The sequence below is a fragment of the Scatophagus argus genome, chromosome 13 (assembly GCF_020382885.2).
Source record: "Scatophagus argus isolate fScaArg1 chromosome 13, fScaArg1.pri, whole genome shotgun sequence".
Classification (NCBI taxonomy): Eukaryota; Metazoa; Chordata; class Actinopteri; family Scatophagidae; genus Scatophagus; species Scatophagus argus.
The window spans coordinates 2,458,879-2,530,078 of NC_058505.1; the positions used below are offsets into that span (position 1 = coordinate 2,458,879).

The following is a 71,200-nucleotide window of genomic DNA, read 5'->3' on the forward strand; positions in this document are numbered from 1 at the left end:
CACTGTGCTGCCTTTGCCAAGACTCTTCTCTGCAGAAAAGAACCTGAACGGGGGACGAAGCCTGATGTCCTCTGCGTGGCCTTTCCTATCTAATCTGAACTGTTCCAGCTTTCTCTCAAATCTTCAAACCTTTTTGTCAAAAAACATTATTATGAAACATAACTATTTGCTGGCGACACGCGTGAGTTGCCATACTCTGCTTGGAAAGATACAGTCGTTGAGATAAAGCTTGCAGCATGATTTCTCAAGGTCACGAACTTCATGAAAGGTCGTGAATTCTGTCTAATGCGTGATTTAAGGCTAAAACAGGCAGGTCATATTTGTTCATACTGGGTAAGAATATGCTAACTGGAATATAGGAAAAACATTAAAAATCTACAGAGATGCTGCAACACCCCATAGAAATGTTTTAGAGTATCTGAGATTTTTGTATCTGTATTCAGTTCTTTGTGGCTGTCATTACATAATTCATCCGATAATCTAATCTCTTTGTGTTGCATTATGTCAACTCTTCGTGCTGTTACAACATTCACTTTTTGTAGTCTATGTATTTCTGCAAAACTTGAATTGAATTGTAACTGGAAGTGTATTATTTCCTGTATGAAAATATTATCTCGGATGCTATTGGTTGGAAAATATTTCCACAGTACGTGATCTGGACGTTCATTGGTGGATTTTGCTGTCAGTCGGGAAAACACAAGGCTCATTTGATAGACCAGCCAGACTCGTGAGGGCTGAAGAAAGATAGAAAATGTCAGACCTCTCACTTTGCAGATAAATTGGGAACTGAAAGAAAAAAACGACAAAACACAACCTAACATTAGATATTCACTGTTGTTTAAACATAATAGGTTAAAACTGGCGGTAAATCAGCTGCTTATACCCAGAACAACACACACAGACAAAAAGAAAGAAAAGAAATATTATTCGTAAATTTGTTGCGTCCACTGTTGTTTTTTTGTCTTTACAAAAATGATTGTTTTCTCTATAAGTTCCTTTGAATAATCTTCTCGAATATTGTGATGAAACCTACTTGAATACAGTATTTTTCTTTAACATGAATATGTTGAATTTATCCTGAAAATAAGTGCTGTGTCTAAGACTATGGTGTAATCATGTGTTTATTCAATTTCACAACACCAGTAAAGTTGAAGTTAGCTAACTGATTCAGTTGGAAGCTGGAAACTCTTTGGTGTATGTAGCGATTCCTATTGGGCTGAGTCGCTGCCATTTTGGTTCCTGCATCCACATCTCACAGTGCAGCTATGGCTACGCCTTGTTAGCCTACCTAGCTTCAGTTTGTGAACATTAGCAAGCATTACGTAGCAGAGAAGCACGTCTTCTGCACTGAACTTTTCATTTGTAATAACAAAAAGACTGTGTTACGTCTCCTTTAAAAACTTAAAACAGTGTAGCATACAGCATAAACTCTTTGTGGTTCGAGTTGAGTTACTGTGCCTGTTTTGAACGTTTGAACTTTGTGTTCTATAATCTTGAAACACATTTTATTTTTTATTTATTTTATTTACTATTTATTTTATTAACGTACACTTTCTTTGTAATTTCTGGATTCACCGTACGCTTTACGCTTATAGGGGCTCACGTCCTCGCAAGGCATGGAGTGAGTCATCTTAACCAATGTACGATCTTTGCCGAGGGGGGCGTGTACGTGAATCTTGAGGGCGGTAACCACTGCAGTCTTACTACAGTATCCCTGCCGTCTCAGAGGCTGACAGTATTTTACTCTCCGCCGGAGACCGGCTGAGTTTTACGCTTTATTTTAATTAGTTGTGTGGTGAGAGGCACCCGGGACGGACATGGCTGGCGCGGTAGCACCAAAGCGGCAAGACACTCGGAAATTTTTCGAGAATCTGTCCGGCACTGGGAAATCCATCGCGGTGCTGACGAGCGGAGGAGATGCCCAAGGTAACGTAGCGTCCTTTGAGTTCCATTATCGGACGGCGCGGACATCCGCAGGCTCCGCCGATCCAACAGTTTTAATCAACGTGACCCCAAAGTGCCGCCAGTAAACAGCAGGAAAACTGACTCAGCTGTGCACACGCGCAGCTTGCTGTTGTTTTAGAAAACGTCAGTTGGCTGTTTGTGTTTGTCTTCTCACGGCGGCACCTACGATAAATCAGGAGCGTTAAGCCGGGTCAGCTAATTGAAGTGTTAGAAACACACATCCTCCCAGTGTAAGATTTCCTCCGTGTTTGCCAACAGTAATAATCCACATTTAACCGGGGAAATGAAATAAGCGCTTTAGCAGAAGGCTTGTCCGATAATGGATGCCTGGCTCCTGTATTGACTCGTTACGGTACAGTTACACGCTCCTCTCGAGCCGACCAGTCAAAGTGCGGTGAAAAAGGCCCGCGTCTCTGAAGGAAAACGAGGAAAAGTCGGATTTACTGTTCCTTCTTCTTTTCTGTTCTCACGGTGCTGACGCTCAGCTCATCATTGAGAAGGTGTCAGATGAATCTGAATGGCGGTTACGCAACAGCTTGACACTCAGGTTCGCACTTGTGTCACACATTTTTGCGCGGATGCTTCATTGGCTGCCGTTTGCTGGCACGTGAAGCCACACCGACAGACTGACAGCCCTGCGACAAACGAGTTCCGGGCGGGAACAGGGACTTCGGGATGGTTGGAAAAGCAGCACTGATATCAACAAGTGATCACCTCAGGAGGCAGCTCCCTCTCCATGGGGGGTCTCCGGCCTTACGCATCCGGCGCCATTGCCTTCATATGGACTGTGTGGGCGGTGGTTAGCACTGTCGCCTCATAGCAAGAGGGTTCCAGGTTCGAATCCCGGTCTGGGCCCTTCTATGTGGAGTTTGCATGTTCTCCCTGTGCCTGCGTGGGTTTTCTCCGGGTTCTCCGGCTTCCTCCCACAATACCAAAACATGCACAACAGGTGTGAGTGTGAGAGTGTGTGGTTGTCTGTCTTTGTGTGTTGGCCCTGCGATTGACTGGCGACCAGTCCAGGGTGAACCCCGCCTCTCGCCCGTAGTCAGCTGGGATAGGCTCCAGCTCCCCCGCGACCCTGACGGATAAGCGGTATAGAAAATGGTATAGAAAATGGATGGATGGATGGACTGTGTCACCCGCAGTCATCCGCGGTGCTGCCAGGCCGTGTGACTCCATCATCACATGAATCATAACTATAATGCTTCTTTAGTGTCCCTGTGAGAAGCGGTCGGTGCTCAGGCAGCTTGCTGTAAATCTGCGTAACTTAAATTTAAATCCATCGTATAGTCGTACTGATATTTGCCCTCATGATTCAGTGTTTGGGTTTGTTTTAAGAACATTGAAGAATTACGTTTGGCCTGAACTAAAAGTCGCCTTCACAGAGTTCACGTGTATCATCTTGATTGTTTGGACAGATAATAAAAAGGTTACGCTGAATGGCCGTGATTACATTAACTTCCAGGGAAAGGCGCGTGGATGCGTTCAAACACGTGTCTTGCATCACGGAGGATGAGTCGTGAGAGGACCAGTTTGTCAAGGTAGCCCCGCTAAGTGACTCCACTTCCCATGCAGCTTTTCAGAATAAAAGTAACATGTTCAAGTATCGGGTGCTTGGCTTTGATTTTGAAGGCGGCGTCTTCGGGCTTCCGGTGTGTTTGCGAGCTGCGTCACGTATCCGGTCACGAAGGGTTGTGCTCAGCGTACGTGAGGAGCGGCGGGTATGCAGTGATGCGTGATGCGGCGGCGAATAGCAAGCAGCGGAAATGAATGAGTTTAAGCCAAAACACTTTAGGTTTAAAACCGAGTCATCAGTGTATAACTGGCATCCACATGACCCCTCTAAAGACATTTATTACGTGTCGGGACACCATTTTGTGTCACTTTAATGTTCTTAAAACATGAACAGCTCCAGTATTTTAATCCGGGACACTTGTCCAGCAGTATATTGTCCTTGTATGGTTTATCTGCTGTGCCGCGTGCCCCCCCAGCGCCACAGGTAAAGCGCAGCTATTGTTGGCCCTTACGTAACAGCGCGTGCCGGCGGGCCGACGTGTTGAGATGTGCTGATTCTCAGTCTCAGCTGTTAGCTGGTTGTTATCAGCGTGTTTTCTTTTCCTGGACGCATCTGAGATTTGACTGAAGCTGAAAACGATGCACAAACACGCCTCTGCTGAATGTCTCTCATTCAAAACAAAAACAACAACAACAACAACAACAACTGGCTGCTGCTGCGTTTGGAGTCAGTCACGTTTTCTTCAGCAGGGAGTTTTAGGGCTGCAGCTAACAGTTATTACTTTTTCTTTTTTATTCTATATTATCAGTCCATTAATCTTCGTTTATAAAATGTCAAAAATGTGAAAAATGACGTGACAGAAGTGACGTTCAAAGCCCAAAGACTCTTCACTGACTGTAAATAAAAGCAGCAAACATTTAAGAAGCTTAAGAAGCCCCTTGAACCTGACATAGGACAACATACATAAAGCCCTATATAAACTAGTCCCATGTACATATCAGTGTGGGGATTCTTTAATGACACTCATTTGCGTTTGTTTAAAGTTTGTCATTCCTAAAAGCCACAGAGAAGATGAAACCGTCTGCTGAACTACACCTCCTGGTTTTAAAATGCAGGGCAGTTTAACAGAAACAACTTTGAGTCTCGTGGAACTGATTTCTGATTTACTGAGTACTTTTACAGGAACGTTAACGACCCTCTTTTGTTTTTATTTAAGTCGCTCCACTCATTTGTTGTCTTGTTTGTTTGTTAAACTCAGTAAGCATGTTGTCCAACTCAAAGCCTTTTCACGTGATCACACGGATGCCCTTCGACCAATCAGCACCGTCCTGGTCTCTTAGCAACACGAGCTCACCATCCTCCTGTGTTTCCCCTCCTCCCCACCTCACAGAGATGTAACCAGTGACAACACATTAGTAAAAAAATACGGTATATAAATGCAAAACAGATCCATAGGATTGAAAATGGTAAAATGCCATTCGTCCACGATGACTTCTTACTCTGTGTTGAGATTCCAGCTGTTCACGCCGAATGCTGAGGTCTGCTGAAGGTGAGAGCCTGGCGTAAACAAACACTTTATCCTCTGTCATGGTTCAGACACGTTGTAGAGTGTTTCATGTTGCAGAGTGACCCATGCTTTAATATGCTGCAGCGCCGACCCGACAGAGTTGAATAAGGAGTGTTTGTCAGAGCTGTGGTCCGGGCCGCTCTGGCTCCATCTGCGCTTTGTGCAGACCAGGACCTGTGATTGGGACGGCCGGTTTGAAGGCCTGATGGCTGTGAGGGCCAGCTGGTGCCTGCTGCTCGCAGACAGCATCAGTCAGCTTCATGTAGCACAGCAAAGCAGAATGTGACCGTTTGCTAAACCTGACAATACAAAGACAATGTGTTTAATGCTCATCCTCATCAGCACTGGCTTTTGTAAATATGTGCTCAGTCTGAATGTGACGGCAGCAGCTTGTTTCAGACCAGTTGAGACAGGGACAACAACAGACTGGGACAGGTGTGACGCCGTTTGGAGCCTTCCACAGGTGAACGGGATCACTGGTCACGATCGGGTCTGAATGGGGTTTCCTGAAAAGGCTCGAGGACGGGCCGAGACTCCCCACTTTGTCAAACGCGTGACTGGATAAAAGACATGGTGCTAAACCGGCTGAAACATCACGACTGACAGCTGAGCGCCGCTCCTGATTGGTCCAACATCTCTCGGCCAGCTGAACATCGAATACTTTTTTAGATGAACACGTCAGCACCGTGCGGGTGTCAGCCGTCTGCTTCTGAAAAACAATCGATTTTCAGGCCTAAGACTTACAGTCTGTTCTGTTTCTAATTTCACTAAGTGCTTCTGTGTTTTGGCACAAGATCCTCCGGGACACTTTTGTCCCCCTTCTCGCTGTCTGTCTCGCTCTCTTTGACCTCCATGCGTCTCCTGCCGTCCGCTGCTCTGTCCGGCTTCTGACGCTCCCTGCTTCTCTGTCTGTCAGCCTTTACTTTATTATCTGCTAATCTTTTCTCGGTAAAGAAAAATGTAATTTCTTAATGATCAGAAGCAGCTTCTTTCGTAATGTCTAGCAGATACTTGTCCTTTTAAGAACGTATTGAAAATCAGTTTGAGGTTCACTGAATAGCTGGATGTAAACAAACAGTTATTTGTGTGCTGGTGAGAATGGTCTTATGCTGAGGTCACTGATGCAACCATTAGTGGAGTCTGAGACGTGCTCTGAATCACGTCCACCTGTCTGTACGCCACTAAACCTCCTCTGGCTTCTTCCAGGTATGAATGCGGCAGTCCGGGCCGTCGTCAGGATGGGCATCTACGTGGGAGCAAAGGTCTACTTCATCCACGAGGTGAGGCATGACTCATGACGACTCAGAGTCCAAAGCTGATCTCATCTGGTGGCTCATGTGCACGCCTTTAAGTCCGGCAGCTCACACCTGTCTCCTCGTGCGTTTCCAGTGACATCTCACTTTCCTGCCTTCCTGCATGTAAAATATACAGCTTCATTAATCATATCAACAGCCTGTTTATAAGCCTCTCCGGCAGGGCTTGAACCCACAGCCTTTGAATCACAGCCTAAACAGACATGTCCTCTGTGCCACTGAGCCAGCACACCTGAGGCAGTCAGGCAGAGGTTTTTCTCCTGAGGTGAATTTAAAGAAGCTTATGCAACCTGTGAGTTTGTTCGCTGATTTCCTTTCTCTTCGGCCTTCCTGTCATGTTTTCTGCTGGCTTGATTTCTCCACCGTCCCCAGAGGAAAATACTTTCTGCTCAACTATTTAAACTCCCTATAGGATCCATTTCTATTTATAACCTCGGGGTAGAGAAGGAACGGGAATGTCTGAAGTCAAAGTCAACTCACACCTCCTTCTTATATGCAGTGAATGGAGGAAAACTGCCTTGTCTAAAGATCACAGTGCTTTAACATCAGAAAAGCAAAGCTGTGCTCAGTTTCCTGACGCTTGCTCGATATCGAGTGTCTGAGGGTGTATTTGAATGTGCTTGACGTGGCTAAAGGCAGTGACGGGACACAGAGAGGCAGCCTGGTCTCAGTGTGGATATAAGTGGATTACCGGGGGCAGGCTTCATCCTTCACTGTCTGCACTGTCATCTCCATCAGTCGGATAACCACTGGGCTGTGAGTAAAGACAGCAGAGTGCCGCCGTGCTTTTGTTTTGGTTGGTGGTTTTTAGCTAAAAAAAAAAAGCTCAAGTAGCCACACCAAAGTGTTTTCTTTACTTTCTCGTCCTGGTTTGATTACGAGCATTTGGAAATGAGACGGTCTCCATGTTGGTCAGCAGCACATGTCCACATTGACAAGTGATTGATTAATCATGTAAGCCCTCCTGCACAAAACCGACTCTGGTGGGACTCGAACCCACAACCTTTGAATCACATCTCAAGTGCTTGACTAGAAGTCCAACGCGCTGTCCATTGCGCCACAGAGCCAGCGGACACAAAGAGCTCATTTCATTTCAATTTTCATTTCAATTTCCCAGCTGACATTAAACATCAGGTTTGTGCCAGCAGCTGCAGGAGCTTCGTTCTGTTGAAGCTGGATGTGCGTGAGGTCACGCAGGCTGATATTGTAGAAAAAACTCTTTCCTGAATTGAATTTATGTCAATGAAGCTTCCACTGGACCTTTTTTAACGTTCGTTTGTCCTCGCAGGGCTACCAGGGGATGGTGGACGGTGGAGACAACATCAAAGAGGCGACGTGGGAAAGCGTCTCCAGCATGTTGCAAGTGGTGAGCAGAGCTTCCCAAAGTGGCTTCAGGTTGAAATAAAACTGTTTCCTCCTCTGCTGTGTAAAACCCTTCAGTTCAGCCGTCATTAAAGGACTCGACCGTGTGCTGTAGAACATCTGCTGTGATGATCATCAGGAGGACTCAGCGGCCTTTAGCTTTGGACCAAATGAGTCTGTAACCGAATCAGACCTTTTCAGTTTTCAGTGTCTGTCACAGTCAGACCTTCACTGTCTAAACTGAATTACATTCAGTGCAACAGTGAGAAGTAAGAAGCCATGTGGCCATAAAGAGACTGACCAGAATATTACAAAGAATAGATAATCTCAGAGTGTGATCATGATTTGAATTATTTTTTCACTTTAAGGCAACAGCAGAATAAAGGCTCTGCACAAAGTCTTGAAGGTTCGTTAGATGCTTAGTTTGAAAAGTTAAGTTTTCAGGGTTGTAAATATGCTTGAAATTGAATAAACTCCCTGAAAAATGTTTGATTTTCAACACATTTTCAGCTACACAATCACTCACGTTCACCAAAAATCTTTAAATGTTTGAAACGATCCTGATGTCCTGGTGAAAAGGTGAAATTAAGGCTTTGAGAGTCCGTTCATTTTTGGTTCAGTTACCTTGAAAGTGCTTGAATTTTACTCTTAAAAGGCTGCAGGACCCCTGACGTACAAACAGAGCCAGCAGAGGAGCAGCTCAAACGCAGAATACTGGGATTTCAGATGGTCATGTGTGTTTGCCTCAGGGTGGCACAGTCATCGGCAGCGCCCGCTGTAAGGAGTTCCGTACCCACGAGGGCCGCCTGAGGGCCGCACACAACCTGGTGCAGCGTGGCATCACCAACCTGTGCGTGATCGGTGGAGACGGCAGCCTGACGGGGGCCAACCTGTTCAGAGAGGAGTGGAGCGGCCTGCTGGACGAGCTCCTCCAGCAAGGTGAGCGCTCGCTGCCCCGAACCGCTCCGACCTTACAGGCGTGAAGGGGATCTCACCTGCCGCCCTCTCGTGCTTCCTCAGGACTGATCAGCGAGGACGCGGCTCGCAGTAACTCGGCGCTCCACATCGTCGGCATGGTCGGCTCCATCGACAACGACTTCTGCGGCACCGACATGACCATCGGCACCGACTCGGCGCTGCACAGGATCATCGAGGTGGTGGACGCCATCATGACCACCGCTCAGAGGTGAGCAAATCCCGAGGCCGCCGAATCCCCTCCAGCAGGTTAGCTAGTCAGTCAGTATTCAGTTCACAGGTGCACCTGCAGCCTCCGCTTGTCCTTCTTAAATCAAGTCCAGGATGCAGGGTTCAGTGAGTCCGTCAGTCCACTGGGATCCACTGATGAGAGCTTTTCCTTGTTTCTGACTTTCCTCATGCTTTTCTCTGTTTATTTCCAGCCACCAGAGGACATTTGTGCTGGAGGTCATGGGCCGGCACTGCGGGTAGGCACTTTGAATGCATCACGGCTTTGTGCAAGTGAGGCACGCATGAGTGTGTTGGCCAATAGTCTGTCCGGGCAGTGTAGATGAAATGTGTGTGTGTGTGTGTGTGTGTGTGTGTGTGTGTGTGCAGATACCTGGCCCTGGTCAGTGCCCTGGCATGCGGAGCAGACTGGGTGTTTATCCCAGAAATGCCTCCTGAAGATGGCTGGGAGGACAACATGTGTCAGAAACTGTCTGAGGTAACACACACACACACACACACACACACACACACACACTTTTTATATCTGCACATTAATGTAACGCAGACTGCAGATGTTTAGCCAGCACTGAATAGTCCACATTTAGAACATTGGAAAACATCATTATCTACAAAGACTGCAGCTGTTGTCACTGCAGCCGATCTTCCTGGGCTTCTTGAAACACATGCATCATATATATGAATGTTTATATTGATTTATGGAGATATCGAGTACACAAACGTCACGTGGCTACAAAGCCCCGGCTGCCGTGTCACACGCTGGCCTCCCAGTCAAGCGCCACGCATATCGTTGACAGGTAGCTTGTTCGCACGGCGTCTTGCGTCATGAGGGGACTAATGGACAGGACTAATGGACAAAAGACAAAGCCGAGGCAGTTTTTAAGACACTGCGCTTCTGGAGAAGCCCTTCTGTAAAAATTATCCTTGCAGAAACGTCACAAGTTGTGAGGGCAGTTGATTAATCAAGTCGTCACACTTCGGTAGGTGAACTTGCATTGCTGCTACATTTAGCCTGCTGATAATTTAATTATGTACGAGATTTAGTTGACTTTGGCCCACCGGTTTTCAATCCCTGTTTTAGGCAGGCTCTCCCGTGTTAGAGAAGCAACTTTAACCTGCGGAAATTGGCCATCAAAGTGCGTGTTTGCCAATGTATCCCTCTTTAAGAGTCGAACAGTCCAAGCATCTCCATGTCAGAATTAGCCTAGCAATAGCCTACGTGATGCTGATGTTTTCGGCTAATAAAATGACCGCTAATATCAACGCCAAATGTTTCAATCATCAGTCACTTTTATTAAACGTGATGGTAGGCTGACTGGCTTGTAGCCTAAACGTTACCCAAAAGGCCAATGAAGCTGTTTGCAGTTTGCCTCCCGCAACTTCCGGTCTGCGTCCCGGGTGGGATGCGTCACAAAAACATTTGTCGGGGGAACACTGGTACATTTATCTGCTAAGGATACATCTTGTGCATCATCATGTTGAGTGTGCTTGTTATCGTCCAGAGCCGATCTCGAGGTTCCAGGTTGAACATTATCATAGTTGCTGAAGGAGCCATCGACAGACAAGGACAACCAATTACGTCACAGTTTGTGAAGGATGTGAGTAGAGCGCAGTTTGAGACCCATGCAGAGGGGAAACCGGAAGCTGGATCAACGGCTCAGCTTGTCTGAAAAACAGACGTCGGTGAGAGTTTCTTCTTGTCGTGACTGAGCTGGTTCAGAAACTTTTGCCAGCGTTCAGCTGTCAGACAGGAAGTCATCTCTCAGACAGGAGACACTGATCTGAGACCAGTGATGATTAAAACTAAAAATGTGTAGCATCTAGTTGGGTTGGTAAATGTTCACTAACATTTGGAGGACTTCTTAGCTCAGCTGGACACACTTCACCAGCTGCTGGCTTTTGGTGAGAAACATCACTGGACGCCACTAAACTTGACAGTTAAAAAATGTTTAAAATGAAAACTAATACTTTGGTCTAAAATGCTATTAGAAATATGTGCTGGAGGTCCTTTGGATGTTCTGGTTAATTTAGCCTGCAGTCTGTCTGCGATGCTAGCATGCGCCGCACCGCACCGATGCTGCACCGACTGGTCCAGGTGGCTATGAACATGAAACTTCTTCCACAGAGTAACAAGTGCCTGCAGAAGGACAACCAGCTTGGTGTCAGAACGCCAGGTTCATCAGCTGATCGTCACTGGATCCAGCTTCTGTCAGTGCAAAACGTTTCCTGTCCTGTTTTCAAACGATTCTGCTTCTGTATCCCTCCAGAACCGTGCCGATAAGAAAAGGCTGAACATTATTATTGTAGCTGAGGGGGCCATAGATTGCCACAACAAGCAAATAACTCCTGATTATATCAAGGATGTAAGTATGGCGGAGAAGCCTGGTCAAGTCCCAGAGCCACAGACTCTTCCTTCAGGAGCATGGATCCTTTCTCGCTTTCGTTCAGTCCTTTCTGTGTCGTCATCATGTTGACTTTTCACACTTTTTGCATGCTTTCGTCAAGTTTCTTTCCCCGCACACCTCCTGCTGCACCCTTAGTTCTACATCTGCACGCACGTCATTTGGCAGGTGCTGACACGACAGGAGATGTTTTGCATGAGTTTTCCCTCTGTTTTTTGTGTTTTTGTGATGTTTGACACTTGCATGGTCTCTCATATTTCTGCATTTTCTTAAGATTGTTTCATTTCCGGATGCTATGATATGTTACAGGGAGCGAATGTTGTGTTATTGCTACATTGAATAGTTCAGTTGTGTTTTTGTGTAAGTGAGAGTGAGTATAGTAGATTTTACAGAACATTATTGTACTAATTTCCCATATTCATTCTCACCATCATTTCACTTCACTCTCCCTCCATATCCAGCTGGTGGTGCGCTGCCTGGGTTTTGACACCAGGGTCACCATCTTGGGTCACGTGCAGAGAGGCGGGACCCCCTCTGCCTTCGACAGGATCCTAGTGAGTCACATTATCTTTAATACGTCTTAAACTTATAAATATTTGAATGTGAAGTTCCTTCTAATTTTGGGCAAATCAAAATGATATTGTCCTCGTCCGACGCATCAAGCCTCCAACAAACCATAACGTGGTCATTTACTGATGCAGCAGGCGTCCTGCTGCCCAGCGCTGACCCTGACATGACGTGTGACCTTTTCGCAGGCCAGTCGTATGGGCGTGGAGGCGGTGCTGGCGCTGCTGGAGGCCTCTGCCAGCACGCCGGCCTGCGTTGTGTCTCTGGTCGGAAACCAGGCTGTTCGACTGCCGCTTATGGAGTGTGTCCAGATGGTAAGAGAGTGTGTGTGTTGGTGTGTGTGTGTGCACGTTGCAGAGAGCACGTGTGTACAGAAAAGCAGATTGCTCTTCCTTTGGTGGGTGGTGGCACCTGAAGTAAGCAGCAGTAGCACTAAAGCCCCAAATGTGAATGTGTTGTTGTGACTCTGACATGTGTCCAAAACAAGCTGAGACACCGACAGCAACAGGAGTCCAACACTGTCCAACACTGACTTTAATGAACCTCACAAGTCAGTCGGCGTAAAGCAGTTAAATAAAAGTCAATTCAAGCTCACACAATTAAGTCAATTCGACGATGGATCAAGTAGTCGATAAGTGCAGCAGAGCTTACAAACATATGAAGAATTCAGACATCTAGGAAACTAGTCGCCTTCATTTGGCTGAAGAGGAGTGAGGTGGAGGTGAGGTGCAGCTCTGCCTGAGATCATTTTGCCCCCACCCACCGTTTACCTGCAAGACAGACAGGACAGCATGAAACACACTCAAACACAAAGAGAAGCACAGCAAGAAAGACGAAAGTCACGTCAGCCTGCTATCGATGATGAGGAAGTTCTGTTGTTTTGTCGTCAGACCCAAGAGGTGCAGAAGGCCATGGACGAGAAGAAGTTTGAAGATGCAGTGAGACTGCGTGGCAGGTAATTGTTAACTTCTGCTACTCTGACTTGATCATAAACCTGACACGTGTTGATAAGAGAAAGCAGCACAGAATCATGTCAACACAAAAAGTGCAAGACGTGATTTTTCTTTTCCCGCCAGTTCGTTCTGAACGCCAGTTTCTTCACAGATTCCAGATGTGGCACTGGTTTCACTGTGTTTGCACTGAGTTCTGATTGACTCGAAAGTTTTTCATGCTGCATCTGTTGTGTGCAGGAGCTTTGAAAACAACCTGACCACCTACAGGCTCCTGTCCTATCGGAAAGCAGATTCTGAACTTCCAAATGTAAGTACCCTGACAGCTAAATGATAATAACAAACAAACCAACAGAGATTACATCAAATCAATAAGATTAACACAGTTTTAATCCTTCTAAGGTGTCTCTCCGCCAGTGGCTCTGCGGTTTGTACGGTAGCGTAAGGTACTTCCTGGTCGGGTCCCTTGTGGGTGCTGTGACATTAACGGTGTCTGTTTTTTCTGTGTCTGTCCTGAGGGGAGAGAGGAGGAGGAGGCAGGCGATGAAGAGCAGATCAATGTATGTGATGAGTAGTGAGGCTGCAGCTGGACAGGCTCTAGGTCAGCTTCTGAAGCTTCTGCAGGCTTAGTTCACAGAGCAGGCGAGCTTCTCAGTGATTGGTTCACACCTGTCTGTTGGTCCTTCTCATTCACTTTGCTGAAATAAAGATATAATACAGAGCATGATTTAGAGCATCTATGTATAAATAAAGTGCACATAAAAATGAGCGGATTTTTGGTTCTAAACTTCTGAGGCCGCTTCACTGTTTGTAACTCGGGCCAGAATGACAGCGTCAGCGCTCATCATCTGTCACCCTGTCTGTCTTTGCTTATTTCTTCATGGCTCTGCTTAGAAGTAGAAGTTTAGACTTGCAAAGGGTTGCTGTAGTACCTCATGACGGCGTCTCACCAGCTGTCAAGGACAATCGCAGCGTCGGCTGTGATCTGCTTCAAGTGAACCTGAAGCAGTCAACCTCACAGGTTGATTTAAAGGCCACGAGCGTCTTTGCTTACAACTCAAACTGGACAGGCTCCGTGCTATCTCTGTTAAGAGCGGTCAGTGTACGCTAAAATTTAAGCTGGGACTGCATTTGGAGAGCTTTAAATAACTCATAGTGGATTCAGCTGTAAAGCTGTTATGAAGGTGCAGCAGAAACTAATGATAATGTTGTGGAAAAACTGCACAACCCAGTGACGTTAATGTGTCCACATCAGTCAAAGAATTGGATGAGTTTTAGCTGATTTTGGAGACGCTTTCCTTTCATGACTCCTGACGCCTTCTATAGACTCTGGTCGTGTTTTGTAGCTGTGAAGAGAAGCGTCCATATTGTTGTCCAATGCAAGCAGCTGAGTTCTTCAGCTCTGATTCAGAAAAGTAAATTAGCTTATGGAACTCAAACATACTGACACAAACCTTCTCGCTGAACCTGGGGTTATAAATTAGATACTGCTGTGTAGCTGAGCGTTTGGCGCCTGTTCATTTTGAGCTCTTCCATATCGTTTTCATGTTGTCTAATCCTCAGTTATCCCGCTAAAGGCTTGTGGGAGGAAAACACTGAATGGCCTCCCAGTTCACCTTTGACTCCACTTTTACACAGCAGCCACCGATGAGGCCTTTGACGCTGAGTGTATGAGGCTCGTGTGCAGCTGTTGGTACACACAACTTCACAGGCTTCAGCTGAAACACTGGCTGCTTTTAAGAGTTGAAAGTGCAGCAGCTTTGGATTGTGCCCTAAAATATTTTACACTCAGCAACAGGTGGCACGGAGGGTCTTTAAAACTTTGCATAGCGAGTGAAAGTTTGCATTTGACCGTCGCTCGCTGATGAAACGGCAGCCGCTGCTTCACGGCGTCTTTTAGCAGCATGTGGCTTCCTGCATGCGAGGCGACCTTTTGCCTGCTGCTCTGCTCCTCAGCACTCACTGAGACGTGGATGGTATTATCAGGCAGTGCAGACGAGCTGTCCTGGCAGACACGGACAGCAGTTAGTCTCCATGTGTAATATTATTCAGTGGTGGTTGTAAGTAAAAAACAAAATAAAAGGCTGCTGATATACCATCTTCTGCACAACAAGCATCGTACATGCTGTGGTTGCACACTGACTGTGAGCTGTGAAGATGTTCTGAAAGATGTGACAAAGCTTGAGGGTGTTTCAGCATAAGGCCATACTGTTTACAAGGGCCAGTGCTTAATGTGTGTGCTCTGTGTGTGTGTGTGTGTGTGTGACGGCTGCTCTCTTTCTCCCGCAGAGCTCCTTTAACGTGGCGGTGTTGAATGTCGGCGCCCCGGCGGCAGGGATGAACGCCGCCGTGCGTTCTGCTATCAGAGTGGGAATCGCTGAAGGCCACAAAATGTTTGCTGTCAACGACGGCTTCGAGGGCTTGTACAGAGGCCAGGTAAGAGTGAACGGGATGCATCGTACGTACAGAGCGCGACATGTCGCCTCACATAAGAGCCGGGTCTCCTTCTGCTCCACTCTGTGTCGTGAATGTCTTTAATTACATCAGCTGATCCAGAAAGTCCAAATTCTGCTCACGGTGCACAGTGCACAGCATAAAGCTACTAGTGCCTGCAGTGAAGAGTGAACAATAAGGGTGAGCAACATTCCTTGGAGGTCATAGTGACTTGACTGACCAATAGCAGGGAGCAGGAAGTGGCGGTGCAGTCGCTCTCCTCCCTCCCTGCTGCACTCGCCACACTGATAACAATTAAGAGTGTTCAGATAAACAGCTGAAACTACTTACTGTAAGCCAATTACTCCACTCCCCCAGAAGCTGTACAACACACACACACACACACACACACACACACACGTTCACACACACCCTTTGTCCGCCGTGCAGAGAGGAGCGGTGACTTGCTGAAAGCGATGAAGTCCCGAGGCGAGTTGTCACATGGAAGGATCAGACTTGATTGAAAAGTGAAGCCGTGATCCCGGGCTAAAACCCCGAGCTAAGTAGGACACTGATTCACTGATTACGAAGGAGAGCTGCCGGTTAAACGTGGCCACGCCAGCACAGCAGCACGCAGTAACAAAGGATTTGAGTGGCAGTTTGTTTGTGGTGCTTAACGCATTGAAAAAACTTGATTAGAAAAGTCCAGCTGCATCGTTTTGTTCCACAGTCAGAGTCCCCGTTTGTCTGGATAATCCAGAGCACTTATCACGTTTTCAACGGACCGCCTCCTCTGCCAGGGAGCAGATCCAGAGAGATCTGTTGACGCTGAGCTCTGTGGATCTGACACCGTGTAGGGCTTCCACTGTACGATAACCAGCTGAGAGAACATCATGCGGTGTGACTTTAACAAGATCCTACCAGTTCCAGTGACCCTTAAAGGCTGAGGTCGCCGCCGGTGTCACTTTGTAAACGCTCCGTTATCAGAGTCTCATTCTCCTCCCAAGTGAAGTAATTTCAGTCAAAAATGATGAAAATGTCTTTTCTGTTTCAAATCAGATCAAGGAGATCAAATGGGGAGATGTGGGTGGCTGGACCGGCCAAGGAGGATCCCTGCTCGGAACAAAGCGGTAGGTTGACGTGAAAATGGAAAACGTCAGCACTGTGGACGTTTACGGCGACTGAATTCCTGTACGCACGTCTGGTTTCTTTGCATTAGCTTTAGTGGTTTAATATGACTGCTTTCCGCATGCTAGAACTCTTCCAGGTAAACACCTGGAGGAGATTGCCGAGCAGCTTAGGATCCATAACATCAACGCTCTGCTGGTCATCGGAGGATTTGAGGTATGTACCTGATGTTTTTTTCACAATATTTTACCCTGTAGAACATGTTTTCCTTATTTGACCCTTTTGTGACAGTTTAAGTGTAGACATGTATATCATTCTGACTGTTATATTTCAAGAAAAGCTACTAATAAGCATGTAAAAGCTGAATCTCTGAGTAATCTGATGAATTTGAATTATTTTCGCCGCTCAGCCTTGCTGTACCTGACAGGAAGTGCTCTCTCCTCCTAGTGTTTGTATTGTGTTGTTTAACCTGGTTGACTTCATTTCACTGTTGTCCTGAATGACTCTTCTATTTGAAAAACATGTCTTATAGTTAGACGTCAGTTGAGACACATTTAAATGTTGTGGGCTCTCTCCTCCTCTGTCCACATGTGGTGATCACCTCATGGCCAAGCTGCAAAGCCAAACCTCGACAAAAACGTGACGTCTCCATTAGAGTCGGAAAAGTGACCTTAACCAAAATACGGATTTAACACTCATCAGAAAAGTGCAGTAGACGTCTTGCGTGAGGCGTGTTTGACTTTGGCAGCTCGGCCTGAACGTGAATACTGTCTCCCTCTCTGTCTCTCTCTTCAACTTCCTGTGTGTGTCTCGCTGTCAGTCGTGATTGGTCTGGCTCTCTCCCCTTGGCGTCGTCAGTGCCCTCCTCCCAGCCCTTTGTCTGTCCCACCCACCATTGCTGTCTCCGATCCACCTGCTGCATTACCCATGAGCTCCACCTCCCACCCCCCAAGTTCATGTCCCCCTACATTTATGATTTGTCATTTATGGGCCAAAACTTAATTACTGCAGCTTTAGCCCTATTGATTTCTTGTATACTGACTGCAAAAATAGCTTGCTTTATAAATGATGTACATTATAGCAGATAACGTGTACTAATAGCATGCAGCGTGGAAGTTGGACTGAGAGCGACTTTCAGGCTCCTCCCACCATGATCTTGTCCTCGTGTCCACTCTGCCCTGTCATTGGGCGTCTTCACGTCTCTCCCACACCTCATTCCCCTTGTCTGTGCCTCGTTGACAACAACCAATGAGACGCTGGCTCTCACTGCTGCAGGCCTACGTGGGATTACTGGAACTTTCTTCTGCGCGGGACAAATACGACGAGTTCTGTGTGCCCATGGTTATGGTGCCCGCCACCGTGTCCAACAATATACCTGGCTCAGACCTCAGCATTGGCTCAGACACCGCTCTGAATGCCATTACTGATGTAAGTGCAGCTGGCTCAGGTAGAGTGTGTGTGTGTGTTTGTAGCCAAACCTAACAAACACACACCGCCCAGCCAGTCAGAGCCTGGGGCCTCTCTGACCGACAGCTCGCAGCCTCGCGTTAACAATCAGAAACACGACTTTATTTAAGTTGAGAAACTGAGGACCACATGATGCTGACAGAATAAGTATTTCAGGTCAAAGGGATGCAGGAGAGAAGAGAAGAAGTTTGAGGACGAGTGCTGCAAAGTGTCAGTGGGCTTCAGTATTTTCTGTGTAAACACCAGCAGCCTCGCGCTCAACAAGCAAACCTGCAGGCAGGAACATCCAACCACAATGTACACGATTCACCTTCTGCTTTCACATAAACAAAAGCACATCGTAATGTTGGAGACAAGTGGCACACAACACGAGACAGTCCGGCATACTGGCCTCAAGACATTTTTAAAAATATTCTTCAGTTACAGCTGAGTTTAGTTAGTTATTAAGTTTATTGAGGTGAAAGTTGCAGTCACAGTTTCATCAAACTGTAGAAAGCGATGAGCAGCATCCGACACAGCAGAAAACTCTTTCTGCCGGATGCCGTTGGAGGCGAGCTGGTCGGCGGGGGTCCCAGGTGAGTGTTCGGGCATGCAGTGACGTGTTGTGGCATGTTTTTGGCGCGTGGCCCTGCCGTGTTCTGTGTTTGTTTGGGAAACAGCAGATGGACTGGACGGCCATCTGGTTCAACACAACAGGGAGGCTTCGACTGTAAGTGTGCATGATGTGTGGGCGAGTCCACATTTTAGTCCCGTTTTGAACCAGGACAGGCCTCCTGCATGCCTGATTTAAAATGAAAAGGGGGGGGGACAAAGCCCTTTGCTTCTTGCACATAAAAGGAAACTTGGCTGAGGGCCTCAGGAGTCCCACCGCAATCTCTGTCTCGCGTCAACACCGTTACATGTCAGCCAGGGTTACCCCTCCTCCCGCCACGCCATCTCCTCTCAACCAATAGGAAGCCAAAGCCCCCGTCACCTGGAGAGAGCCAACCAGCAGCACACACACACACACACTCTCACACTCTCATGTTACAGAGCTGCGTCTTCATGGGCTCATGATTTTTCCTGCACTTGTATCCTTCAGTTGCTGACGGCTAAAGGCTGAACTCGCACTCAAACTTAACTTTTCAAATCTTGTTGAGTATAAAGAAGGTTCTGCAGATGTTTGTCAAACAGCTCCAAGATGATAATGTTAATATTAAAAAAATGTTCAGTCTTTGAACATTTTGCTTTCTGTGGGACAGCAAAGTCTGTTCCTGCGCGTTATGGAAAAATGCTTTGATTTCTTGCTCATTGACTGCACAAATAGTGAACTTTATAAGAAAATGAATACATATTACATCCTGTAAACTATTAGCACATGTCAGTTGCCACGGCAACAAAGGATGCAAGCCAGGAGAGCCACTGAGCGCCATGAAGCAGCCTGTAGAAACACTGACAGGGTGTCAGGTATGCACTGTGCCCCCTGGTGGTCTAACGTCATATTACGGCCACCACCATCAGGCCTTTGAGTCCCTGCTGCAGCTGTACGAGGCCCGGGCCGACTTCGAAGAGCTTTGCATCCCGATGTGCATGCTGCCTGCCACCATTAGTAACAATGTGCCCGGCACCGACCTCAGTATCGGCGCTGACACGTCCCTCAACGCCATCGTGGAGGTAAGGGCCCCGGCCAGAGCAAACACCGTAACAGCTGGAGGTATTCCACACTGTCACCTGCTCAATCATGACAACAAATGATGTGACAAAGTCAGCTACTGAGTCAGGTAACCACTGATGTGAATGCAGACGCACAGTCAGAAGGCCGAAGTCACCTGGTGTGACTGCTGTCGTCACAAAGTGCTCTTTGTGAGAAAAACGTCAGGGAAGTGAATGAGACACAGAGTGAGTGAATGAAAAGGAAGTCGCAGATAAGCGAGGAAAACAAACACAATTTGAGGAATTGTCAGCAGATTGTCCCTGAATATCCAAACCAAAGTGCGTCCTCATGTTGACCTGATGTGGCAGCGCTTGTATTTAAAATACTTTTAGTTTTCAGTCATACAGTTCTCTCCTTTAAGTTTGAATTCTGAGGGGTCACGAGACCTTTGGCAGCTACAAACAAACAGTAAGGCAGGTCGACGTATGAGCAGACAGAAGTCAAACGCCAGTCGGCCTGTGAGTACACAGAAGACCACGCTGTGACTGATGACTTCCTGTGAAAACCTCCTCCTCCTCCTCCTGCTGGTAAAGTCCGTGATGCTGTTTGAGTTGTGAGGAGTGCATCACAAAGTGTGTTCGTGGGTGTAGTCATGAAGCCTTATGAATGTGTCATAATGCACTCTGAATGTCCCCATAAGTCACTGTAGGAAGGGTGAAGTCTGGATGCTGTTGTGACGTGGCAGACCTCACCCACCTGCAGCTGAGCGCACAGGTTAACTCGAGTTCAAATCGCCTCCTTGTTGTTAAAGCTTCGAGCTACAAGGATGCTTTTGTTGTGAAAATATTGGCTGTTGGGAGAGTGCAGCCCGGCGTGCGGCCTGACAGGCTTTACAGAGGAAGTATTAACCCCTCAAGTTTTTCATGACCCGCAACGACTTAAGTGTGGGCTGGATGTTAGCAAGTTAAACTTTTGTCGTCGAAACCGGAAACACAAGCCCAGTATTAAACAAATAAAAGCCCGAATATACTGAGCTTCAAGTTAACGAGCGTCAGTGCAGGTTAAAGGGACGACTGCTTGCATTTAAACTTATTTTGCTGGAAAACAAAGTAAACGATGGATAGTTTACGTCGTCACAAACAGAACCGTTTGCGCGTCAGAGTTAACCTGTGCGTCACCAGAGTCTCACCTGACTCGTCCTGTGCTGACCGAAGCAGAGCTGCAGCCGATCACAGGGTTCAGTCCGCGGGCTTCATCCTCCGTTAACGGCAGCTTTCCCACCTCATGCAGCCGCGTACAGTTTGAGGCCAAAATGTTCAACAGAAAATCCCCACATTTGAGAGACTGAAGCCAGCAAATGTTCGCGTTTTCACTTGCAGATCATTTCCAGCTCTGCTTTAGCGCTCGTGCTTAGCTGTTGCACGTGGTGAGAAGAAGCGGTGATAACTTTGTGTGTGTGTGTGTGTGTGTGTGTGTGTGTGGGACTCAGACGTGCGATCGAATCAAGCAGTCGGCCAGTGGCACCAAGCGGCGGGTCTTCATCATTGAGACCATGGGGGGCTACTGCGGCTACCTGGCCACCGTGGGCGGTCTGGCTGCGGGCGCCGACACCGTCTACATCTACGAGGAGCCGTTTGACATCCGCGACCTGCAGGTGAGGACAAATCCCGTCACGCACCTTTTTGTTTCAGCATCTGCGGCCCTGCTGGAGCAGCTCAGCGCCGCCCCCTGCAGGTGACCCACATCATGACAGCTCATTAATAAGCCGTGAGCCGCGTCACTCATCCCGACAGGACACAGCAGGTCGGTCACCGTGGCAGATTAACGTGTGTGTAAGCTCACCTTCCAGCTGACTGTCAAGTGCACACGAGCTTCCTGATTTTACTTCAGCTTGTGATCATTTTGAGTCTGGTGAAAGTTTTTTAGAGGTTAATGTTATTTTGATGGCTTTTATTAGTTGTTTTTTTTATTATTATTATTCTTATTTTATTGGCCTCCGTGACCCACTTTGGACAAATAATAAACCATCAATACATCATTAAGTGGCAACACGAGATGAATTTTTAATTTCATTTGGTTGGTAGTAAAATAATGATTGTGTTTTGTTAAGAGTGCAGAGAGCAGCGTGGCATCATGGGAAATGTTGTCTTTACTGTTAAACGACCACCACTGCTGATGAAAATCTGATGTTGTAAAGTTTTGATCACTTTACGTTTAGTCACGTTCGTCCTCGTCCTTCCTCAGTCCGACTAAAAAGTTTAGATTTCTCTGGACATTTGGAATAATTTAAGTGCACACCATGAAGAAATATGTAACAAAGGTTGTGTCATTTTTTTAGCATTTCAGTGTGGAAAAGCTACATGTTACATCTTAAATACAGCCCGAGATTATTAGAAAAGAGGAAAGAGAAAATGTGTGGCTGCTCTGATGCTGTTAGGAGCAGTAAATCTGGCGCCCCCTGGTGGCGCGAATGCCCCCCCCCCCCAGTGCTTCTCCATGTGCGGGGAGCGATGAGACGGAGGCGTGTGGCTTGCGGCTGCCTGTGCAGGTTTCAGGTCGCTCAGCTTTGATGCGAGGCTTCGCTCTGTGCTTTCAGGCCAACGTGGAGCATCTGACGGAGAAGATGAAGACCAGCATCCAGAGAGGCTTGGTGCTCAGGTGAGCCTCGACACTCAACCTGTCAGTCTGTTCTCTTTGTGCTTTATAGGCTACGCTGCTGTTTCCACGGCATCGGCTCACGACACACTCTGCTCAGCCTGTGGGGGTTTGCGTAATGTGTGTGTGTGTGTGAGACTGGTGGAGAGAGCAGTGAAAGCAGATGAATCCTTTACATTTTGTTTGCTTTATTGTAATTATTAGTTTTCAGACTCCGCAAAAACCAGCCAGACTTAAAGCATCTGTGACAGCTGATCGACCTCACAGACTTTCACTTCACGTCATCTGTCGTGGCTATTTTAGTGCACTGCACCATCACAGGGTTTAGACTGCTCCCCGCAGGACAGGGGGTCCGCGGAAGTAGGACAGACGTAGTATTGTGGACAGCGTGGGGGTGACTTTGTGTGCTGAGGTTTACACCTGCATAATGTCATTATTGCAAGACAAGTGCCCTGGCTCCAGGGCACTGCGGCACGGGGACATGAGGACACTTAGCATCATGGCAGTTGTGGTTTTATTTGCCCTGGTTTTTAGATTTGTGTCAGATTTCTGCTTCCACTTTCAAAACGGCAGTAGTTTCATTATGAATATTCTTCTAGCTCAGTCGCACATGCAAAGAGTCTGCAGCTGGTCACGTGCGAGTGGCTTCTCGCTCTCATTTCAGCGAACTGACCCTTTAACTGACCTGTTGCCCTTCTGTAATGTGTGTGCTGTTCAGGAATGAGAACTGCAACGAGAACTTCACCACTGACTTCATCTACCAGCTGTACAACGAGGAGGGACAAGGAGTGTTTGACTGCAGGAAGAACATCCTCGGCCACATGCAGCAGGTTGGACACACACACACACACACACACACACTCACTCACTCACACACACACGGTCCATTAAACACTGAACGTTAGTGCTGGGTGACGTTTCAGTCGAGTCCTGAGTCTGTTATTAAGCTAAAGGATTCTGTTGTGCAAACTCGTGACTCTTCTGTCCCGAGGACTCTGAGACACACAGTCCTTTGCACTGGACATCATTTTAATGTTGCGATTACACTCACCAGCTGTGTTTTGTTTAAATCAGCCGTTTTCTTTTGTGTGCACAGGGAGGAGCTCCGTCACCGTTTGACAGAAACTTTGGCACCAAAGTCGCTGCCAAAGCCATGCAGTGGATCACACGGACGCTCAAGGACTCTTACAAAGGAGGTAGGACAGAACCGCATGCGACCGGGAAATTACCGCTTTTGCTTCTTTGCTTTCTCTGAATTTAATCCTGGCTGAGCGCAGTAAGTGTGCTGACGCTTTGTCCTCGTCGCAGGACGGGTGTTCGCCAACTCGGAGGACACGGCCTGTCTGCTGGGGATGCGCCGCAGAGCTCTGGTGTTTCAGCCCGTCGCTCAGCTCCGGGACGAGACCGACTTTGTGTAAGGAACGTTTTCACTTGTAACGTCTGTGGCAGCACAGCTTCTCGACTTATATTCACCGAACGGGTGAGACGAACCTGAAAAGGTCCGGTGAGGAGTGCGGACACGCGATTGTTTGGTATCGATCCTGATTTTAAGTTTTGTCTCCTCAGGCACAGGATCCCTAAGGAGCAGTGGTGGCTGAAGCTCCGCCCACTGATGAAAATCCTGGCCAAGTACAAGACGAGCTACGACGTGTCGGACTCGGGCCAGCTGGAACACGTGACCCGCGTGCAGCCCAAGGAGACCAACACGTCGGCGACCATCTGAGCTGCCGCCGGAGGAGCGCTTCACTCCCAGCAGATTCACACAACGGCGACAGCTGCTCGCGCCACGACTTACCCAACACTGATTGGCTGCACTTAAATTAAGGTAGACTTTTAAAAGGCAGGTTTAGGTTGTTTTTAAACGGTTAAAATGTGTGGCGACGTAAAAGGGGATCTTCTGTATTTGAGAAAACGACCAATTAAATTTGAGGGGACGTGGTTTGAACAAGCTAGCAGAGCTGACACATTTTCTGGATCCCCAGTTAAAAGTTACCATAGACTTCTGTAGAAATTAATATATAAGCATCACAGCACTCCTCACTATGTGCTGCATAAGTATCTAAGTTTTAGTCCTGAAAGCGTGTTTAAATTATTTTCAATCCTGCTATGCATCAGTGTTCCATAAACACAGCGAGGCTGAGGTGGGCCACGCGTTTAGAGCTTCTGTCATTTTTATTATTTCCTACAGCACTTTGAGCCCCATAATTAATGTAATCCCCTAAAGCTGCTCTTAAAGAGAGAAGACACGTCAGGGGGATCACACGCTGTCTACCGTCCTGACTGTAGCTACAGAGCGTGTGTGTGTGTGTGTGTGTGTGTGTCGTGGTGTTGCCTTGGCCGTCCTGAATCCACCCTGGGCTTTGTATGTGGCATCTCTTTGTGGTATTTGTGAGCAGTTTCCTGCTGTTTGCTGTAGTTTGGCACTGAAGCTGAGGACGTCTGCAACTTGTATGCAACATTAACTTTGTGTGATGTCGTGTCGCAGAGTAATAAAGTATTTATTGTGTGGAAAGCCGTGAAACTGTTTGTCAATGAGATTTATCACTGAGGGTCACAGCTCATCCGGACCTTAAGAGCAACTTAAGGTCCGGATGAGCTTTAACGTTTAACGACCACAAAATAATCACTAAATAAAGAGCTGACTCGGGTGTTGTATCTCAACATGATCGTGTAATTGTCACATTTTTATAAATATGTACATAACGGGATACACAGCAAGAAGAGGATTAATCTGAAGAATCAGACTGGGACCAGAAGAAACTGATCGGGCCACAGTCCTGCTCCCGGTGTTGTGTGCTTCAGCTTCAATGTTTCACTTAGATTTGAAATGTTAAATACCCACTGATTGGATTATTTTACAATCCATGAGGGATCTTTTTTGATGGTCTCGTTCTCTGGGCCCAGGATGGCGACGCCACACGTCCTCTGACCGACACCGAGGTATCTGCAGGAAAAGCAGACCAAGAGCTTTAGATTTCATTTACAAAAATATCTTTTCACCACCACACACAGAAAAGTTCGCTTCCTGCTTCCACGCTGTTCTAAAGTCAGGTGAACAGTTTACCTTTCGGCCGCTTCCACCAGGCTTCTGTGACTGACGGCGAAGAGTCGTTCTCTGTGGTTCTGTTTCATCTGGTCTGTGACTCCGCTGAGGAAGCGACTCATCCCTGCAACACCAACATGTGGAGCACAAAGCAGGTCGTTAACATGTGATGCTGCCCGTGAGGCGGGATTGGCTGCTGTCAGGATGCGTCGCTTCGTTCACGGTGGGAGCGTCTCACCTTTGTCGGCGGGGGCCACAGGCGAGTCGACAGACGAGAAGACGGACAGCTTGGCTTCATCGATGTCCTGCTGGGTGAACTGTCCCGACTTCGCCCAGTCCACACCTTTACGAAACGCCGACAAGGTCTGCACCGAGTTCGGGTCCCTGAGAGACAGATGAGGAAGAACGCCATGAAATTCTTACCGTCGCTGCTTTCATCAAATATATCAGGGCTGCATTTCCGTTATGCATTCATCTGTTATTTTTCTCATCTCATTTTCAGGCTTAACATTTTGGTTCTAACCGACCCAAGTTCACTTCACACGACCAATGAGGGACATTTTCTGAGGTTTTTAACCCACCAGACGCCTCAAACTGAGGTGGATTTAATAAATGTAATCAGTGAGGGTTTGCAGCTTTAACCTTTAACTTCTCCTGTAAGAAAAATCGAATTAAAGAAAGTACAAATATTCCATATTGTTTGCACACTGAAGCCGACACAAGCCCTTTTTCAACTTCAGATTTTACAAGTTCTCTGAAGGAAAAGGATCCTGAATCCTGATTAGAAAAGGCTCATGGATATGAAATATTAAATCAACAAAGGCCATGGCATCCGTTTGTCATTTCAGTTCCACTTCCATGCACGCAATGTTCCCCCAACACCGTGACCTGCATGGTCACCTGCTGCTCACCTGTAGGAGTAGAAGGAGAAAAGACCTCCTCCCATCCTGGCCCCGCCCCCGTAGGCTCCTCCCTTCTCCCGGATCTCTCCATGAAGAAATTTCGCCGACATCAACCTCGCCAGGACGCACAAACTGCCCAAGAGAGAAGATAAAAATGGACAAACTGGTACCAGACTGAGGACGTGGACGGAGTTTGTAAGAGAACCAGAAGCAAAGGAAGAGAACCAGACTGATGAGTGTTTGGTGGCAGGATGAGTGTGTGAAGAACTCGAGCAGACACTAAGCGATTGATCCGTTGATCAGCGAGCGTCACGTCAGCATCGTGTACCTGGCGTAGTCGTCGTGAGTGAACGGCACCGTGCGAATACTCTCGCCAATAAAGTTGACAGGAAACGGCATCTGGAAGAAAGTTTTCATCTGACACGGATGGAAATTCGGCTCCTGAAAGGTGAAAAACAAAATCATCGGACGTGGACAGGTCTTCTAACAAAAAACAACACAACGTTGACATGTAGAGGAGTTAAAGGTACAGTGTGCAGAATGTTTTAAAACAAAATATTTCTGATTAGCAGGCTGGTAGTCCTAATATTTTAAGGATGTTAATCAAAATAGCGTTGCTTTCTCTTGCACAGAAAATAAAAACAGAAAAATGGCCTCTTCACTCCAAAGTTCTCTCCAAAGTTTTTCTTCACTTTCATTTTCCTAAAACCCAAAAATGTTCGGCTCACAAACAAGATAAATAAAAGCAGAAATGTTGAAAAAGCTCAAACAAACAAACATTAAAAGAGCAGCAGCCAACACTTACAGAGATGAGCTTCCTAGTCGGTCCGGACTCATCCAGGGGGTCCAGTGGCCTCTTTAATGACAGAATAAAAACATATCAAAGAGAGCAAGAGAACACTCAGGCGGGTTAACTGGCCCAGTCTGCCTGATGAAGTGTTACCTCGACGACAGCGGCTCTGACGGCTCTGCGTTCTCTTCTGTTTTCAGTGATCTCTTTCATGAAACTCTCCAACTGTGCTGCTGTGTCAGACATTTTCTGTGGAGTTGTGTTCACTGCACACCTAAGACACACAAACACGTCACACGTACAGCATCCTGCCAAACTGCGGCAGCAGCCTGTCTGAACATTTCGCTCAGCTGCGGTTAATATGAACCCACCTCATGTTGTCAGGGTTCAGAAGGTGTTTCTTGATCCTGGGCAGAGTTCGGATGACTTGGCTCAGGTCCGACATCTCAGCTATCCTCTTCATGAACTTCACCTGATGTACAAACAACACAAAACAGATGTCTCACTCGTGTCTGGAAGCCTCTGGTCCCAGTCTGCCCATCTGTCCCTGAGTTCTGCTGCTGAACGATGGACAGGAAACATCATGATGTCACAGTGAAGGTGACCTTTGACGTTCTGGATAGAAAAGGTCATCACTTCGCCATTTTATTCTGTTTGTAATCTGTGTGAAACGCTGTCATAATTAGTGCATGAATTCTGGAGTTACAGCTAAAAACGTGTTTCACCAAAATCTAATCGGTTCACCTTGAGAACGTAAAGCCTCCAGCACTGACACATCAGAGCATCGACAAACGAGTAATCATGTCCAGTGTGTTACACCTACAGCTGGACACTACGGTTTCACTGCGTAGGATTTTATCTGAAATAATGTAAATGTACTCAGACTAAAAGAATCAAATGAAAGTCCAGCTGATGTAATGTTTTCACTCCTACACGCCAACAAACCAGCTGATTCTTGACCGTCACGCGGCGTTTTTGGATGAAGGAATGCTGCATTAACACATTCTTCAAAAGGCGGCTCTTCTGTTTGTGTTATCACACTGAGTGAAAACACAGTCAGAAGTTAAAAGTGCAGCGTGAACCACCACAGATACTGTGTACCGTCCAGCACCTGATCCATCCCACCAAACGTCTCCTGGAGGTCTCCTGCTGGAGTCAGGTGGCGGCCCGCTCGGGTTATCGCGTACGCATGACCAGAGTACGAGATCCCGTTGGCCAGCTCCTGTGCTGACATCATCACCAGCACCCTGAGGCGCTCCTCCGCATCAAAGTGGGGGCTGCAAGAAAACATTTGCTTATTTTAATGGCACAGTTTGTCGCTGGCAGCCGCATCGTCCGCAGCCACGAGCGGCAGGCCGACATCGGACGCAGTTTTTCTCTTTGCAGAAACTGAGTGAACGTGTAGAAGCAGGTGTGTGTGCGTGTGGGAGGACACACCTGTTGAATATGTCGCTCCACAGCTGAAACATGTGAGGGAGGTTCCTCTCCAGGCAGGAGGAGGACAGGAGGACCCCCTGAAACAGAGAGCACAGGCAGTTTGCTGCTACACTGAGCTGCTCCTTTTCACTTCATGAAACCTCAGCGTGTTGTTTCAGGCAGACCGAGCTGGCGCTGACCTGCTCGTACATGTCCAGATGGGTGGAGTCGGGGATGACCTGGGGGGAGACAGACATGCCCCCCGTCCTCAGCTCCATCTGCTGGGCCTGCTGCCTGTAGTCCAGAGCTCCACAGCCCATCCTGGTCAAACAAAAAGAAACACATCCAGTCTTTATTCATTCATTCTCAGAAGATGGTGGAGCTCGGTGAACGGCGAGGAGCGAGAGGAGGTCGTGCGCTAGTTTACCGATCTTTCTCTGAGTTTGGAAACAGAAATAAGAACACCATGAACACCCACTCAGGCCTACTTCAGACAGATTTATTAAAGGAAGTAAAGACCTGCCTCTGACTGACTGATTAATTAATTAGATCCACTGTGACAGATTCACTCACTTGGTAATGACACTGCAGAAGAGCGGGACGTAAAGCCTGAGGTCCTCTGGCAGGGTGTTGAGGCTGCACATGGCTCTGAAGTAAACCAAACCGTTGGTGGGCTGCTCGCAGAACTGAACTGGAACACCTCCTGTGGGGATGACAGCAAAGCTCTTCAGATGCCACACTGCGGTTACCGTGCAAATGTGAAATAAACTGCGACATAGTGAAGAGTGCGCCGCACCTGCAGTGCCGACGTGAACAGGAGTGAAGGCTATCGTGGGCTCGATGTCGGACACTTTGAGTGCAGGCAAACAGGAGGCATCCTGGGTTTTAGTCTGAGCGGCCAGCAGCTCCAGACCTTCCCAAAGAGGAAAACACAACACTGTGACGTGTAGCTGTGGTCTGACGTGCCTTACGTTACATCCGGCTTCAGTCACACACTCACAGGGTGAAATCATCAACCTGACTGAACCTGAGGGGTGTTCATTTCTGACTTAAAGACTTTAAGTCTGCCCACACGAAGCAGTGACATCATGGTGTACCTTTCTCATAGATTTCCTTTCTGTCACCTTCAGACAGATCCAGGACCTTTTGCTGAAGCTTCTCCTCCTCAGCCCGGGCCTGATTCTCCACGTAGGCCTCGTCCGGACTCATGGACAGGGTCAGTCTGTGTGTGTTCTCCTGCGGGGCCGGTTGTCAGGGGTTTAAGAGGCACAGAAAAGCACAAATTAGGCAAAGTCGCAGGTGACACCAAGTACCCTGAGTTGAACAAAATAAGGCACAAATCGTCCATAATTTCCCTGCTGACACCAGGAAACTGGGGGTCAGAGGCGCAGCTGCAGGGACATAATCCCCCACCAGATTAACAAATTTTCCCTCTCTGGCCACCTCTGACTATATGTGAGACACATCTTTAAAACAGTACCTGCTGAACTCACCTTAAAGTACTGCTTGACTTTGTCCTGGAGGAAGCGAGGGTTTTCTTTCAAGGCTTGTCTGAACTGTGAAACACTTTCGTTGATCTGCAGCAGCCCCACAGGGTCGCCATCGTGGTTCCACGCTGATGCTATGTACTGGAAACACACACACAGAGATTGTCAAGAGGACACATTCAACAGCGGGAAATCAGCCAGTAAACTTCTCTGTGCACAAGATGGGCCCCCCAGGATGATAAGTACAGACATGTTTACACTCTTGGCCTGAAGGGAAAACAGCAGAAACAGAAACACAACATTTCATGCACAGAGAACACAAACTAACATCCTCAGCAGTGCTAACATGAGCTTTATTGTCCTTGTGGTTGTGGAAACAAAATGAAGGCTGCAGATGAACAGCAGTGAACTCACCGAGGCCAGAGAAAGGCCGAAGTTGGTGGTCTGGTGTTTCATCTGGATCTCAATCTTATGGAGGAGAGCCTCGATTCTTTCCTCCTCAAAGCCACTCCTGTGAACGATGAAAAGGAGAAATGACTAAAACTGATCTCACATGCTGTGAAAACTGTTAACGCTTCCTGCTAACTTAAATGACACGGAGTGAACAGAGACGAGATGGGTGATGAACACTTTCAACCATTTGATCACACATTTCATGTTCACATTTTCAGAACAAGCTCGTAATTCAAGAGCAGATTTGTCAAATAAATGACACGATCATCAGATTTTAAGCATCATCCTCGCATCCCAAGGCGGCTCTGAGCACATCTAGCACTGACACTCACTCTATAATGTCATCGACGGTTTGGCTGATGATTTGTTTCACCCGCTCGGTGTCCTCCTCAGCCATCCCCTGCAGTCCGATGCTGAACGACGCCTCTTTGGTGCTGCCATCGTATCTGAACGACAGGACATTTTCATCACACTCTCAACAAATACCCGAATGTCACAGCGTAACATTAACCATCAAATGCGTGAGATGGTTTGTTTTAAGCCACATGTGAACTCCATAGTGTTTGCAATCAGTCAGTCAGCTCACTTTCTAACCAAAAGTCCAATCAAACTGTAACTAATTTCAGCTCAGTGTGATGCAGGTCTGCCGCTCTTGACCAGGAGCCACGTACACACCCGACCACACAGGAGAAGTCGGATCCGATCTTGGGTTCGATGAGAGATTTGTAGAAGGCAGAGTTGGGCCCGGAGACCATGAGAGACGACAGCAGGCTGAGAGTGAATCCTTCAAATGTGTCAGTGATGCTGCAGAACAAGAAAAAGAGATTAAAGCTTCACTTTTCAAGACGTGCTGTTGTGTTGAGGACAAACTGTGAATGTGACTGCAGACACCACCGGAAACAGCAGACACAGTACGCGTGGCTGCATCTTCTAAATGCTGTCCCACCTCAAAATGAGTTAAGATACGAACGTTTCTGACAAACACAGCGGCGAGTTAGAGAGAACTCGAGATGATGTGATCTTACTCTCCCAGCAGGTAGCTCACACACAGCGTGTTCTGCCTGGCTGGATCTGGAGCCAGAGGGTCCGGGCTGCAGGTCACATGGTCCTCTCTCTGGGGGAACCAATGAGATCAGACCGACTGTTCAATGCATTTTCCTTTCCAAAAATGAAACTAATAAAACTACAAATAATATGCAGTTTAGTTTCAGTAGTTCAAAGTGAACTGTGCATCAGGCCTGAAGCCAGACTCAAATGTAAGATGTAACGTCATATGTTTCACCCTGAGGTGTTAGAGTAATACTTCTGAACTATGAACGTGATCTGAACTCACAGGGCGGCTCCAGCGCGGCTGAGAGGGAACTTCTGTGTTCGGGTTGATGCATTCAAACTTGGACAGAGCTTCCTCTTCAATCTGCTTCAGGTGCTGCTCCAGAGGCAAATCTCCATACGTGAAGAACCTGAAGAGCGTATGGAAGACATCCTCAGGGGTGTGTCTGAATCATACAAGTTTCTGTTGGGGAAATGTGTTAAAAGGGAAGCAACCGGCTAAGCTGCCAGCAGTGTGTATGTGTGTGTGTATGGGTGTGGGTGTGGGTGTGTGTGTGTGTCCTCTACCTGGCGTTGCTGGGGTGGTAATGTGTGGCGTGGAACTGCCTGAGCTGCTCCCAGGTCAGGTCGGGGATGGCCAGAGGCTCTCCTCCGGACACCACGGAGTAGGTGTGGTCTGGATACAGCTTGTTCTGCAGGTGCTGGGCGTACAAGCGCTCGTTTTCCGACTGTAAGAATTCACACGAGCAAACACACTCAGAAATTATGACATCTGCCACTGCTGACTTGGTAAAAGCACGTAATCGTACGATGAAACTTTTCTGCTGAATTTAGAATTGTCACGATGACTGAAATTCCACACACTGAATAAAACAGATCACTGCTGTGCATGTGTAATCTCAAAGTCAGCGAGCGGGAAGGACTCACAAAAGCCCCCTTCATTTCATTGAACACGACTCCTTTAAACACCAGAGGGGTGCTGGGATCTGCGGGGTCTTCGTTCTCCAGCCTCCAGCCCTCCTGCCTGGAAGATAAAGACATACAGAATCAGTGTTATGGGTATGGTTTTATCAGCATGTTGAGGAGCTGCCAAGTCACAGCTGCCTTGCAAATTCTTGGGTCGGTTTTAGCCTCCTGGACAGAGCAGTGAGAGTCTGACTGTTAGGATGCAGAACCCGAACTCACAGAGTCCAGAACTTACAATTGGTTACTTTCTTCTTCTGTGTAGCAGTAGTCAAAAACTCACCTGAAATCCTGCTCTCGTAAACAAGGGAAGAAAACTGCGTCCAGATAAACGGACAAAAGATTCTGGAAGTCCTTCCCGTTTTGGGTTGAGAACGGATACATGGTGTAATCACTGGCTGTTCACGAGGAAGCAAACACACACACAGACCACATCAGAGAGATCATCAGCTGTTTAAGAAATATGGACAGCAGGGTTTTTTTTTATTTAATTACTTAAGCATGTAGTATACTGGTGCACATGACCACAGTCTCATTTTCAACAAATAACCCACTACAATAAATTTAAGAACTCCAGACATACTGGCTGAAATATAAACATGTGAATCCATACACTCTTGCTTGTCCACCACAGCGACGTGGTGCTCTGTACCTGTGAAAGCGTTCATGAAGGTGGACAGGGATCTGTTGAGCATCTTGAAGAAAGGATCTCTGCAGGGATACTTCTGAGATCCACACAGCACCGTGTGCTCCAGGATGTGTGGGACGCCTGTGCTGTCCATGGGGGTCGTCCTGAACTGGACACTGAAAGACGAGAGACAAGCATAAGAGGCGTCTGACTGGTCGACATGCTGTGACTTGGCCGGAGAACTGAAGACGCTGGTGTTGTATGAGTGAACACATTTCAACCAATGCAGAGTCAGATATGACTACAAACCAGCGCTGCTGAAACACACTGAAACCAACCTGAAGAGGTTATTGGAGTCATCTCTGGCTGCATGGAGGTACTGAGCTCCAGTTTTATCGTGGGTCAACTTCACTGCTGTGAGAAACAAGTCAGGAACCGCTACGACCTGAGGAACACAGAACTGGCAGCTAAAACGAAAGCAGCGTCGGGATACAGTCTCAGCCGCTGGATCAACCCTCGGGGCAATGTTGGCACAAAAAGATAAGTGAACTCATCAAGTGACGTAAAAGAAAACAAAACTGGAGAGCGTGGGCCCACACTCCTACACTCAGACCTCTTCAGTGTGCATAACCTTATCTATAAGCTATAAACGAGGCTGGTCTGAGTGCGTTTTCCAACCTTGACGGAGTTTTAAAAAGATCATATTTCACAGAGCGGCCATATTCTACAAGACATTTAATGGTCTACGAGAAAATATGTGTAAAAACCTGAGGACCACCTGGCAGAAACACTTAGGATGTGATCTGAGTGAGGAGGACTGGTTAAATGTTTTATCAAATACAGAGCAACACATGAGAGAGGCGAAGGGGAAATTTACTCAGTACAAGATAATTCATAGATTTGATTTTACACCTTCAAAACTACATAGAATGGGCTTAATAAGAAATAATTTTTGTTGGAAATGTCAGAGTGAAACAGGGACATTTCTGCATGTGATTTGGGGATGTAAGCTAGTGTACCCGTTTTGGGAGAAAGTACTGGAACATGTGAGTATATGGTTGGGTGTGGCGGTACCTGTATCACCGAGACTGTGCTTGTTAGGGCAGCAAACAGAAATGCCAAACATATCTAAATATGAACGAGTATGGAGTATAGTTGCCCCAGGTGTTAAAAAATGGATGGAAATGATGTCAGAAGCTGCATCATATGAATGCATGTTGGTTAGAATTAACAACGAAGAGGAACATTTTAAGATGGCCTGGGAACGTATTTTTTTGTGGGCAGGGCATAGGGAAAAACTGCAGACATGGTGCTGATGAACGTGTATCCTGGTGGTCTTGGAAAGAAAGGGAAATGTTGATGTACAGGAGGCCTTTGTATATGTGGTGGTATGCTGGATATACTGTCTGTTATTGGTGTCAGTGTTAGTTTTCCAGTTTGATTGTTTGTTTATGTGTGGATGAATAAATAAAAACTTTAATAACAAAAGAAAAAAAATCATATTTTCACCGACATCAGCTACAGTAAAAGGAAAAGAGTCACATCTTCCCATGACAGAGTCCCACTGCTCCCACCTCTCTGACTGTAAAGCCGTGGATGTTCTGTCCTGGCTGGTAGTGAACGGCTCTCTCTCTCGCTGAGGTGCTGTTCGGCCTCCACGTACGCTGCCGTCCATTCAATCTGGTAGAGACAATATGTCATAGTGTTGAGTATCTCGTGTACTGGCCCACACAATTCCCCCTTTGGGGCACATCTGGCTCCATCATAAAAATCATCAGCATCAGTCTGTGAGTTAGAAATGATGCATGTGAAATGTGTGAGATCATAAACAGGTCCAAGCTAAACGCCCGACTAAACACTGCTAAATTTCAAACGGGCCAGACAATGAGGGCTCATGTAACGGCTCAAAACGTATTTTCTCCTTTACTTTGCTCTGATTCCACTAACGTTTGGTTGCATCAGCCGTCACATTTCGACAAGTCGGAGCTTTAATCTGTAATATATTCATATCTGGTCACTTTGTCACAAGCAAACAGTGACTGTTGTCGTGACACTACGAAGTCAACACCACACAGAAAGAGCATTTAACTGATTAGCACCTTTCCAGGTGTGTTCACGCTAACTTTCTGTGCCGCTAGCTAACTTACGTTACATATCGAAGTTTCTGGAGGACTGTCTTCGTTTGCCGAAACATGGTTTTGTCAGCTGCTAAGTTATTGACGTATGTCTACTCCTTGTATGTCCAGCTACGACGTCACACAACTGCAGTCAGATTTTGTCAGTAATTCCACATTATTTCGGTGAGCATCCCCGGTCCGTGTCCTCTCATGCCGTGTGTACTACAGTCATCATGTCACAGCAGTTGCGCACATAAAAATATCCGCCGCACCTGCGCAGATCGCAGATCTGACCGCCATTTTTTGCTCAGTTATGCCGATCCATCCGCCATGAGACTCTACAGGCATACGCTGAGCAATTTTTAACACTCACAAGCTGAACTTCCACATAGAAACATGCTTGATGTCGGTTGGTGGAGTGGGGATTGAAGAGTAAATATGATTGGTTATGCGTCACATCACTAAGGTTACCAAACCATGACTGGTACGGGGATCTTTTGAAGGGCAATAATACTGTAACGTAAACTTCACACATGTTAGCCTATGTGTTAGCCCATACCAGACGTTGTCTGTGTCGCAACTTAAAATCTAACGTTATTTCATTTGAAACCGTCCGTTATTTCCTTGCGATGTAATTCAGCCTCTTTTCCGGCAGGTGTCGCTGTAAGATCACGTGTAGTAAGCGAGTCACAGGAGTAGTTCGGTTCTTCTTCTTTTCTTTTTTTCTGAAAGTTACACCTTGGTGTGCTAAAGCAGGAGAAAAGTGCGGAACACATATTATTATGCACCTTTGTTATGTGAAAAGTGTAGCCAGCCCTCCACATTTATTTCAAACTTATAATTCATAACATTTGCAGAACTCTCATCTGGCTTGGCAACTTTTACATTTACCATGACATTTAAATGTAATTTACTGTGGGTGTAAAAATGAAAAAAAATGAACAAATGGTCTGCGTCAAAGGAAGTTGTTCTTTTAGTGGGAATGTTTTGGTTTTATTTTTACAGTTAAAATTATTAAACTTAAATAATTAAAATTATTATTACTGTCGGTAGTTGGTTATTTTTAATTTTGTTGTGCCCACTTCTTCACTTTTTTTCAATTTTTGTTTCCTTTAAGGTTATTAATCATTTTTAGTAGAGTCAAAGTTGAAGCCCACATAAGACAGTTTCACCAACACACATAACATGGCTGGAGACTTGCTTAGCGTACCCCATCTTCCCAGTTGGTAACTCAGCCTTGTGTATAGTGCATTAAACCCCAAGGAGCCGTTATTATATGACTGTGCTGTTTAATAAAATGTAACATTTTAGATGTCTCTTGCATCATTTTACACACCCTGCCTTACATTTGACTCTCGGTTATTCAATATCTTTGGTTTAGTGTGAAACTTTGAATATCAACACTGATTTTAAATCATGTTTAATCGGTTTAGCTGATGTGTGTAAGGATGGTTCAACTGTTGAGTCTGGCAGGATGTAAAATGAGTTTGGAATCAAAGCAATCGCTTGAAATCAGGAGGTCCTTGTTTTTATGTGCTTTATACGTGAGATGTCCTTTTTCAGAGGCCATCTCCTTCGCAGTGAAGACTATTCATGTCACTGAAGGTCAACAGGAACAACAGCAAGAAATGCTGCCCTCTTCTTCAATATCCCAAGATCTGTCGCCGCTCTCGAGGAAGGCAACAGCAGCAAATATCTTAAGATGATGCTAAGATGACCACGATGAGGTAGCCAATCACATAAGCAGACAATCAGATTGGCTGGTCAACAGTTATTGATAATAATGATTGGTTACCACAGGAACGCCGCACAGCTTCACATTCTCATCAATATTTTAACAAACTATAAGTGGTAATTGTGTCAGTAATAAACTGCTCTGGCAGCAGGATGAGGCAGAAGAAATAACAGATGATTTCTGAACAAAGCATCATGAAGCCAAATTCCTCCACCAAACAAATGAGGAAGCTTTTAAGAAAAAGCAGCAAAATGGTGCCATGAGCTCCAAATGCCAGAAATGTGCAAAATAACATTACATTATAAACTTTTTAACTGCAGTGGATTTGTTAGCACAGACGGACCACACCATGACACCCCCACACTTTTCCCCACAATACCTAATTTGCTCTGAGCACAGCATTAACCTGCTGGCCTTCTGTTCTTCCTCCACGTAAGTAACAACAGCAAGCAAGTGAGAAATACTGTGTAAATAAAACAGCACAAAGAATATCAAAGAGGTTATAAGGATGTGATATGGCTGCTATAAACCTACAACGGAGCACCTCAGACTCACAATGAGATCTTTAGGGATTTGAGTGGGAACAGTGTAGTTAGTTCTCATTATAGTGCAGACTCTCCAGCAGCAGGCTGAACTTATTTCTTCTCCTCAAAAATCACTCTGCTTGTATTGACAGAGACAGTAGAGTGTCTTTTCTTTTTTTTTTCCTCCCTTTTTTTGAATATCTTTTCAGGCACCCACGGTCATCCCTTGTGTTTCCACTGACAGCATGTGGGAGATTTTCCAGCAGCATGAATAGGAGGCCTTGGTGAGGAGGCAGGAGGGTTTTTGACAGAGCAGGAGCGTCCTCCATCATGGTAGCTGGTTCCAGCTCGCAAGCGCATGTTCATTATCTGCAAAAAACCTTGATCACACAAAGCGGGGCGGAACAGACACGCTGCGAAAGTATTCATCTTCAAAACTCGAATGCACCAAAGGCAAAATGTGGCCATGAGGTGACGTCATTTCAGTGGAACTTAACTTATTTCATGGAGTTTCTTAAGTCAAATTGAAGCAGTAGTTTTCAGTGATTTCGTAACACTGCTGCTTTAAGTAGTTAGTCCATTATTTTGCATGATGCTATGCAAAAGCCACATACCTTCAATGTACAGGAGGTGAAAAAGCATTTCAGCAGCGTGCATCTTGGCTCGTTAACTTGATGTGCTCCCGTTGAAGCAGGATGTTGAGGCAGGACGCAGGATGATCAGTCAAAAGTGCAACATTGTGAGAATCAAAAACAGTTTTCTTTGCTGAGAGTTTTATTTCCACACGTTTGGCACAGCATGAGTTTGCTGCTGTTTTTCGAGAAAAAAGAGGCCCAACATAAAAGACATTTTCTTGTTTTTCAGATATAAAAGATGCACACGTATTTCAGCACTTGTTGTCAGATAGGATTATATTATGGTGAGAAAAAAATAGCAAACAACTTGAAAAAGTCATTTTTCATTTCATGGTGACTTTAAGGTCAACTAAAGGATTATATTTGCTTCTACAAGGGCTGAACAAACTCTACTCTGCTCTTAAAGCCCCAATTAGAAAAACGTAATAAATACATGGTGGTCAAGCTCTAAACAAGGCTGTTTTGTGTGTGCTCTCAAACCTTTCAATGCAACAATATGACACACAAACAGCAAATGCTTAAAAGAACTGCAAATATAATGTCCAAATCCCCTTTACACTGTGGAAATTTCCTCTCTCTCCATACAGTACATGTGGTGTTGTCGGGGATGTGAGTGACTGGTGGCGTGTTGTTGTTGATGTGCTCTTTCCTCCAGGTAATCCACAGGATTTCATAAAGGTCTGGACTGTCCAGACGCTGGTTCATCCAGGCTTAAGTCATCCATCAGTGTCAGATGGAAAACAAAACCCCAGATTCTCACGCTTTTCCTCACCTCTGTCTTTCACAGCTTTGTTCCATCCAGTGTGAATGTTTCTCACCCCAGCAGCATCTCTCTTCTCTCACTCTTATGTGCATTTTACGACCACATTCGTCTGGAGCTGTTTTTCAAGGTTTAGTCAAGGCCGAACAGTTTCAAGAAAAGGTTAATGTTAATGATGACATTCAAGAAAATACTGCACTTCCAACTTTGTGTGTGTTTGTCCCTCTCCTGCTTCAACATGTCAGTGCTCCTGCGCCCTCATCCTCAAAGCCAAGGCCATAAAGAAAAGGTTTGCTCCGTAGGGCGTGGAACTGGTCTATGCAGAGCTCTGACCTCGAGCCCGCCCGACACTATTGGATGTACAGGAAAGTGGACTGCGAGTGAGGCTTTATCGGCCAGCATCAGTGCTGGACCTCACTGATGCTCCTGTGGGTAAATGGGAGAAAACCCCTGCAGCCATCTGGCATAAAGCCTGAAAGCAGAAGAGTGCAGGCTGCTGCAGCTGGAGAATGCCTCACACAACAGCAAACATTACCTCAATAGTCTATAATCATAACCTGTAATAATAATCCTCATTACATCTATGATCTAGTCCTTTGCTGGACAGCTTTTGTCCAGAACATGTAGCCCAAGTCAGCTGTCTGTAGGCTTAGTTTTAAAGAGAGCGATTCTGCTGAACTTATTTGTCTTCCTTACTTAGTTTAATTCCATTAGCCCTTAATCCATTTCCTGATCCAAATATAAATCTAATTAAAAACATGTCATCTTTTTTTTCACCAAACTGACAAATTACAGGATGTGGTATCCTAAAATTCAACAAGACTGTGAGTTTACAGCCACGTCGGCACACTCGCTCAGTGAGGCTGTACTTAGCTAACGCTTACCGTGTTAGCCGCTTTCTTTCAGTGTGTCAGCATGCTAACATTTGCTGAGGAGCACCAAATGAAATCTGTACAGCTGTGGCTGATGTAGATGTCATACATTTTGTCAATGTACCAAACATCTTGCAGATATAATAGCAAGTGCTTTATCAGTGAAATAATCCAATATTCATTATGTTTCTGTCTTTGTTTGACATTATGAGTCCTGCAGGAACCAACAGTGACGCTCATGATGCAACCACAATTGTATGTGGTGGCATTTAGGCTTTCACTGGTCAGCCACCTGCCGTATCTGTGCCGAGGTTTATCACACAACGCCCTCGCCGTCCCTTTATCACTCGCCACCACAAAGGGCAACAAAGGTTGGGTGTTTCATAAGATATATTATCATGGGCTTTCACCCCGTATGGTCCCATGTTACAAAGGCTTGGCTGAGCCTCCTCCCTCAGTTCAGCCACATAACAGCAAACCATTGCACCGGATGATAGACGAAAGCAGATTGGGGATGTTTTTGTATGACAGTCTGATAATTTACAGAATAGGATGAGCTGTAAATCTGAGATACTGAACAACATGCAGCAACTTTTCTGTCTCCCCGAAACTGGACTGATTTGGTAAATGTGTTTTGGAATGAAGCCATTTTGTACAGCCACATGATACCATCCACGAGCGCATGTGCTACACTGATGGAAAATAAGTAAAATATATAAAAACCCACAAAGGCAGGGAACAGCAACAGGGAACTTAAATGTTGATGCCTGGTGCTTCTCTCAACATGTGTCCTCCTCATAGTCACTCATGCAGGTGTTCGGGGGTAGATTCACAGACACTCTGTATGCACAACAGAGGTCAAATTCTGTGTCTGGACATATTTTGTGATAAAAGGTGAAAATCTGTTATGCACAGTCTAATTAATACGTGTATGATATGAAATATTGATTTGCTTTCAGGCTGAAAGTCCCACAGGGCTCCTTGCTTGGCCGCTAGCCGATCTGACACGGCTTTGCTCTTTTTGCACTGAAATGTCAATTTCTCCCCAGACCGTTTCATTAGCGCACATTTTAGATGGATAGTTGGCCCTGGGTCTGCGCCCCCATCCCATCCACTTTCCTCCTCACCTCTGGGGCCAATTAGGGCGCTGGAGCTGAAAATAAATGAAACGCGGTGGCAAAACAGCGTTTACTTCAAAACCTCGCACTTAATTTGAAGATCTCTCTCTGATCTGAAGTTGAATTAGTGGGCTGATATTCCCTTTGATCTCGCAGGTTTTGCATTTGTTGCCAGCTTATTGGGTAGAGACTCCAGAGGAACAGTCATGGATACATGGGGTGCACACACACACACAGAGCGTGCACTACAGACGCACATAAACTGCTATCACTCCCTTCACATCAAGACAGAAGCACACAGCATGTGCCCAAAGACTACGAGGACAATTACACATGGCCCACAGTGAAAGAGCAGCATGTCCTCACTCCCAACCCATCAAACACGGCATCCCGGTCAGCAGCCCTTCACTCCACAGTACGACGCTGTAGGTGGTCCTCTAGTGTCATTTCTGGAGGCGTCTGTCGGGTTTAGGAGTGTTAAAAGTGAGAAAAGTCTGCAACAGGAGGTGGACGGAGCAGCAGGACGGGTCAAACACAGGACACTTCTGCAGGTGATCAGGGTTCAAGGCCCACGTGTACCACCAAGTGTCAGTTGCTTTGTACTGAACATGTTACATTGCATAAGTTTACATAACATATGACACAGACATACATGATTTATATTAGTAAATGTACTTATTATACATATTTTTGCTCTTCTGCTTGGGACCCTCTTTGACAGGATCTGATGTAAACACATATCGACCCAGAATTATTCTTCACAGGAATACTCATCCAAAAATCTCTTCCCAATTACTCGCCTACCCTGTTGGCTTTACGAGGTTATGAAAACTTCGTACTGTAGCTGCTCCTTCATGCAGGACAGCAGCAACTCGAATGAACACCTACAAGGAATTCCAATCCTGCCACAGAGCTGCGAACTAAAAAAGGTGTCAGATCATCCCAGTGTGTCCACAGAAAATTTACAAAACATCTCCACAACATACTTTGTATTAATATTAATAATAATGATAATATTTTGTATACCAAAGCATTAAAGTTGGAGAAGAAGGTTTTGCTGTAGGAGTGATAAGACAGAAGTAAAAGAGCACAGACGCACGGCGGTAACAGTTTCCGATTGTACACGTGTTTATACTGACCTGATGGCTTGATGGACGCTGGTTCTTTGGTTTACACTTGGTCCTTTAACACACACACACACACACACACACACACACACACACACATACACAGACCACAGACAGGCAGTCACCCATGTCTGTCTTTTTAAATCCAGAGCGTCGATCAAGTGTCTGACACTAATCTGGACGGATCGTCTGGACGGACGCTCGCCGGCGTACCTCAGACTCAGATGGCTCTTCTGACACGCAGCCTCAGGATCTGCTGTTTTTGTTTGGGCTGTGGTCAAATTTAAAACAGTAAAACATGGCACACACACACACGACGTAGCCATCTGAGCACCGGTGAAGCACTCCACTGTGTGCACATCGAAGGGGAGATCGACAACATGCGAGGCCACTGGGTTTAAAACATTATTGGCTGTGAATTCTCTTGTTCAGTATTGAGCTGTTTGCTGGCTGCTAATAGTCCTTCAGTGGGGTGTGTCTCCCAACCACCATGCTGACTTTGAATGGGATTGATTACTGTTCCTATGCCACAATATGAATAAAAAACACATAGATACACTTCAAGTGGTGCGAATTAGCAGAAATGTTACTTCCGATCACAGTTAACACCCATAAGACCTTTAAACTCCTGCAATGCAACGAATGCATCACATACATTAATAAAAAATACATTAATATATAAACTGAAATCAACGCTTGGTGGGGGCTTCGTAACACTGGAAGAATAAGTCATATCGACTAACTATATCTACGGTAAAAGCGCACCTCATAGTGATCCCATTACTTCTGTAGTGTCTAAAGATTTTACTTGCTTTAGTCTGTTTTGTTTTGTTTTGTTAACCCCAGATCATCACCAGCTTCACTGTTTTCCCTGTTGCTTGGCTCTTTGTTCGGTCTCATGAGTTTTGACTTAGCTTAGCTTAAGGGATTCTTCCCTGCCCAGATTTGTTCGCTGACTGACTTCCTGTCTGTGACCGCCTGTCTCTTCAGTGAAGATTGCCTTCTTGAACATTTCCTTTGTGGCCCGTGTGGATTTCTGAACCTGAGTCTCGGTGCTACCCAGAAAGGTTTAGAAGGTTTAATGAAATTTGTTTACTATGAGTTTACACAGTACGTCATGTGTACTGTGTAGTATGTGCTGTTATAGCCAAAATAAAACGCAGTTAATCCTGGAGACCATATACGTTTCTTCACCTCACCCCTGGCTGAGCGGAATGGGTTTTGTGCAGCGAATGTGGAGAGACAAAGTGACATCAAACCCTGATTCACGCTACAGTTTCAAATCATGCAGGTTGTCAGAGCTGGAATCATTTAATATATTTTATTAAAAGCCACTAAACATATAGGATTTTGAATGTCATATTTTGTTACCCGTCAGGGGTCGGATCAAGAATTCCTGTAATTTCTCAAAGCAAAAGCTGAAACACCTGTCATCAGGTTCGAAAGGTGTCAAAATAAATTAAAAAAATACACATAATACATCCAAAAGAACTGATCTGATGCATCCAGCTGGAGTGTCATTGCATTGGTAGTCAGAGAGAGTTGTGAAAATAAAGATTGTAAAAGTGACATAATAAAACACTCAAAATATTTTTAGAGGCTTATTTTCTTAATGACACACAAATCTCTTTCTCCATCTTGCTGTATATTTAAAGGGCTTGTTCTCTGAGGTCTGAGGAATAAGTGAAGGCTCATATTGTGCTCTGTGACTTCAGTATGTGGGAGGTTTTTTTATTATTTACTTTCCTGTTTGAGGAGCCTTCCCAGCAGCTTTGGCTGTGACCTCTAGAGAGGACGGATAATAACTTCACTGCAATGAATGTTCAAAGTTAGTTTGCCCTCCACCCACAGCAATATCTCCAATTTCTGCATTCGCTTTCAAGCTTGCTCTCTGCTAGTCCTTCAGACTTTCTCTCACGCACATACGCAGTCTATCTCTGCATCTTTGTGTGTGAGCATGCACTCTGTTTCACTCTCCATATCTGTGTGTATAAAAGATTCTCTCAAATCCTACACACAACTTATATATTTCCCTTCAGAGAGAGAGAGAGAGAGAGAGAGAGCTGAGGGCAGATGCTGAATATCAAGCCTGGAATGTAAGTTATTTGATGTATTTCCCCTTTATATTATCTCCTGAACTTAACTAAAGCCGTGTCAGAAAAAGAAGAGAGATTTAAAGATCTTAGAGCTTCACTGCAACATTTCTTTATCGTAACAATTAGTCAAACCGCATTCGTCATGTCAAGGGAATAAGTGCCAAAAGGAGAAGAACGGACTCTCGACTCTCAAACACTCCTTTTTTAGCCTCTTTTGGTTTTGCTTTTAAAGCACAGTCAGGGGAGAACAGGATTGGTTGTCTCATTCGTTATGAGCTCGCTCCCTAGAGGGCGCTGTTAGGGAAGTTCGGCACTGAGGTCTGTGGACAGCTACAGGGTTACTTCAGGAGCAAGGCATCCAGCTGTGAACATGTGAACATCCAGCTCCTCACCTTGAACATAATCCATGTTACAATCACGTTTCCTCCTAAATGTTTTTAACAAAACCATCTGGATTGTCATTTTGAAAACAGGCAGTACATTAATTCAACTCAGCAACATTAAACAACAACTCTGTGTGATCTGACATTTCCCAGGGTTCTTTCTCTACTCCAGTTCTCCTTTCATTTGGTATCAATATGGATTTACATGTTTCATATTGTTCTTCTGTTTAATCTTTTCCTCCTTTTTGTTCTGGTGGAGGTTTTAGACAGGATGAACACTGAGGATGCTTTCAATTTCAATTTTTTCAATGTGTAATATGGAGCAACATTATTTCATCTAAGGTTCATCTGCTGAGACTGTCAAACTCCACATATGCACGTCGCCGAGCATTTGAACTTGGGAATTGTTTTTCTGTTTGTCAAAGTGTAGCCTACATTCTGCACAAAGCAGGATGCTGTCATGCCGATAAAGTCATTGACTCAAATTGAAGTGCGTGAACGACCACAGATTGACAGGTGTTTGCCAACACGACAGTGTGCTTCCACCTGCTGCATCCTCGCCGTAACCTTGTTACATATTTCATATCTGCCAGTATGTTTCTGTGTCACACTTTTGAAGTCGTGGCATCGAATTTCACAGGGGTGAAATTTTTAGCGGATTGTTTTTTCTTTCATTGTTTCGCGTCGCCTTTTTTCCACCACAACAATGTCAATTTAGCATGCATTGTTCATCAAAAGCAACCTTGTCTGCCAGCTGCTGAGCAGAAACCTTCTCTTTCAGAGCCTGGCTGTTGTCATACATTTAAATTATTCATCCGAATTTTAATAGACAGGAATATGATTATAGTTTGACAATGAAGAGGAGGGGGCAGAAGAGGGGGAGAAAAAAATCCTCCAAAATTCATTTCAAACATTCATGCATATTTAATAGAGTGGGTGCCAAGACTTCATACAGCAGTATAATCCCAATATGCGGCAAGTCGTTATCGCCATCATAGGCAATATGCAATAATTCTGCTACTGTGCACCTCTTTGGAAGACCAAACAGTCTGCTGGTGTTCAACAACCAAGTCAAACCCACAGCTTCCCTAAACCTCAAACACGCACAAACACGCACCCTCCTCTCAGATTTGTTTTGACTCCTTCACTGCCTTACTTTGTACTTGACAGCACTCCAGTCGTCACTGTTGCCTTCTCTGCTTTCTGCTGGGTGATGAGGGGGTGAGGGGTCCCATCTGGTAGCATCTCTTGACACACCGTAGCCTCCCTCCCTCCAACCTCTCGACAACCCCAGCACTTTGGAGAGAGGTGACAAAGTGCATATGACGTTTAAGTCAACACTTTTTCCCAATTCTTGAGACAGAGAAATATTCATCAAACAGCACAAAGGCAAATGCAAACTCTTCTTTGTGTGTGTGTCTTTCCCCTTGTGGAAAATTTTAATTGCAGTGTCTCTGGTGTCCCCAGATTGTGGAAGTGATCGGAAAAGACGTCAGAAAAAGTGTTCAATAATGAAGTAGTGCCAGGAGAGCTGTTAAAATACAAACATATGAAAATAGGTTGGGAGTGGAGGTGCTGGTACTGAGGGGAGGGCGGGGGTGGGATGACGTCAACCCTCATGGGCTTTCCCCAATGGGGCCATGGAAAAAAATAAAAGCCTGCAATAAAAAAAGAGTGGTGATAGGTGAACTGGCAGGCACACAGCGGCTGTATTTGCATTTACACCTTGCAGAGCTCATTGCCGCTGAGCTCATAGATCATTCATTAGCCTGGTTCAGTCAACAGGTAACACACAGGTTATCAAACAGAGATTTATAGCTCGCAGTGTGTCACACCTGCCCAAACCCTACATAGTAAAGTGGTAATAAATATCACAGCTGACAAAAGGTCAGCTTTTGTACTGTCTGGGACAAGCACAGCAACAGTTTCACACATCCTGCAGTGACATCAGCATTTCATTTGGGTTTGTGTTTCTGGCTCCAGGCAGACCAATAAGCACTCTCCTTTATGCTCTGTTTTTGGTCTCCACCACGACTGAGTAAAATATCTGTCACATCAGCTAAGAGCAGCTTTAACACACTACAAATACTACGAGGTAAATGTCAACAGCCAACAGTAGTTAGGTTCTATCCTTTGGTTTTCTATCCTGCATTACAAGAACTAATTAGTAGGTAATCTGGTGATTTGTTCTCATGGAAAGACAACAAATTTTTAATGCAGCTATTGATCTGTGGGAACAACCTTGCTCTTAGACTGTTTGTGAAAATTGTCCTTTTTCCTTCTGTGTTTCGTTGTTAACTTGCACACCACAGCCCACCCTTAAAAAAAACTGTGGGCTGCTTTTGATAAGCGAATACTCTGATTTTTGGTTTGTGGTGCATTTTGGGCACAAATTTTTATTTGTATAACTGAAAATTGATTCTTAATCCACAAGGTGACTCTCATATCAGCAAACAAATTATCATCATCATCATCACCTCTAAAGAATATATTTCAAACTCCGGCTTTAAGGTACAGTGTAGACTTCCCATCTGGTGCAATATTTTACAGTTTGATTCCAATTAACGTTCACATTTACAAATCTGACATATCTGACTTTTCTTCCCTTTATAGATTCTGTGGGTCGAGGTAAACTAGGAGCAGATCAAGCACACACTTTTTAAATAACAAGGCAGAAAATTGCCCTTTTCATAGTCTACTGAACAAAGTAATGGTGAAAGGACAAGTGGAAAGTGGTTCACTCAGAGAATATACTGTACCAGCTGTGGATGTAATGTGTAAAACCTGCAAATTCATCCCCTACAAAGTCAGAACATACAGATGATTTAAAACTTTTGATTTATTTTCTCCCTCTGAATAAATGCTCGTGTGCCGTTTAGAGACGAAACTGTTGGTCATAAGGCACCTGACCATTTCAAAATGCTGCTGGGTCCGAACGAGCCCCCCGCCACCAGTTGCAGAGCCATCGTCCGGCAGCCACCTGCTTCCCCAAAAGTCTCTGGTGGGCTGTTGGCCTCCATTCATAAACGTTGGGGAAATTACACATGTCGGCTCTGACCTGGACAAGCAGGTAATGGGCAGCACGCATAATTAACCCAGAGAAGGTTTATTAGCCCCGATGGCACTGTACGCATGGAGTGTAGGCGCACAGGGAAATGTATGCATGGTTGTGTGTACATGTGTGTGTGAGACAAAGAGAGGTGTGTGTGTGTGCATGTGAAGGAAGGAAGACATTATTTGAGCATGTGCGCATGTGTGCATAAGAGTACAGAAGCAAGAAGTGGGCTTGTAAGGGTCCTGAGCTTCCCTCTTAGCGAGAACAGATTTGAACGTTGGACCTGGAAAGTGGGAACATTTTCACGTTACGGCCAAAAACGCCATGAAATCAGACAAAGTCATTTTTTTTTTTTACTTTATCCATAAATTCTGTTCCTGCCAATCAAACACCAAGCCACCGGTGACTGGTTTGAAACCTCATTTCCCAACACAAACTGTACCTAAAATGTAACCTTATGAGCCAAACTGCGTGCCAGAGCAATGAGGAACCAAAATATCTTGGAAAGTTTTCTGGATAACAGATGAGACACCTCGCTCTACCTTGTCATTTCTTTGTTGTATGTAACACTATGAAGCCAGTGTGTGTCTGGTGAGGAACATTGCGTGTGTGTGTGTGTGTGTGTGTGTGTGTGTGTGTGTAGTACTTGTTGAGTGTTTGCTCAACAAGCCCTTGCATAGTAAAATGAAATTCCCCCTCCAGCCGGTGGTGAAACCTCTCATTCAAATTCATCATCACTCACTACTTAGTTCCATCAATCATCAGTTTTTTTTCCTCTGCACTGACAACAAAGTGAATCTCGTTTGGAAGCAAAACAATTACTCGGGCTCTGTCACAGATAGGTCTGCCGAGTGGCTCAGTTCCTGTGAAAGTATGCCAGGTTTTTGATGCGTTTCTCCCCGCTGCCCTCCACCCCCACCGTCCCCCCCGTCCCCCCCGTCTCATGGAGATGTTGGCTGGCTATCGCTGTTGGCCAGTCGTCTCACTGTTTGAGATGTGCTCCCTGTGCTTCAGTCTGCAGGGAAGCAGTGACAGGCTTATCTCCCCTGACGCTCACTCACCTGGAAAAAAGGGAAATAAAAAAAAAAACGAGTGAGAGGCTGAAGGGGTTCACAGCTTCACTGAGCAGCTTCCCCGCCGGAGCTGAAAGCAATGCTGGGAAAACTGTCCATTTCATCAGGAATTAAGTCTGCACTGTAAGAGCTAAGTATTAGACAAGGCAGAGATATGATGAAAACAGATAAATATTTCACATTACAAATATCTCTTTTGGTTTTGAAAACTCAACAACCCTCACAACATCCAGCGAAATACGAGCAACAGTTAGTGTGTAATAACTGTAGCACACAGGAGGTTAAGGAAGTTCCACCAAAAAGCTGCATAAATTCATATGTTCACCATTACTTTCTGCAACTACGACTGTGACTGCTATTGTAATTTGATACGCATTCTTATGAAGCAAGCTGAAAAATGAGCCAAATTTTCCTGTACAGTAAGACAAAATCTTTGGTCTGACTGGGAGTTTCATAACCCACAGCCTGAGCGGCTGCTGTTCAGCCAAAGTCACACACACTTGCTTTAAATCAGCAGCTGGCCTTGTTACTTGTAATTGTCTTTCTGCTGTTTATCTGCTGAACACCTCAGCATGGATTCAGCTGTAGTTTGTTTGCCTTGCCGGAGCAGCTGGTGCACTTGGTGTTTATTCCAGCTCGTCGTGCTGCGGTGGATGCAGGTACAGGTGTACATTTCGTGACGGTTGCACAATCACAAAGTCTTTCATTAACACCTTGCCCGTCAGGTTTCCATGGAAACAAGCTTGGCAATGGCACACATGTGAACATCTTGTAGAGAGGAAGGTCTGTCTTCTCACTCTGAGTGTGTGTGTGTGAGTGTGTGTGTGTGTGAGAGAAAGAGAGAGAGAGAGAGAGAGAGAGATAGCATATGGCAGCGGCAGTGTGAGAGTGTCACTGAGTAAATATGTCTGTGTGTGACTGCACTCATGCTGTTGTGCTGCACATGAGCCTGTGTTCACTTTATGTGTGTGTGTGTGTGTGTGTGACGGGACCTGCGTGTGTGTGAGACTGCCTAAGCATTTGCTCACACGCACACGTTTGCAAATTAAGTTCTGCCTATGCAAGTAAGCAAACGTGCACGCTGCAGGAGTGTGTTTGTGTTTATCTTCATGTGTCCGTTGTTGTTTACAGAAGTACACATACATGTGGCTGTTTGCGGCGTGTGTGTAATGTAATCATGTGTGTATAGGAGGGACAGACAGGTATTGCAAATATCTTTTCAAACATCTGTCTCTTCTCTTATGTGTGTGTGTGTGTGGGTGTGTGTATAGGCTGTGTGATGGGTAAACATGCCAAGAAGCAAAGGAAACCACCAGTCTTTTTCCACTGATCGCCTTCCTCTTCTCACACACACACACATTTCTGTCCGTCTTCGCGTTCGAAGTGTTCGTCACCAGTCGGCAGCTGGCGGCAGCATCCTGCACTATCTCACCCAGCAGATGCAATTTACTCTCCTGTGACATTTCAGTGCTTAAAAAGAGATATTTCATTTGACCAATTTGACACACACACACATGCAAACATACACACGCTAACACAATTGAGTCCAGTCGAGCGCTGCCTTGAGGGGAAGGGAAAAAACCCCCCAAAAACCAGAGGCTAATGGGCACCTGAGGCGAGTCAGAGGACTTTGGCACACTCGTCCATTTGTGGCAGCTCTGATCTCACTGGTTTTATTAATTAAAGTCTCCGCGCACTCAGACACACTCGCTCCTCTTTCTATTTTTGTCGCAAATTCTTTCACTTTGGATTTCTCCCTCTCACTGCTATTCAGTTGATTTTCTCCCTTTTCCACCTTCCTTCATTTTCACCTTGTCTCCGTCCGTCTCGTTGTGTCCCTCTGCGTCCCTCTCTGCTCTCAGTTTACATCTGTTCGTCTGTTTTCCTCTCGCCCTCACCTCGTACGTTTACATCTCGGCTTCGAGTCCCACTCTGGTTTCGATCATATTCGGGACGCGAGCTGTTCAGTCGTCTTCCCGTTTACGTGTTTCTAACATTATCTCCTTTTCCTGTCATTCTGCTGCCATGTCTTTGATGCTCCACATCTACCAAGTCTGTTCAAGCTCCTGCTCAGACCGAGTCACGTCAGCAGTTCGAAGTGAATCCACTTTGGTTTCTGGCTGCCTGAACTTTGCTTTCTGTACCGTTTTGCCAGATGTAGCCTTTCCATGTGACAGCATGACCGCCGCCAGGGTTTCGTTTTCATCATCATCACCACTGTTGGAGACACGCAGCTTATTAGGCACTGATCGGAAACCTAAATTCCCCAGATTCACAGTCTCTCTGTTGGTTTGCTCCTGCCTCTGTTAAGACCAGAATAAGAGCAGAACCTGAAACCAGGATGCACAGACGGTTTCTGATTGTCCGTCTTTCGTTTCATTCATTCTTCTCTTGTCATCTGTGTCTGTTGCTGTGTCTACTTGTCTTCCTCTTCGACCGTCTTACAAACTCGTCCACACAAAGATAAATTTCAGCTGACAAAAATTCTTTTCATTGCTCCAGGTACTGTTGCCTCATAGCAAGAGGGTTCCAGGTTCGAATCCCGGTCTGGGCCCTTCTATGTGGAGTTTGCATGTTCTCCCTGTGCCTGCGTGGGTTTTCTCCAGGTTCTCCGGCTTCCTCCCACAATCCCAAAAACATGCACATTAGGTTAATTGGCTACTCTAAATTGCCCCGAGGTGTGAGTGTGAGAGTGTGTGGTTGTCTGTCTTTGTGTGTTGGCCCTGCGATTGACTGGCGACCAGTCCAGGGTGAACCCCGCCTCCCGTAGTCAGCTGGGATAGGCTCCAGCTCCCCCGCGACCCTGACGGATAAGCGGTATAGAAAATGGATGGATGGATGGATGTTCCAGATACTCTCATGCACACTTACTCAGATTTTAACATCTGCGTAAAAAGTCCTTTGAGTCTCTCTCTTGTTTTCCGCAGAACGTCAGACATTTTTTGTGTTTTACAGGTTTCACATTTGGTTCTTTGCTGCAAAAAATGCTTCCTGTTGTGGGACAATAAAGATCTGAAGTGAACTGCTCTTCCTCCTTGTCTTCCTTCTTTAATTTATACTGTCATTTGCATTCTCCCTCCATCCCTCCGTTCATCCTTTCTCTCCTTATCCGTTACCCTCTCACTTTTACTTTCTGTCTCATTCTTATGGAGTCTGCGTCTCCCCTTTCGTCTGATTGCTTCCCCTATTTGGTCCTTATTGTCTGTCCTTGTGTCAGTGACTTTTTCTCCCTCACTTCTCTCTCTCTGTTTGACTCCTTCTCCGTGTGCTTCACTCTTTCTCTCCGTCTCCCTCTCTTTATCTTTGTGACTCAGTCTTTCCTTTGGTCTGTCTGACTCACTCGCTCTCTATTTTAATCTCTCAGTCTACTCTCCCACTCTCTCTTTCTGTCTCGGTGTCCAAGTCTTTCTGTTTGTCTGCGTCCTTCGTTTCGTTTTACCTTTCTCTCACTCGTCTGTCTGTCTCTCTCTCTCTCCTGCCATCTGTCTGGCTCTACCAGTCTCTCTTTTCTCTCTGAGTTCCCTCTGAGTCTTTCGCAGTCTCTCTCCCTCTGTAGGTCTCTTTATGTCCGTCTCTAAACAGCCCTCCGTTCAGTAGACGTCTCCCCCCTCCGTCTGTGCACTCAGTAGTCACACCGAATATGGGCTCAAATCCTCCTCAGCCTTTTCTGTCTGTCATCCTTCTCCCTCTGTGTACAACCTGATTGACTTAGAGCCCGCCTAACGCCCACACATACACACACACACACACACACACACACACACACACACACACGCTCCTCCAAAAGCACTCACTCCACTCACATGTATCTGAATTAGCCTTGGTTGCCCGTGGCGACTTCCATCTTAATAAGTGTGTTGTTTATGGGCCTATAAGCAAAATGTTGCCTGCACAGCTCATTACAGCTGAGTGGGGAGGGAAAGTCCCAGGAGGCAGTGCGTACACACACACACACACACACACACACACACACACACAGTGACTGACTGGTTTCACTCTTTGTATCCTTCATGTATTTATCCTCTGTGCAATCCCTACAAGAGGGAATAAGACATATATTAGTAGCACTTTCTAATAATGGGTGGTTATGGGTGTTTTATCAATCATTCTGAAATTATTTAATGTTTCTTCATACATGTAAGAAATGAATAAGTACCGCTTTGAGTTGTCTGGTTGCTCTGTTGGAGGAACTTCTGAAACGGGCCATTAGAACGATGCCTGCAGAAAATCTGGACAAAATTTATTACTTCATAGTTGACAAAAAATGAACATTTACAACTGCAGGCAGCTTAATAAGAACCCTTTATTAATGGCTTATTAGCATTTGTAACCGCTAACAACTTAATCATTTTGTTGATGGCTTTACAGAAGGTGACAAACCCATGAGCGATCATTAATGACTTGCTAACACTTGGCTCTAATGGATGTTAAGAAGTGTCAACGACCCAAAAAGTTATTCTAATAAATGGCTTAAATGACCTATTCTTACCTAGTTTTGATCTCATTGTATATAGAGCAGCCTAAAGACAGGGTAAACCTTTATTAGTCTCAATAAAGATTAGAAACTCGCTACAGTTCAACAACACAGCAAACTACGTCCTCCCCAAAAAGACCAGAGTTGATCGCACTTGTCTAACACGTAACCTTCACGAAAGGAGGATTTATGTGCTATGTGTAATAAACTGGCAACTGAGTGTACAAATCAGAAAGTGTTAATAGGCCATTGTGATATTTTAAAAGGAGAAAGTCTACTTTCAGCTCATCCATCCATTTAATATTTTTTTTTACAACCTCGCTTGGCTGAAAAGCTTTTTTCCTCCTCACTCAATCTGTTCCTCTTGGCAGTGCAGACAAAGTGAAGCAGTCATCATGAATTAAGTCTGACTTGCACAAAAGCAACATGTAGGCACCTTCTTGTTTGTATGATTTTTAGAATGTTTTTGCTCCATCTTTACTTTTTTACCATAGCATCAAATTGCATATAAAACAATAAATATTTTGTTTTTGTGGATGTTTACCATTTTTACCAGAGTCAGAATCTAATAAACACCTCAGAGTAGATCTTTGTTTTGGTGTGAGGTTGCTTCAAACAAGGATATTGAGACGTTGTGGCCAATTGCTGAGTGTCCAAGTGTTTAAACGAAACCAACACGATCCAATAGGCATCCTGTAACTCAGCAAATAAACTAATGGCAGGTGAGAGGACTCTTTTTCCAAGCTTTGAGGCGAGGCCCACAGTCTCAGACTTTATTGACAACCATTTGACTGGTCCACCGTTAAACATTATGCTACTCAGAAAGAGAATACGAAGAAATAAACCAATGAAATGTTGGGGGAGTAAAAATGTGTCACAAAGTTAATAGTTGTTTGGTACACCAACTGGGGTGCCTTGAGGTAACGTGGTAAAAAGAGTTTCGGTTTCACTGTAAAATGCCCAACCATTAATTTCATGAAAAGGCCGAGACACGATGATTGCACTCGGTGCTAAATGAAAGCTGTACCTTTTCAGAATGAGCTGGCGTTTACAGAAGAAGGTCCTTTAAATGTCATAAATAACTGCTGCGGGTATTTTGAGGCATTAGTCGAAATACCATAAACAGACAAGACTGTTAGACAAGACTAAACGCTGGCAGATAATTTACGAGTCCCCAGACTGCCTTTTGTTAGAAAACAGGTGGAGATGTTCTCTGGGTACAAACAGAACTAAGCGTTCAGAGTTTGTGGTGATGGCAAATGGTGGAAAAGAAAAAAAAACTACCAACATGTAGGGAAATTTAGCTTTTCTTGGGAGAAACACTGCTAATGTAACGCTGATGACTTGTTACAACAAGTGATAGTGATACACTGTTTTAAATTCTACAAACAGCAATGTTTTTTTTTTAAAATTACTTTTCTACCACCGATCATTTGAACAGGTGTCACATTTTTCTCTCAGAGCAACTCATCCAGATCCAGAGCTTATTGTCACATCTTCCATGCTGTTTTCTCCACAAGCTGGCGAGCTGGGAGTCGCTGTGACTGCAGGAGCGACAGTATGTGACACTTGAACACATGTCGACACTGGGAGCAAGTTGGGAAACAGATGGCGGTGCAGTGCAGCAGGAAATAGTCGATGCCTGAGCCGTGTGTGACACAAGTGTCTCTCCTTGTCACTTAAGCGTGAGATCGGGCATGCAGAGACAAACATACAAATTCATACATACAGAAAACACAAAAACAAGCAAACATGCAGAAATCACGCAGACACACGCGGAAAGTGTGACAGCTGCAGCATCATGCTGGTGATTACTGTCTTCAGTCCCTCTGGAGCAGCACTGATGGAGTCAAGAGACGAAGGTCAAACGAGCCTCGAGCCGACATTCATGAAACACGAACAGGAGATAATCTGGCCTCAGTTTGCACCTTTTCCATTTGTGCCCGTGTGTCAAAACTAAACTCAGTTTAAACTGTAGGAAACCCAGCAGGCTGTTTGACAAGACAAAAATATGTCCGGTGTGCAATAACATGAATTTTGTCACCCCATTTGTGAGCTGTAGCTCTACTCCTTCAACGCTTTCTCAGAGCTAACAGGTTCATTTGCTGTATTTATACTTAACCACCCTTTCTGTTCTGTTCTGGCCTTATACAAGACAAGTGAGGAGATGACACTTTGTTGTTGCACCTTGTGAGTTTAAAATCGTCTTCAGTGGTGACCAGACTAAATGTTTAGCAGAGGTTTTTCTGACTAGTAGGGGCCAAAGGTACTACACAATGATGAAAAACAGACATATTGTTATCTTTTAAAATTGTTAAGGAGAACACTTTAGGAGAAGTCAGTTTTTAACTGGAGTGTTTTCTCTGTCCAGTAATTTCATTATATAATCTCCTTTTATCTCTGTTTTGGTCTCCACCAAAAAAACCTCTGGCTCTTTAGCTGTTTGATGTTAGCGAGTTGCTAACTTTGTTATGTTACATTCACTGACATTTTTATCTAAAGTGAACTTTGAATAAGTACATTCATTCATGTGGATGAAACTCAAAAATTCAACCAAACTTCATCAAATAAACTGACAGGAGCCTTTAATTTTTCTTCAACTGCAGGTGACCTCAAGCCTTTATTTCTAACTGTGTTTCAAGTATATTTAGTCATTTTAGTACGACGCCTCCTAGTTCCCTAATCTGGTCTTGTTTTCCCTGTTAAGGGTTTGTTACTGCATGCTCTTGTTACTACAAACAGAAGCTGGCTGGGACATGAACACACACACACACACACACACACACACACACCCCCGCAAGACTGAAATGCAACATGAAGCCTTAAAATGGGTAACTGGGTACAACAAAGTGTGTTTAGACTGTTGAATTTATTAAAGTGATGGATGTGCACATTATGCTCTCCTGGATTGCATGTTATGCATCAGGCAACAGAAGTTTTTTTAACTCTTGCTTTTTCCTTTATTTGGGGTAAGCCTTGCCTTTATTTGCCCCCAGAAGCCTGACTTGTATTTTACCACCTGATTTTACATGAGGTAATTTTGCTTTTGTTGTCTGATCAGGTGAGCTTTCAGTCTCCTATGGAAAATGTGTGGTTTCTGAAGTCCGGATGTCAGTGGGGATCTCGTTCCACCATTTCAAAGACAGGACAGCAAACGGTGGTGATTTGGTGCTATGCAGGCGGCTTGCAGAGGGTTTGTCTGATGCTTGAAACAGCTGCCTTCCACTGCTGAAATGTCTGCACAGTAGGGTGGGACTCGGGCTTTGTCATGAATTCATCTGATCCATAGAAAATTATAATTGGAGCTCAAAGGGCTTAAAATTGTCTTTAAAATATGTTGTCACTGTTGTTAAAAAAACAATGATTACATGAGATGTGAAAACAACATTTTCAACATCATCTCCTACATCTGCTTCCAATCCCTTCAAACAAACACGCACGCACACGCACACGCACACACACACACACACACACACACACACACACACACAGTGTTACAGCGATGTTGAGGAATTCCTTCTTTGTCTAAACTCCCAAGAGACAAAAATAATTACTTTTCCATGAAACTCACGCATTGTGAATTTTGTTTTCCTGTATAATGTTGTAGATAATTGAATTCAGTACCCTGGAGGTATTATATTGCTTTCAAAAAAAAGCAAACCCACACACGAGGAAAAATCAAAAAATTTGTTTCAGTGTTGACTTATTATATCTGTGCCATTAGACGTCTTATCTGAATGCGCTCCGTGTCAGTCCGGATGATACCGGATTGACAGATGCGGCCAAAAAAACAAAATAATTGCCTTAAAAATAACACAAGCAATCACGACAGATACATGCAGCCAACACACCCAGCGACGCACATACAAACACATCTATGTGGACAAAAACAGGCCTGCAGACACATTCAGACACATAAACTCTTGCAGGCGAAGAGACTACAAAGCGCTTGGCAGTTCTGTATTTATTTGTTGAGTTTTCATTAAGTGTGATGGAGGTGTGAAGGCTGCGTTTGATCACTGTCTTATCCACGTCCCAATTACTCCAGCCTGTTAGCTGCCAACGGGAGTGAGTGTTGAAGCTGAGACAGCCTTGAAGTCCATCCACCCTCCCCTCTTTTTTCATTTCAAATTAGGGTTTCTTTACACTTTTATTAATGGATTTTTTAGCCAGACATATATTTGGTTTTGGGCAGCTCGAGGCAGGGGGGGAATCTCCTCTTTACCCGAGCTTTAGATGAAAGGGATTTGATATCTCCAGTGATCTGATCTTGTGTCAGATTTAAATTCACTTCAGTCAGCAGCTACAACAAGTGCAAACAAATGAACAACATTGTGTTTTGATGTCACTGGTGCTGAGATGATAAAAAAGCACAAACCCGAGTGGGACCAGCAAGACTTCTGGGACAGTTGAGACACGTTTAGAAAGAGGACAAAATGGAGCCCTCCCTGCAGCTGGGGTTGTTTTCCAACCTGTGGTCTTTAAAAAGAAAGATGATCAGTTGGGTTTCAAGCCAAAACCCAAATAACCCAAGTTATTTGTAATATAAAATTAAGGCAGACAGTATAATTATTACTCAAAAGCTCCTTCAGCTTTGGCCTACTGTATTTTTGTGCGTATGTGTTTTTTCTGCACAATGAGTTTTTGTCACTGACAGGTGCTCCAGAAACAGAAGTGGATTAGATGATCAGGATAAACTGGATCTGGGTCTCACTGCTCGTGCTTCGTGTCCTAAGTCATATCATGTTCCCAGATCGCAGCAATTACGTTCCTGAGCACAGTGTTTTATTGTACCCAAGTTCTACAACGGAAAGTTTATTCTCCTTTCAGTGGTTCAGTCGACCTATGTGTTCTTCAGTTTTACTTTTGTACGACACCTGGTTCACACTGTAAGCTCTGGGCTGATCTGTTGATGCAGCTATACACTTTTACTATACTAACACTTTAATACTTTTTAAACATGATTTGCTTGCACAGTTACTCTTTCATAGATGTTTGAGCACATGCAATCAAAAATGCATCTTGTTATCTATAACATAACCTTATTTCTGATGGCTACAGGGGTCATTCAGCCCACAGCACATACACTAAATAGACAAAAGTATGCAGACAGCCTCTTCATGGGGCCGTTTCTCAGGCTTTGGGCTCGGCCCCTGATTTCCAGTGAAGGGAAATCTTAATGCTTCAGCACACCAAGACATTTTGGACAATGCTATGCTTCCAACTTTGTGGCAACAGTTTGTTGAAGGCCCTTTTCTATTCCAGCATGACTGTGCCCCAGTGCACAAAGCAAAGCTTCTCCGATCCAGGAGACTACAGCCCAGGCCCTTTACCTGCAAAGCTGTCTGTGCATTTAAAATCCAAGGTCATTAAAATCCCTTTTGGTGAAATGTACACGTGTCCCAATACTTTGTCTATATGGTATACATCAAGGAGAAAAATGCTTGTGGATGGATAGGAAAAACACATCAGTCCTGTTTGTCCCTGGTGGGCTGCTATAATAACCGCACTCAGTCATTTTTGCATTATATAACAGCTCAGGCCACGATGATCTTGTGAGGCTCAGCTGTATAGGGAGGTCAGGTTTGCACCGCGATTGACCTCATTCACTATTCTAATCACACCCTCGCATGGCTGCTGCGCCTCCTCAGTCTGAATCTCTCCCGCTCGAGGCCGTGAGAGTGTAACGAGATGAGTGTTAGGATGTGAGTTGACATGAGGTTGCACACAGAGAGGAACCGTCCTCTAACACCATGCAATTACAAGTTAATAGTACTAGAGCTGTGTACACATCCCATGATGCACTGCTGCAGTGCATGGCTGGGCCTTCACCATCCTTCTCCTTTCCTCTTGTACATCTGCCACCGCCTTGTGCACTGCGCTGCCTGAATTCAATAAAATGCACAATGTGTTAATGGAAAATCACTTTTTAATCCAGAAGACGTTTTTTTACTCCTTTTTTTGAACGGATTTTCAGGGACGACTTTGGTCAGACTGTAGTGGGCTGTAAAATGATTAAGTGAATAATGAAATGACACTAAGATTAGAAAAAAGCCCTTTTCTCCACCGCTGGAAGCAGACAACAAGATTGTTGGAACATCCTGTCCTCAACCGTCTTCATACGCCACAATGGGTTTTGTGGTCCTTCATTTTTTCAGTGATATTTGAAGTAGTTTGAACTAGTTTGGCTCATGGTCAACTTCTCGCTCTGCACTGTAAAAGCAAGGGTGTTCATCTTAACTCTTTTTTTAATTCTATCATGCCAAAGCGTTCGTGTCAGCTCTTTACTCATGTAAGCGTGAGAAATTGCAACACATTCTCAGCACGCGGTCAAGTTAGCAGTAATAAATACGCGTCAACTGGTTAGATTTTTAAAATAAAGTCTGAAAAATATTTCAGCTGACGGTTGCAGTTTGGTTGGCTTGGCTGATGTAAGTTAAAATGTGTGAAAGCATACTTTCAGTGTGGATCAGGGACACTGGGCGTCCTGGATCGAAGTCCTGCACTTGTTTGAGTCCAACCCCAGCCTCGTCCACGTGCAGACTTTCTCGTTCTTTGTGCTGCGTCACCTGGTGAAATGACAGCTGAAGACGACGGCGGTTATCCGTACGCCTTTTGGTGAAACCAGACAGCCCACCTGTCATTCAGCGTGTTTCTGTGTTTACTCAGCAACACGCTGCTTTGTACAGTCAATGCATCTCTTAGTCAAGACTGAAAAATCCTGTAAGGTTTTAAGTCTGTAATCATGTGTCTAGTAGGTTTGTAGGTTTTTAGAACATCAGGCCAATGTGGGAGAAACTGAACACCTTGGTACATGACACAAATGATAATCACACTTTTAATCAGGTCTATTGATCAACTTCCCACATGCTGTGGGAACATCTAATTCCAAGATGATGAAAGGTTGGTGTGCTGCCTCCTTTTCTCTTTGTTTCTCCGTGTTTCTTCTTCAGGAGTGGATGTCTGAAGACTCCTTCTTTGGCTTCATCATACAGATGACAGAAGAAATGCTTATGTGAAACGTTCTTGATTTGTGTGTGTGTGTGTGTGTGGACGATTCTGCACTCATGCAAAAAAGAAAAAGAAGAAAATCTCTTTTGTCACCAGGAAAAAAGCCCATAAACAAAGACTGCTGTTTAGTCTTCTAAATGCCACAGCTCCAAACAGAAAAGAGATTGTTTCTGTGTAGTTCTGGGCTTCGCCGTCGTCACAAGAGCGACTGTGTGAAGGCTGCTCGTCTCATTACGTCTTGTAAAAGCAATAAAGTCATAATTGTTTCACAACTTGAAACAGCTTAGCAATCTCTGTGAAGTTTGGTTTCCTGGACGCAGTATGTACAGAAATATCACTGTGTGTTAGTCTTAGTTTCATCACAGCTCATTATGTTGTGAAAAATCAATAAAATCATACAATTATGGGTTTTCTGCCTCGAAACAACCCTTTTGTCTGAGGAGCTTACCTTCCTCCTCTCCATCAACGCACACCTTTTTCCCTCTGATGCTGTTTATTTCCATCGTTAAACTGCTGGCGGATAATAAAATGATCAAATCATTTGCTCTTAAAACAAATTTACAGTCTCTTCACAATTTCTCCTTTGTGTGTTTCATCACAACACTGTAAAAAATTAACCGTATCCTTGATGCCGGAAAAGCAGGACGACAAGGCAGCTTTTCTCGTAGTGGAGTTCACGCGATGCAGGGCCGTCGGTGAGTGTCTGTGGTTATAAGTCGGCAGCCAATCGGCAGCTTTTATGCCAACTGAACATGTTGCATCGCCGGCGGAGCTTGTTGGTGAGAGAAATCACTCTAATTGGCTGCGCAGCTACGCAAATCAATGCACTGCAGAGTGTATGTGCCAGTTTGTCAGTCATACTGCAGTCACTGAGCACTGAGTTATGTGACAAGCAAGAATTCAGCATAAAAATATTAGTGGGTTATGGTTGTTAAATGACCCCGGGTTAGAAGAAGTCAGTGTCAGGAGGCGGGGAGCAAGTCTCCACCGTCCGAGCAGCCCGATCCCCTTCCTCTGCAGAATGTAATATTTCCTCCTTTGACGGACGAGAGTCTGAACATCTTTGGTCATTGGAGGCCTTGAACTTGATCTTGAACTTGATCTTGATCTTGATCTTGATCTTGATCTTGAACTTGAACCTGATCTTGAACCTGAGTGTAAACATGTGATCAACAAAAGCTGTTGTTTGTGTTGGGACGACAGTCTTTGTTACCAGATCTCAGCAGCAGTTTACTTTCACAAATATCATATTATTCATTCCTACAATATGAAATAAGCATGCACGGTCCCTGCTGTGAGTACTAGTACTACAGTACTGCTGTACAACACACATATTTTCTCTCTGACTGTACGCTGCGGTGCTCCCAGTGACAGAGGACTTTTTGATGTTGGCAACAGTGCCGGATCAAAGTCAAACACAAAAGCTCAGTGTGTGTGTGTTGGGGGTGTGTGGAGGGGACCCCCCCCCACCCCCACCCAGGAGTCTCTCTCACACACACACACACACACACACGGCGATGAGATCATTCCTGATGAGATCATCGTCTCTCTCTCTTTATGTTTTCCCCTCCCTCTCGTCGTCTCTCCCTGTTTCTCTCACGTAAAATACCGAATTGGAAGCACAAATGGTTAAGATGTCGCACGCAAAAATAAATCCAGAAAGATGTATTAATGAAAACAAAATGAAACTAAAAGACACTCGTCTTAAAAGACACTGTCTCTCACTTTTGCATTTTCTTTGGAACATTTAAGACAGAACATTAAACATTCAAGATTTAATAAGTAAATAAAAGAAAAAAGTGGAACACTGGCGTTCATATTCTCCCTGTCTGTTGCTTCAGTTCTCTTCACAGCAGCCGTGTCAGATACACAAACAAATAAAAGAACATAACATAATAAACATAAGCGAACATTAATGATGTAAGCCGTAGTTTTACATTTTTGTGCTGTTATTTGTTTGTCACAGTAGGACAGAAGGAGTTTTCATGTTCTTTCAGCACATGGGTTTGTAGGAACAAGCTGTTGGGTGTTTTAGCTCTTTCTGATGTCGCACTAATCAAATTCTTTAAAACTGAAGTCGTCAAATCAGAATCAGAATCAGAATCAGAATCAGAAAAGACTTTATTGCCATGTAAGTGAAGAGGTTTCACATTACTAGGAATTTGTCTTGGTGATTGGTGCATACATAGAACATAACAGTAACATATAATTGAAGAATAAAATAAAATAAAAAATAATGACTCTGTGAGGATTGTTTGTAGTGTCGTCATGACGTCAGGAGCGTTTTAGCCTCTTTTAGCTCTTTGTTTTGGTTTGTTTTGCTCACACAACACGACACAGCAGGCCTGACTGTCCGACAGCAAACTGCCAGAGCGCAAATCATCGCCAACGACGCCTTTCGTCTGCTGGATGCGTTACAGAAGCAGCTGCTGGCTAACGCGCCAGACATTAGCAGAGTTGTTGTTTCTCCAGTTACAGGGCTTCTTCTGCTCTGACATGGCCTAAAACAACGTGAAAATACACCCAGCAGATTTTAGCTTTTACTGTCAGAGAAGCAGTAACTGCAGAAAGAAAAGTTCTGGCTGTGGACTGAACCATTCGCTTGTTACATCAAGAGACTCGCAATGCGTCAATATTAACATTATTGCTTTAATTGTTGAAACAGAGTTTAACTGTGCAGTTACAGCTCACATTAAGTTCTGAAATATCTTCATGTGTTTTTCCTCATTTATCTCTTTGATATTTTCTCTTTTTGTTTAACTTTTATGTCTGTTTCTCTGTGATTTATTCCTGTCTCTTTCACCTCTCTCCTCACCTTTGTATTTTACTAATGCAGTCTCTTTCTTATTACTTTTTCTTTCCCAGTTTCTGCCTCTCGGTTCATTTTTCCTTTTTTTTGTCCAAATGTCTCTTTTCATGCTCGTCTTTCTATCACTTTGTTCTGCTGCATTGGCATCATGAAAAACAACACTTCCAAGGCACTTTACAACATTTTTCATTCTCTATCTGCCGTTCGTTCTTCCCATAGACCACAATGAATACACTCAACCCCCCCCAAACACACACACACACACACACACACACACAGCACAGCACACAACTCACAAGCTCCCAGGGTGACTCGAATGGAGTAACATCTCTCCAAGGCCATGCAACTTTCTTAATTAAAGGCATAAATTTCCTCTCCAGCTTTGCAACAGAACTACAGGGCATTCGCTCCGTTTGCTCCAGCTCAGCCTCTACGAAGACAACAGTGATGGGAAAAGAAAAGAAATAAATAAACGGCAAACCCTCAGCGACTCAGATGTGCTGCTGTAGCAAGTCCTCAAGGAGCCGTATCCTGAGAGTGAAGTCATTTACATATTGCTTTGATGAGAGAATACATTTATTTGGTTTTTATTTGTTTCGTTGGGACAAGAGAATCTTTATTCCTCCTTCTCATTCTTCTAATCCCAACTCAGAAACTGAAAACAGAGGGAGACACAGAGAAGGAAAGGAGCGCGTCGTATTTCAGCTCAGGTTAATTTAAAGGTGTGTTTGAAGCCGTGTTGTGCTGTTGCTCAGTGCAAACGACTGCGATCAGCATTGTTTAATTTTTTCTAACAAAAATGGGACGCTTTAAAAAATGTGACAGTCACGGGAGGAAACGTTTTGAACTTTGCGGGTTGAACTGTGGAGCGTAAAAACTGTCAAGCTAATGTTAACCCAGAGTAATTTTTAGACACAAGTTGTGCAGCATCGCTGGATTCATCTGCCATTCAGACCTTAATGTCAGCGTGTCCCAGCACATTGACTGAAACGGCCTCATGCTCAGGTGATGTTTGTGCCAGACTGAGCAGGTAGAGGGAACCCACAGGTGAGGTATGCCTGCTCTCCACACAGCACTCAGCCAACCTCTGTGAGCTCTGACGTGTTCATTAAATTTTGATTTTTGTGGCAGACAGTCAACATGTGTAACCTTACGATAAAACACAAACCTGATGCCATATTTAGCTAACAGTGGTAGCGTGCTAGCTGTGTAACATATAGAGATGATGCAAAGTGGTTCTTACACAGCTGGCACTTGTTCATTTATTTATCATTTGTATTTGAATGATTGGTCCTGTTTATGTCTCAATACTCCATGTTTATATTCCACCAGCCTGGATAAGATTAGCTTCTCTGCCTCAGTCAGTCTCTTAAAACTTGCTTTTTATGGACTGATCTGATAAACTGGATCTCCTCACTCACTAAAAATCTGCACTGACATCCAGCTGCCGAGTACACTGGAATCACATGCAACATCTGTTTGTTTCTGCAGGCAGCACGTTGCACGCCGAGCCGCTCGTCACGGATTTTGCTCCGATTCTAATCAGCTGCGCCGTTTCAGTCAAACAAGACAAGAAATTGGATAAATCAAGATTGTTTTCACCACATTTAGCAACATTTGTTAAAACCTGTCAAAAACACGATTTTCTTTATTATTCTCTTGCTCAGCCTGGATGTTACCACGTTCTTAATTAATCACACTCATGCCTTAATTAAAGCAAATCTGTTTCTATCATCCACCCCTCTCTCTCTCACACACACACACACACACTCGGCCTTCTTTAGAGCAGCGTTATTGTCCTTTTGCCTTTAAACTGTGTAAACGTGAATCTCAGTCGTAAAAGCGTGTCTGTAAGAGGAGCTTCGCCTTGAGACCGAAACAATTCATTGTCATTTATTTTCCAAACCGATCCACTGACCTTCACACGGCGGCAACTTTGTTACTGCTCAACTTGAACTACAGCTGGCCCGATAAACGCGCTTAGAATTACTTCACGGGCTGTGCAGCACACACTCGTCTTTTGAAAGCTAATGAAATGAGCACAGTTGGTGTAGAATACGCTCACACGTTAAGGAAAATCCTTTTTTCTTGCCTCTAAAGAGTTTTGTGTTAGAGTGCTGTGATTGGGGTGCTTCTCATTTCTCCACACACCAGGTTCAATTCGGCAGGTTCAACATAATAAAAACAACCTTTAAGCACCCTAAATTTAATCACTAAATCTAACCCTTAGCTCGCCCTATTGGCTGGAGGAATTGTGAATCTAATTCGCTTTGTCACGTATATCCAGGGCGGATGCAGTTCGGGGAGGCTCGGAGCACCAGAAGTTGAACAAAAAGTCAAGAGTCTTCTGGTTCAGAGGTCTGTTTTAAAAACGCTTTTTCTCTTTTATTATGCACAGGGTGAAAAGCCACATTCAAACAAAGAAAGCGTTGCAAACAGGAGGTTCTTCCAGCCCTCAGACTGAAGTTCAAAGAAGCAAACAGCTGCTTTAAACACCTCCTGATAGAAACTAAAGCAATTGACAAATCGTTTTATGTTGTTATTACATTTTTATGTTATTATTAAATTCCACTATTGTGCAATATTTATCATTACCCACACAAACTGTGTAAGTATTGTAAGTGACTTTTGCCAAATGCTTTCTTTCATTTCTGAATGCACACGGCATGACAAACATTATATCTGCAGCTGCACAACCCCAGAAACTGTATGGAAGTAGTTCACCGAAACAAAAACTTCTCCCTCTGCCGCCTCCTTGTCACATTTCCACTGAACCGAGCTCTGCTTTTTACTCCTCTCATGGCGTCTTCTGTCTCTCCTCCAGCAGCCAGCACTCGCTCGCTAGTATTTTTGTCTCAGTGCGTGCTGAATCAAAGCAGTCGCTCCTATTCAGGTTTTGTTAAATGTTCAGTGTGGCGTTGAGCAGCAGCCCGCCGCGGAGCAGATGAAGAGCTGCACTGTATATATCGAGATGGCAAAACAACACAAAAGAAATTAAAGCAGATTACTACAAGTCAGGGGTCAAGTTATCCTTTGGGAATATTTTTATTTTTCTATTTTTCAGTCGTCTCTAACATGGCAGACATCTCCAGAACAGACCATCACTGCTCTGTTTTGGCTCAAAGGCAGTCAAATCTTTTGTTCACCCTGACAAGTTGGACAAAAACTCTCAGCACCACCCCATAATTTTCCTTGGCCAGATTTCTCCTTAATGAGTAAACATTTATTTACATACTTGACACTAACGACCAATCGGCTATTTCTTAATGGCCTCATATTTCTCTAATTGGATGAGTGTGCGATGCTAATTAATTAGCAATTACCTGCTAATGGTTGCACAGTCATGAGCTCACAGCCTGTTAGCTTCCAATAAATACTTATTAAGAGGTCCCGATTGCTAAGCGGCTTATCATCACCGTGTTCATCGTGTGATAATTACAACACGTTCACTTTCTGCAGTTTGTGTGTCGATGGTGACTCTGATGGGACTGAGGGACGAACAGACTTTGAGATTGGCTGCCTTTAAAAAGTGGACCTTTGAGTCGTGTGTGTGTGTGTGTTACTGATCAGTTTACTCAGATACAAACTGATGCTGTGTTAGCAGTTTCTAATCTGCGTAGATGATTTCCGCTGCAGCCTTCCCTCAGGTCCCTTCACTCCAGAAGCAGGAAGAAGCCGCACTGGGACGTCACTGGTTAAACAAATGCAGGAAAGTCACTGATGGAAATTGACATGAAGAGTCCAACAAACACGCTGAATTAAGTTGACATTGCAGCTTTGTAAGACTGAGGTCCTGTCATCCAAAACGTGTTTGCGTTTGGTTTCACACAGGATGCGAACGCTGGTCTCCTGGATCCAAGGCCCTGCACCGTCCTGCACCCGACGTCTTTGGATTTTCTCATTCTTCATCACCTTATCATCTTTGTCACCTGACAGCTTTTTTCAGGACATTCATGACTAAAATGACACAAGAGAAACATAATGTGGACGGCTTTCAGTGACACACAAAGAGCCAACAAATGCATCGCAGAATGACTTTTGAAACCGCCGTGTTGCCGTAGACATTTGAGTTCAAAGAAATTCAAGGAGAGCTCATTTAGAAAGAAATGAGATGCGGTTTTCCAGCGTCAGCAAACTGCACCCCTGACTGCGTGAGAGGGTTTTTGTCTTTCACTTGACTTGCTCTGATTTGCCTCTGAACCAACTTTGAACCACTACTTCCAAGCTGATATTCAGCTACCAAAGACAGAAAATTAAAACTCGTTCAAAGACACTGGCAGTTTTACACTTTTACAAACCAGATTACTTGTGTTTTTGAAATATCAAATCATAACTTTTATGTTTGTTTCCTCCAGAGTGAATTTAAAGCGTTTTGGAGCCAAACTCTTGAAATGCGGCAGCCCATGAAGTAAAGCGCTACAAGGACGCAGCCGCACCTGTGAACAGCTTGACATCATTTTTGATCAAAAGAGCCAACTTTTGAAAGTGCATAATCAAATAAAAGGAATTATTCATACAAAATGACACCCGGGCTCTGACATCTCCCCGCTCTGAATGCAGCTTTTGAAAGTGTTGTCATTTTGTGTGCCGCCTGTCCGTGTGTATATGAGTGTGCGTGTGTGTGTGTGTGTGTGTTTCCTTCTTTTTTAATCACCACACCGTTCTTTCTCTGTGCAAACACAACATACATCCTCGCGCTCGGCGCCCAGAGACGCCTGTGGCTTATGAGGTTGCGATGGCAACGGCGAGATGCACTCAGGCTTGCTTCCATGCAGCTGGGACCCACGCTGCGCTGCAGCCTCCAGGGGAATGCTGGGAAGTGCAGGGTCAGCGGCGCAGGGGGCGCCGACCGTGTTGAATCGACTGTCATGACTCAGTACGAAGATGCATCTTTGATATTTGTTTGCTTTGGAAATTTACTTCCTTTAGTTACACAATGGAAAAATCAGAGATGTGATGACTGAAAGTTTTGAAAAGAAAAATGAAAAGCGTTGAGACAAAGCAAACAAATGAGAACAGACAAAAGTGAAGCAAAGAGTTGGAGGAAATCTGCTGGAAATAAAGCAAAGTCAAGTGTGAAAATGAAGTCAGGAATGTGTGTGTGTGTGTGTGTGTGTGTGTTCAAAGACAGACACATACAAAGATGGAATGAGAGAGATTTTCTGCGTCAGCCTACTGAGGGAAGAGTTTCTGAAACCTGTCAGGTAAACGTTCATCCAGAAACATTTTACTGCAACATTTGGGGAAGCGTTTGCATTTTTTCTCTGCAGCAGTTTTATCACCACACAGCACAGTAAACTCCTGTTTCCGCCTCAGTGGCAGGACTGTTTCTGCTCCTAAAATCACTTTTATGAGGATATTCAAATTGTTTTGTGTGAACGTCAGAACACGTCCTCCCTTTTCCTGTCTCTGAGGTATGAAGTGTGTTGTTTGGAAAAAGCTGCATTTGTGGCCTGTGATCTCTTTAATATTCTGTTTTTATACTGTTTTGTTTAACTGCTACACTTTTGATTAACTTCATAACCTTTACACACTCCGTTCCTATATTTTTATCCATGTTATATAATTATTTAGTGTTTTCTGCAGCTGAGGCTTCTAAAGATTTTCAGTGTGCGACCTGAGTGACAATAAACACGTTGAATCTCATATGACAAATATAATTAATTCCAATTCAAAGAGTTTACGCTCAGCTGCCATTAACTATGCTGCTAAATATAATTAAATCTAATTAAACAGTTCTATGATAAATGAAACCTACTTTAATCTATTTTTGTCACAACTTGATGCAGTAGTTTTCTTCTCTGAGTTATTTCATCATTTACGAACGCCTCTCACCCCTCAAAATACCTGCTGTGTATCATTCTCCAGTTCCAGTAACACTAAACGCCATATGAATGTCCTTCATCTCTCTGGAAATGACGCCTCGTGTCACCACTTTTCCATTGCTATTATGAGCAAACTCATTTTTGCTGCTTTTCCAGTGTTATAAAACCTTCGTAGAGTCACGGTATGGAAACGGGCCGCACTCATGCTATCTAGGAGCTGTTCGTGGATGGAAAAGCCCTCTGACACACAGTGAAATGATGTGTTTTACATCTTGTGAAGCTAAATAAAGAGCTGCCATCAACAGAGAGCCTGAAGGGGTGTGTGTATAAGCCGTTACATCCGCTGTGTGCCTTTTTAGTCCTTCCAAAAAATACTTCCACAGAAAAACTCCACACAGTTTGATAAAAGTATTCACTCTGGACTAAAGCATCAACAGCATCATCAGCTGGTGTCTTTTACCCACGATCACAATATTTCCCAGCTTTAACCACAGTTCTTCTTCCCTCGTTAAATGGAGTGCAGCGAGCTAAAAACGCTTCCAAAAATGGTTTGAAGACAGCAGTTGGTCTTTGAGGCTTTTGCTGGAAGAAAATGTGAAACTGTGTATTGTGAGAATGAAATAGTAAAGTGTCGACCGACTCCCACCCTTCACAGAAAGACAACATGCCTCAACAGCTCCAAATTACGCAGTGAAGGCGTAAGCAGATGTGATCTGTGAAAATTCAGACACACTTTTTGGATTGAAAGAGCGTTCGGCTGACACAACAGCTGGTGGCAGAGACGCTTTCTCATCCCAGATCGTTACACATGACCGTCATCGGTGAAACGGCTCTTCGGTTAAGCTTACACACCAAAACTGCGTGGTTAGCCTTTGGAGATCCGGTCTCATTCAGATGCTAAAGGCTAACTTCTATCATTTGATGCGGCGGGAATGAGACTGGGCTGAATACTGATCAGAAAACATAAAGTGACTTAGTGCTATGGTCATTTGGAAGGTGCTGATGATGGTGCTGTTCTGCCAACTGCATCATCGGATCAGAAAATGCTTCTGTGAGTCATTTTGGAGGCGGATTTTTAGTTTGGAGGACGTTTATTAAAAGTACAAAAACAGTCTGAGATGACACAGCTGCTAACCGTTCTGCATCTCCTCTGATGTCACAGTAGCGTCCACGCCGCTCGACTGACGTCTGAAGGCTACGCTGCACCAACGTGGCTGGAGGTCCGGAGTGACAACATGGTTGAAGAGCTGTGGCAACCAGCAGACACAGCAAAGAGGTTCTACAGCAATAAAGTCACAGAAACATACCAATTTTAAATTTTATGTCGAATGTGGCTCAGTGACAACATCCCTGACCCGTCCGCACACATTTGTTTGGCTGAGATGCAGCTTCAGGATTTGCTTCAGTTTTCAAAGTGCATTTTCAAATGAGGAAAAGAACAAATGTTTGCTCACCGACGCCTACTTCTCAAGGCTGATGAGCTTTTCGCCACAACACGAGACGCTTTTAATCACGACAAAAATAACAAACGCAGTCACTCCTCCACTTCAGTGTGAAGCGTCTCTCACTCCAAAACTACACGTTCAACTTTTCTGCTTCAGATAAGGAGTGTATCGCCTGTGCCACACTTTCACACACTTGTCAGTCATGTTGACGAGCTGTCATCCAGCCCGAGGCTGAGGTAACCGGCATCCACAGGGAAGCAGGCGCCGAACCCGGTCGCTCTGCCGTTACAAAAGGCAACGCTGATGTTTACTGTTTTTGAACATTCGGCGTTGCTGGCCTTTCATCTCCTGCTTCCGTGGTGCACAGTCTGCTCACTGCAGGTCACAGGAAGTGGTTTATACAAATCATTTCTAATATCAGTGAGTAAAAAAGGACACGACAGGGTTTAGGCATCAAAACAAAAGGACCAGAGATACACAGCGAGTGATGATTTATTGTGTTTTCTATCCATTTAATAGCAGTTTAATATGAAAAACTTTCAGAATGGAGCTTGAGCTCCACAAAATCTATAACGTCATTTTGGAAAATGTCACCAACACATATGAAGCACTGCGCCTGTTAACTGGAACAGGAGCTTGTATCGATCCTAACAGGTAACTAAATCTACCTGTCAAAAGGACGCCTTGAGCGCAGAGCTAATATATCTTAGTGAGCAGATATAAAGCAACCACTGTGAGCTAGCGAGGCGGGTGCGTTGGGGGTAACAAGCCCGTTGTTTAGCCGACATGTCACATGAATCAGGCCAATTGTATGATGGCCTTTTCAGCTGCGGCGGCCTCGTAAACGCCAAGGTCAGCCGCAACAGTGGATGGAGACATAAATGGGTCATATATATTGTAACAAGGCCGCGGGGGTCAGCACAGACATGACCTTGAGAGCAACCTCGCTTGTACCCCCACCCCCGAGAGGACTCATTCTCCCAGACTCCTTTATTGCTCATTTCTATGGCAACAGTCTGCTCAGTAGGTCGGCCTCTTAATAGTTAATAGCTAGCTTGCTCTTATGGAAATAGAAAAAAGAGAAGCCAGGCCCTCGCTTCATGATGTTTTTATGGTGACTGAAGCGCCAGGCAGCTGATTTTCTTCTTTTCTTTTCCCCCGGGGGCGTTTGATCCTCCGCTCTGTGCACGCCGCTCCTCGACCGACACATACACATCACCACAGAGCCACTTCCACCCCACGCTCGTC

General features: G+C 44.9%; 2 protein-coding genes and 1 non-coding gene across 10 annotated transcripts; 1 reads left to right on the top strand and 2 right to left on the bottom strand.

Annotated features, from left to right (window-relative positions):
- The first annotated feature begins 1,681 nt into the window (after positions 1-1,681).
- On the top strand, positions 1,682-24,674 carry LOC124069607 (ATP-dependent 6-phosphofructokinase, platelet type-like). Of its 8 annotated transcripts, none has more exons than XM_046408885.1 (23): positions 1,682-1,926; positions 6,255-6,328; positions 7,650-7,727; positions 8,473-8,662; positions 8,744-8,909; positions 9,121-9,165; positions 9,296-9,404; positions 10,429-10,524; positions 11,194-11,289; positions 11,790-11,882; positions 12,084-12,209; positions 12,786-12,850; positions 13,086-13,155; positions 15,135-15,281; positions 16,338-16,408; positions 16,535-16,622; positions 17,682-17,834; positions 20,996-21,160; positions 22,103-22,164; positions 22,880-22,991; positions 23,258-23,357; positions 23,470-23,575; positions 23,728-24,674. In XM_046408885.1, exons 1-23 carry the CDS (start codon positions 1,818-1,820, stop codon positions 23,882-23,884), a joined length of 2,478 nt encoding a protein of 825 aa, XP_046264841.1. In that variant the 5' UTR covers positions 1,682-1,817; the 3' UTR covers positions 23,885-24,674. The 8 variants fall into 8 exon arrangements, with proteins under 8 accessions (XP_046264841.1, XP_046264845.1, XP_046264848.1 ...); XM_046408884.1 differs by lacking the exon at positions 17,682-17,834 and adding an exon at positions 19,374-19,526 and having other exon boundaries at positions 1,684-1,926; XM_046408889.1 differs by lacking the exon at positions 17,682-17,834.
- trnar-ucu lies at positions 7,337-7,428 on the bottom strand. Its single transcript is given in 2 exon segments — positions 7,337-7,372; positions 7,392-7,428. It is a non-coding gene; the product is annotated as a tRNA-Arg (tRNA).
- A 137-nt stretch (positions 24,675-24,811) lies between the features above and the next one.
- On the bottom strand, positions 24,812-35,260 carry pitrm1 (pitrilysin metallopeptidase 1). Its single transcript, XM_046408883.1, has 27 exons — positions 35,041-35,260; positions 34,468-34,573; positions 33,232-33,338; positions 32,918-33,069; positions 32,549-32,663; positions 32,230-32,326; positions 31,870-32,030; positions 31,586-31,712; positions 31,278-31,366; positions 30,928-31,056; positions 30,585-30,698; positions 30,214-30,310; positions 29,806-29,940; positions 29,410-29,548; positions 29,109-29,225; positions 28,886-29,015; positions 28,513-28,633; positions 28,334-28,410; positions 28,008-28,173; positions 27,268-27,368; positions 27,050-27,170; positions 26,912-26,962; positions 26,435-26,547; positions 26,116-26,238; positions 25,443-25,588; positions 25,226-25,328; positions 24,812-25,105 (listed from the first exon to the last, which is right to left on the bottom strand). Exons 1-27 carry the CDS (start codon positions 35,085-35,087, stop codon positions 25,012-25,014), a joined length of 3,078 nt encoding a protein of 1,025 aa, XP_046264839.1. The 5' UTR covers positions 35,088-35,260; the 3' UTR covers positions 24,812-25,011.
- Positions 35,261-71,200: the final 35,940 nt, after the last annotated feature.

Coding starts and splice junctions, on each gene's coding strand:
- LOC124069607 (XM_046408885.1), top strand. CDS start 1,818: ATGGCTGGCGCGGTAGCACCAAAGCGGCAAGACACTCGGAAATTTTTC. Junction 9,405..10,428: donor TGTGTCAGAAACTGTCTGAG/GTAACACACACA, acceptor GTTATCGTCCAG/AGCCGATCTCGAGGTTCCAG. Junction 22,165..22,879: donor CAGAGAGGCTTGGTGCTCAG/GTGAGCCTCGAC, acceptor TGTGCTGTTCAG/GAATGAGAACTGCAACGAGA.
- pitrm1 (XM_046408883.1), bottom strand. CDS start 35,087: ATGTTTCGGCAAACGAAGACAGTCCTCCAGAAACTTCGATATGTAAC. Junction 29,549..29,805: donor AAGTCAAGCAGTACTTTAAG/GTGAGTTCAGCA, acceptor CCGGCCCCGCAG/GAGAACACACACAGACTGAC. Junction 29,016..29,108: donor TGTTCACGTCGGCACTGCAG/GTGCGGCGCACT, acceptor TCATCCCCACAG/GAGGTGTTCCAGTTCAGTTC.